This window comes from Panicum hallii, chromosome 5, assembly GCF_002211085.1.
Source record: "Panicum hallii strain FIL2 chromosome 5, PHallii_v3.1, whole genome shotgun sequence".
Taxonomy (NCBI): domain Eukaryota; kingdom Viridiplantae; phylum Streptophyta; class Magnoliopsida; order Poales; family Poaceae; genus Panicum; species Panicum hallii.
The window spans coordinates 4,653,714-4,707,927 of record NC_038046.1 but is presented as its reverse complement, the minus strand read 5'-3'; the positions used below and the strand labels follow the sequence as shown (position 1 = coordinate 4,707,927).

The window sequence follows — 54,214 nt, the reverse complement described above, 5'->3', positions numbered from 1 at the left end:
ATACATCTCATAGATGCATGTTGTACATGCGTGTATGCTTTTGTTATGCGTTTTGTATAAAGAAAAACTTCTTCAAAAATCAAATTTGTCATCTCTTCGTGAACAATATGTCTGCTAAACCCGTTACGAGTTCACAATTGACAATACCAAGTCCGAATATATTATGAACAATTGTAATACATGCAATGATGCAAGCAATATGTGTATTGATCTAGGGTATTGTACGTTGATGTTTTAATAAACACACAAGGGCCACGCAATTACTTTCGTTTAATACTTTCATTTGAGCAGTCTCACCATTGCGGTCATTTAGATTAATTCTATGTTTAATTTGGGTCATAATGGTTTCTTCCATTATTGTGTATTCGAGTAGCAATTCAACATAAATCCTTAAGATCACATTCTCATGTATTATAACACCGAAAATGTTTAAGGCAAACAATGTAGTCACCACTCGAAGAAATTGATAAAGACGACTACTATGAAGCAACACGGAAAGGTTAGAACATGCTTGATGCTGGCCTTATTGCTATTCCCTAGAGACTGGAGTTTTTCTTAAGTAGAGACTAGTTCTCGCTACTACTTATCCGCGCCGCGGGTGCTGTCTTGATCAGTTGGCAGCATCCACAAAGGATTGCGCAGAAGCTCCGCCATCTCTGGACACGACCGCAGAGTCTTCAAGCTCTGTTCGTCTAAGTCGAAGATGCATAGCAGCCCACCGTCCATGTCACCCATTACATTGTGGTTGAAGTAGACGCGGTTCCCCTTGACCCCATACTTGCTCGCCGAGCACAGTAGCTGCACGTTGGTGTAACTCAATAGGAGCACCCTATCGCCCAAGTCGTCCACCTTGGAAAGAGTTGGCCGGCCTGATAGATAGATCCTGTAGACGCGCACCGTCAAGATCTCGGGTGTGAATCCCTTGAGACAGATGTAGACGCTGAACAATTCTCCGCGTGACTCCACCAGTAGCTCGCTGAGGCAGTTGGATCCATCCGGGAACTCGGGGCACGGGCGGTCGGCGTAGCTGAACTCCGGCGTTGCCGGCGAGAAATCGATGACCCCCAGCTTTTCCGGTCTCTCCGAAATAGAACTTTCCGTCCACCGCCGCCGTCTGCTGGATGACGAGCTTTCTTGGCGGCGCATACTCGGGTGGCAGCTTCACGTTGCCGATGTCGTACTCATGCACAGACCAGAGGCTGTCACCGACGCGGCAGTACAGGAACTTGGGCTTCTTTGTGTCCAACACGAGCATGACGCACGATGGCGCGGTGGGCGCGTCGGAGAGACAGCACTCCCAGTCCTCCAGCAGCTCGCGCTCCATGGCCGGCAGGATCTCGCTCTCGCCGGAGCGGGGGTCCCAAAGGCGGGTGCGCGGCGACGGCCCGGGCGCCACGAGGAGGACCCAGCCGTGCGAGTCGCGTGGTAGTAGTTGTCCGCCAGCTCCGGCACGACGCTCGTGTGGAGGCTCTGGTCGCCGATGGCGAACGCCGTCTGCCGGTTGTTGGGGCCCAGCCCGTGGTCGTACACAAGCACCGGTAGGGTGCCGAGCGGCGGGCAGCTTCCGGCGCCGGCGGGCGCGTTGGTGCTCTCCTCCATGGTTGATCTCCCCGCCGCCTCTTTCTTCTTCTCTTCAAAGTAAAAGGGGATCGGGACCGAGCCGGTAATAGCCAATAGGTGGATCACGCGGATTTTGCACGGCCGCCAGCGGATATTTATGGATGCCTAGCCTGAAGTGCGACGGAGAAGTGCACGGGCCCGGGCCGCACGGCGCGGCTCGTTTCCCGATCGGGACTCGAGTCCGCGAGGTAAAGAACTCGGGAGACCTGCAGTGCAAGCCGTAAAGAACTTGGTAGGCGTGAGATGTAACGCCGTATTGTATTTGCGGAGCCTGTGAGCCATACAGTTATATTTGAACAACTGCTACATTGTGTTTCTGAATGTTCCGAAACAAAGTGATTTTCACTAGAAATATAATATCTGAAGGAGTTATCTTAAAATCCAGAAGATATGATCAATAAGAGACAACTTCTCAAGAATAAAAGGGCATACATATACAAGTTCAGTTAAACCTCCAAAAGAACTCTAGATATGATGTTTAGTAAGTTATTTCAATCTCTTGAGTTACAAACTACAGCCACACAGGAGCACACCAACAAATGGCACAAAATCTTTACTACATGCCTCACCTGAAACTAAAAACAACTGAATCAGTGTATCCTGATATACAGGTGCTGTAAAATCATAGTGTTTCCCCTTGCTCCCGTGCCAGGGAAGTTGAAAGGATGGAAAGGCTGTGATTCAAGAATGTCAGTGCAGATTCACAGTCTGAAATAATTTTGGCGACTGATGAAGGCTCATTAGACGCTGACAGTGACCCAGCAGCCATTGCAGTATATGAATCTCGCAGACTCCTCAAATTTCCTAGGAACTGAAAAATCACAAATAAGCACAGGTCATGCTTTGTAAGTTGCAACAAGTAGCCAAAAAGATGTTATAAAAAAAGTAGCCAAAAAGAAGAACAGAGTGTCCTGTCTACTTATCTAGTTGGAAAGTGCATAAAATGAAATGGTCTGAGAAGATTCCTACTAACAGTAGAAGCACGGTATTCTCAAGGTAGAGCATGGATTACACATAAGGCCATACAATCATATTTCAAGACATTTCAGAGAGAAGAATATGGAGTAAGAAGAGTGCTCAATGTTCAGTGACTGCACACAAGCAGTAGTTTATGTTAGTTCTTATTTTCCAGCAGAAATGCACTCTCTTTTATTTCTGTTGTTCCACAGTTTTTTATCCCTTCGATTAACAATACCACAGCGTGTAGATCACTAGGTCAGCGCTAGTAAAAAAGAAGAAGAAGAAGAAATGAGCAACGAAATGGCCACGAAAAAGAACCAATGCTTCCAAAATTACCTTTAAAAGGGTGTTATATGCCTCCAACAGGCGATTAGCGGCAGGGCCAAAGCCATGCAGTTGTGGCACCTCCATCATGTGGGTCCAAGGATGAATTTCCTACAAAGATAATTCACCTTTATCAACTAATGATACGTAACTTAAAAAATAATAATAGCTAAAAGAAAAAGATATTTTAAGGATATATAACTGGTATACATATAGAAGATACAGGGAAAGTAGGACTTGCTGCATAAGATATTCACCTTAGTATATATCGTATTGAAGGATTTAACCGTTTCCAAAAATGATTGCAAATGTTCCCTCAACTTCAACTCTGTCTCGGCATAGTCTTCATTTGGGTTGTAATCATACTAATCACAAGCAACTACGCTGTTAGCATGAAATAGCAAGCTACATAATACTAAGATAAATATATGGCATTGGAGTACATATACAACAGATAAAACCAGCAGCAACAACAACAAAAAAAATCCTTTTAGTCCCATGGAAGTTTTGGTAGGCTTAGAACAAGTAAAATCAAGCACACAGTTGCCTTTCAGATTACAGTGTATCCCAAAGTTTTTTTGTTAACAAAATTAAGCTAAATGGTTGTATGCTTTGCTACATAAAACGTGGAATTATCCGAAAAATCTGTAATATGCAGGATGGAATGTAAGTAACATGAACAAGACAAGAACACAAGACACTGTCTGCCATTCTGCCATCCTAGACACATCATAGTATGTCAAGGTTGACGGGCTCTGCCTGTGATAACTAACAAACAATCTCTGTTAGATTTAAAGCTTCAGAAGTACTTAGAAAACTGTGCAACTAGTGCAGATGAATTTATCCCAGATTCTGCTCAGCAGAAATCAACATTCGTGGGGCAAATGGTGCTGAACTGAAAACTTTTGTACCATTGCATATCTTATTGTACCTTTGAAGCCAATTCCTGAACCATCTGCTGCAAATTGGACATCTTTTTTGTATACTCAGAGAGCTTCAACTCTAGTTCTGCAATATCAGGCCTACAAAACAAGAATTCAACTAAGATATAGAATACATGAGGTGATTTTAAGATCTTTGTTATGTGGAAACCACAGGGTAGCAAGAAAGATCCAGACCAGGGGAGCAATTCTGAATACGCCTGGAATCTAAAGCACCTAAACAATACATTTGGCAAGAACATAGATTGGAAACACTTACAAAGGGTAAATTGATTGTATTTGAACATCTGCAGGGAAAAGCTTGCACTCCTCCGAAAAAATTTGGGCTTGTTTCTCAGCAATTGAATCTACGAGTTGCACATCCTTTGCCAATTGCTCATCAACACTACAACAGTGAATTTTGTTATGTACTTCATGTTAAATGCCCGCACATGCAAATTAACACAATGCTTTCTGTAACAGATTTCATTTGGCATCAGATTTACGATGTAGAAAAAAAATACAAGCTGCCCAAGGTTTATGTATAGTATTCTCCTTTATAATCAATAATCATCATAGTAGGTACATTTCATTTTGGATACAAATAGTTGTGTGTAAACCCAACCTCCATTCTGGATTGTCGGCATAGCAACTAGCTTCCACTAGATCGACAATGAGACGGAGCAGTTCCACCCGCTCCTCATAGCTGCCTCTACCCTGCAATAACAACCAGTTATGAACCCCCGAAACATGGCACACCATGCATCTCAGTTTGCAATTGTGCGGTTCTAGACATCATGCATGATAATAGCAGCATCAATCCAGCAAATGTAATACATAACACTAATAGGGTTAGTCATTTCTCACCTGAATCGCTTCGGTGTCCACTGAAGGCGTGATGCCCAGGAAGTTAGCTATCTCCGCCAGGTCTGCAGAACCCCAAAGCCACCGTTAGTTAGCACCACGCGCGATCCCAGGAATGGAAAATATCTACCCTATGGAACCAAAACATTACGTTGGATTCTGTTGTTCTCCTCGTCGCGGTCCAGGCTATCCCCCTGCCAGTTCTGCTGCGTGAACGGCGATCTGTCGCCTAGGAGCCTCCGGAACACACATCAAACAGGCAAACCCTCAGTTTCGAACCAGAATTCCAAAATCGAAGACCAAATCTAGCAGAGAGATTACAACTCCCGAACAGCAGGAGGAGCGGAGAGGAAATGCGGCGCAGGAGAGTGGGCGCGTACCGGAAGAACAGCCACTCGAGGAGGCGGTAGCGCTCGACCCCGGCGAAGAGGAGGGACTGCGCGGGGGTGTTGGCCCGCGGGTAGGCAAGAAGGGACAGCTTCCGTTGGATCTCCTCCATCTGCTTGGAGGCCATGGCTGCTTCTCTCCGTTCACCGCGGCGGCCGGCCGGTGCTGCTGGTGGGGATGGTAGGGATCGAGCAGACGGCGACTGACCAACGAGCGAGATGGTACCGAGATTTTAATTCCCCAATTATTTTCCTCTCAATCCCTTTCAAAATTCGAAGGCTTCTCGTAATTGTTTAGCAGGGCTGCAGGAGGGTCCCTCAGAATTAAATTAATCAAGGCACTCGCTAATTGGGCCGAGATTACAGTGTCCTTTCTAGTTTCTACGGCCCAATGGCTTGATAGCGTGCGGGCCCAGTGGGACTGGTCGGGGCAGAGCCGAGCGAGCGGTGCGGACGTGCGGCTCCTCCTTCGCCACGACGAGTCGACGACGAACCCGATGCCGCCCCAGCGCGCCGGAGGGGCCGCGGCCGGCGGCGACACGAGCGCGTTCTTCGCGGCAACGCTAGTGCTGTGGGCGGTGTCTGTGGGGTTTGAGATCGGCGTGCGGGGGCGTCGTGAGCTGGCGCCCGTGGCCGCCGGCTTCGCCTTCTTTCAGGCTGCCAACGCCGCGGTCCGAGCCGCGGTCTCCCGCGACCCGCTCTTCGTCAACACCGCCGTTTCCCTCCTCCACTCCTCCCTCACCTTCGCCTCCGGTAAGATTCTCTCCCTAGCCTCCCCTTATCCCGACCCTCCGTTCCCTACCTTTTGCTACTCGGGTATGCGTCGACTGCAAGAAACCATAGGATTAATTCGGTTCCAGCATTAGATGAGTTGAGGAAAGAGGAGCGCAGTGGATTAACACTATACAATCTAGGTGATGCTTAATGCCTTGGTTTCTTGTTGGGGAACCGGGAGCAGCGTGGATTTGAGTACTGTTAGTTTTGTGAGTTATTGCTTCCATGGCGGTGAGGTCATTTGTCTTGGTGTGAGTTTTGCTTGGTTGGAATTATGCGTGATTGCTCAGATGCCCTATTCACGCGGGATTCAACAATAGTGGCCTCTGGTACTAACTTTGCAGGCAAATGCTGCCAAGTTTGTTCAAAAGTATCTTTAGTTTAACTGTTTAAGTGACATAAAACTTCTCGTTCCCTTTAGTACTGATTGAATGTATGCTTCTCTAAGCTCTATAGCATTCTCTTTCATCTACAGTAGTACAGTACTCTTCAATCCAGGGCTAAGCAATGAACTAATGTGCAAAGCCACCAATAACAATGTTATGGGGGATTCTTGCGACAATGAATCTGTATCAGACAGACACTTACTAGTAAAATTTATTCTCACATGATTATGGCCTGTAACCTGTAAAGATGTTATGCAAAAATTGGAAGAGCCATCAATTACATCATGTCATTAAATCTTAGGCTTGTTTTGACTTGATGCCATTGCACTTGCAGTTATCTTTGTTCTTGTCAATCAATGGCGTAATAAGGGCCTCGAGAACATGTTTGAGCATCATGAACTATTTGGTGGCAGTTGGGTTGGAGCATATTCTGCCCTCTGCTTTTCTTGTGGCTACTTTGCATATGACCAATTGGACATGCTCCGTTACCGGCTATACAGTGGATGGATTCCTGGAATTCTCATGCATCACCTGATCCTGCTCATTTGCTTCACACTAGCTCTCTATAGGAATGTCACGATCAACTACCTAATTCTCACTCTTGTGTGTGAGGTACATCTACTCTTCTCATTCTTGGGAGGCATTTAAATTTTGTTGAAATTTTTGTGTTACTTTTCATGCTTGAAATAAATTTATTCTTTCTTGTCCCACCTTTTTGCAAGCATTGTCTTTTTTACTCACTTGTCATTGAAGAAATAAATGCATAGAGCTTTAGCAAACGGGAATGCTTGCCATAGATTTTATGAGCCATTGGCTCTAAGCTGGTTTGGAGTCTCCAGATTGAGTTGCTTCAAGGAAAAAAAAGGTCTCCAGATTGACAGCTATTGTCTCAAGTATATGCTTTGTCAGTAGATAGTCATATGCATAGCCCCAATTTTTTTGCAATGAAGTTAAAAATACGAGTAATATGGATTCTTCCCATATATGATTTCCAGAATGATGATATGACTAGAGGATATTTCACTTTGCCCTGCAATGTAAATAAGGCGGTTGGTCCATTCAGTATGAGCGTATGACCTTGAAAGCTAATTGTTTTCCCTGCCCAGTTGGGCTTTCAACCATTGGTGTTTGCACTTGCATCCTCATTTTAACTAGAGCATGGTTTACTGTGATGGACTTGATGCATGTATGGTTCCCCATGATCTTAGAGCTTTTTCCCATTTTTGCAATGGATATTTTGTTACTTCAATTATCATACAAGCTTATTCTTGATCTTGCTAGAAAAGGATATTAATGTGTTCATTCATGTCTATAAAAGATCTCAAAAAAAAAATCTCAGTCTCCACTGTGAGAATTGTTGATGCCTTTGGTTGATAATTTTCTGTTCGGAGGTTTCCTTTAGCTGCAGTCACTTTTCTGAAGTTATATTCACAGAGCAGACCAACTGACAAAGTTTATGATTGCAGCTGCACTCCATATTTTTGCACATAAGGAAAGTGAGGCGAATGGCTGGATTTCGTGATTTCAACCGAAAAGTGGTGAAGCTGGAATGGGCACTCAACTGGAGTACCTTTGTGACAGCAAGGGTGGTGTGCCATATCTTGATCACTTACAAACTCATCGCTGATGCCCACAAGTTTGATAAGGGCATTGAGCTTCCACTAGCTCTTCTCGGTATGGCAGGAATGAATCTTCTCAACATATTTTTAGGCCTCGATCTATTTAAAGCGTATGGACGAGAAAGAAATCAGCAGAGACATCAAGATTGAACGCACCTTCCCTGACATCCCAAAGCCTCATCTAAGGTACTAGTGTGCCTTTGGCAACTTGTAAAATGGCGCCATAAGGCTACAACACTCTGTCTTCAAAATATTATCATTTCTCACAGTGGAGTAAATCTTGTACTCCTGTCATTGATGCAGTGGCTCTGTTCTACTACGGCGTAGTAGCTTTTTATTAGCTCATTTAGCTGTACGGATTTCAGTATTATGAGCTGGTTCCTCTTCTTTACTTGTGTTAGTACGATCTCGCTAATCCTGAGCAAAAACAAAACTAAAATCTAGGTCCCACCGGGATTCGAACCCAGGTCGCCAGATTCAAAGTCTGGAGTGCTAACCACTACACTATGGAACCACTTGGTGTTTGTGGTCCCCTGATGGAACTTTTTATCTGTGGACAAACAGTATACCGTGGTCTGAAACTCCGAATCCATTTGCGCTCGCCAGAGAATAGAACGCAGACGCGGGGATATCCGACGGATCCCTTGAAATATTTTGCTGCCCCAAAGTGGCCTGATGTATTGCGAGATTATTTCAACTTTGGGAGTTGGGACAACGACGCAGAGTTGGGACAACTGGGCAGGGAAATTGGGAGTTGGGACAATTTCTTCGTGCAATTCTTCCATAAACAACATGGATCGATGGTTCAAGAACGAAATTGGGAGCTGATGTATCAGGTCGGCTCTGGGGTGAACTTGCTGCGACTATGCGATGTATCAGGTCGGCTCTGGGGTGAACTTGCTGCGACTATGCTATTTCCTCATCGAGGATCTGTCGTGGCCGCCTTTACGTCTTGTCTGTGTTTTCTCAGTCTGTTAGGCTGAAACTCTTCTATGCCTCAGTTTCTTCATTAGAAGCCGTTAGTTAGGTATTCCGGTGGTGGAACGTGCATTTCTGTCACACGTTTCGTTAATATTCACATAAAGATTTGGAGCTGTGCACCCACGACTCCAACGCCACACAATGTGCTTCCGCAGTTGAAGCTAAATTACAATAGCAAATTTTTTTTAAGAACACTGAAGGAGCGCTGCCAAATCATATAAGAAAGAGACAATAGCAAAAATATCAGATTCTTCGACTTGCCGCAAACGATAGGCTAGGATGCTAGCTGCTCCATACACGAGTACACAGACCATAGCTCTCAGTCACGCTACGAGCCAGTACAGTGTAGAATGTACTCTTCGCAGCTCAGCGCATGCCTCACGACCGGAGAGACAGAGAGCACTTTTTACGTGACGCGTGTATCCTACCAACCGGTGCCATCAGTTTGTTCCATGCCCCCGTGCCTCCCCAGCCGGACGTGCGGCCGGAGGTCGCATGAGCCTTGAGCCGCACCGGCTCCTGGCCCTCGGAGGGCGCCGCAGCCATAGATTGGATTCGCGGAAAGCCGGAAACGTGGCCGCCTGGCAGCCCACCCCGCAGCCCGCACCCTATCCTCCGCCTCGCCGCTCGCCAATCGCCTCCTCCAGTTCGCGCTACGCCAGCCTCGCGCTCCCCGCGCATGTGACCCCGTTCATAAAGAACTGGCCACGCAGCCGCGGAGCCAGTCAGCCAGTACTCCAGTAGCCACGACCAAGCAGCAGCAGCGCAGCACCTGCGAGCACACAGCTTCGGCCCCTTCTCAGCGCGCGAGCGTTGCCTCTGTGTGTTCGTGAGCAGGCGCGGCGGCACGGATGGCGCGGTCCATGCTCATGTCGACCAGCGTCAGCGGCGGCCGCGCGCTGCCGTCGCTGCAGGCCGGCCGGCCGGCGCCGTACCTGCGGCTCGCGCTGCCGTCAGCGTACAGGCACTCCAGGTCCGTCTCCGTGAAGACCCTGGCCCTCTTCGGCAAGTCCAAGGCCGCAAAGGCCCCGGCGAAGAAGGTCCGTGCCACGCACGCATGCATGCTCCTAGTGTTTGTTCCTCGATCACTTCCGCTGTTATTTCTGCATGCATGGTGGTGATTGCCATGTGTATGATGGTGTCGATCGATGTCGTGAAGGCTCCTGCGCCCAAGCCGAAGGTTGAGGACGGTATCTTCGGCACGTCCGGCGGGATCGGTTTCACCAAGGAGAACGAGCTGTTCGTCGGCCGTGTCGCCATGCTTGGCTTTGCCGTGAGTACTCAACAGACGCCACGCTCACGTTCTAGTTCTACAGCTGCATGGCTTAGGAAGTAAAGAAAAACTTTTTTATGTATCTTCATACTGGTCAACCAGTACCACCATCTCAGATATCATCAGCAAAAAAAAAACAACTTCGTCCTTTAGCAGAAAAAGCGCAGCCATACATTTCGCACTGCTGTAGCCTGTAGGATATCACCACATTGCTGAGCTTCCTATGATGGTTTCAGCTCCAGACGAAATTCCAGTCGTCAACAAGAGGTGGAAAGGAAAATAATTTCTGACGGTCAAAAAAATAAAAATCACAGTAGTTAATTAGCTTGAACCTGAAATAGTACTCGAGTTACTAGTCAGAAATTCACAAATTAAACTAAATATTTGTCAAATTCATGTGTTAATATTTTGTTATGTTACGTTCTCAGTATAACGATGATTTTATTTACACTGGTCGTGAACATGCCAGGCGTCCCTACTCGGAGAGGCCATCACCGGGAAGGGCATCCTTGCCCAGCTGAACCTGGAGACGGGCATCCCCATCTACGAGGCGGAGCCCCTCCTCCTCTTCTTCATCCTCTTCACCCTCCTCGGCGCCATCGGCGCTCTCGGAGACCGCGGCACCTTCGTCGACGACGTCACCGGCCTCGACAAGGCCGTCATCCCGCCCGGCAAGGGCTTCCGTGGCGCCCTCGGCCTCAGCGAGGGAGGTAAAACAATCAATCGCGATACTAGATCATCTGATCCTTGCGCTGGCTGTTTGATCTGAATTCTGAAGATCCTGTGTGGTCGTGGCGCGCAATGCAGGGCCGCTGTTCGGGTTCACCAAGTCGAACGAGCTGTTCGTGGGGCGGCTGGCGCAGCTGGGCGTGGCCTTCTCCATCATCGGCGAGATCATCACGGGGAAGGGCGCGCTGGCGCAGCTCAACATCGAGACGGGCGTGCCCATCAACGAGATCGAGCCGCTCGTGCTCTTCAACGTCCTCTTCTTCTTCATCGCCGCCATCAACCCCGGCACCGGCAAGTTCATCATCGGCGAGGACGAGGAGTAGAGAGACCGAGGGAAATGATGCGCTTGGTTATTCGTGGTTGATCGATCAGCGCGTCTCTGTGCGTGTGCGTGCTTTGCTGTGTATTGCGCGTGAGGTCTTGGAGGTTAGGGTGTTGCGTTGGGTTGTCTTGTAAAAACAAGAGCTTAGCATCCAACGGTTATCTTAGAGTAAGATCTTGTTTAGTTCCGTTTCAGAAAGATTGAAGACGAAGAGACCTGTACAAGCTCCGGTCCAACGTGAACGAATTGAACATAATAATAGCATCGGTACAAATCAGATTGACGTTCGGTAGTGAGCTGCATTTCTCTGCTCTGTTTGCCATGCATGGCCGGCCAGGCCGCGATGATAACTTTCACAATCGAACAACCAAGTTTGGGCGATGTAAATGGGCCTATCTACCCCGCTTTAGGCCGGGAATATCTAAGCCCAATCAATGAGGTCCCATTTTTTTTTCTTTTTGAGAACGGGATCACACGGGCCTTGGGCCTGATGTCTAATTGCCTCATCTTGAAGCCCAAGGAACAATACAGTGGCCCTACGCTGATGCTTCTGCTAAACCACCATGATGGATCACAGCTCTAATTCCCTGTACCCGCCATCGGCACGACCCATGCCATTACCAGTCTGTCACGGCACGTACGCGTGCGCGCTAAGCTCATCGCCAAGACCACGCACCTACGGAACGCACAATGAGCACGAACAGTCTCCTTCACGGCCCCACTCGTCAGTGACATCTCGCAGCTTAGTGCTGCAAATCATGTACCCCTACGAGAAGCACTCTTCAGAACCCAGCTACAGCTCAAAGTGGGTTCCATGAATGGAGCCTACACCAGCTTGTCAAACCAAAAGGAGGTCCCCCTGCTGAATCATGCCATGCATGGGCTGATCTCAAAAGATGCCCGCACTTGCATGCTATCCTGCTCTTGTTTATTGATTCAACCAAAGACGGTGCAGAAAGACTGAAAGACCTTGCCGCAGACCCGCAGTCTCGGTCTCTCAGATGGAGAAACAAATCCTGACGAATGATGATTGATGACGAACCTTTTTAAGCCCAGATTATCAATAACCCCAGGCGGGATTTGGAAAGCTACGCGTATAATAGTACCAACGAGAGTGTTGTTCGATTGCTTCGCTGTTGGTTCGCTTCGCTAGCTACCTGGCTTTCGACGGGCCACCGATCGAATTCAGAAAGAGGTTTTCTTTGCGGAGATCAGTTGGATGCAGGTAGAGGGTTGCATGGATCCCACGCCACACGCCGGGATGAGCTATCAGGGTGCCTACCTTTTCCGTCACCTTGGTTAAGGGAATGCCTGCTCTAATTAGCTAGCCGCGAGATTATGGGAGGAGAATATGCCTAACCTAACCTACGTGCGTATGGCATTGGTTCTTTCCCTTTTCTTTTCTTTTTTTTTCCTTTTCAAGGGGGGTTATATATGAATTCTTTGATGTGAAAATTTTGGCACACGTTACCATCCAGCATGCACCTTGACAACAGGGTTGCACGGACGGTGCGAAAAGGCAGTCCAGAGGAAGCTAATAGTGCTCTTGAGTTAGGTTTCTCTTATATAAAAAATAATATTAGCCGAAAACACGAATATCCGTAGTGAATTAGAGACTCTAACCTAAATGTACAAAAGTAGATGTTTCATCACTTAAGGAAATCTCAGTTACACAATCCCGAGGGGCCAACAAAACCGCAGCGAATTGAAACCTCCGGCACTGCTTGGCGAGACCAGACGAAGAGGAGGGCCGGGGAGAGACCGTTGCCCCATCGTAATCGCGCTGTGGATACGTGAGTTGTTCGAAGCCGCGCGCGCGGGGCCCGGCACATCACATGGCCGCAGCGATGGTGCGCATGCGCGCCGAACACAACCAGGCCGGCCCTCCTTTGCCCTCACGACTAGTTAAGGTAAGAGCAGTAGTACCGATCAGCCCGTGATCCGACAGGAGAGCAGCGCAAAGGTGCTGGCCATTCGGATCGCGAACGATGAATCTGGCAGCCCGCTTTTGGGCCGATCGACGCGTGCGTCCGTGGGCGGCCTTTCCAGGTCGGAGAGAATATACGACTGTACTACAATATGTGACGGCGTAGGTAGCCAAATTCTACTCCGGCGACCAGCTGAACTGAATAAAGTTCGATTCAATTAATTCCGACAAGTACGCAGAGGTTTCAGTCTCAGACGACTAATGACCGTCGACCGGTACGCGTCAGCACCCTGTGCATGCGTGTACCGCTGGCTAGGAGCCAACAGGTGCCAGCGCGCTGTTTCTGTGTTTCAGCACGGGGACATGATCTACTGCCGGGTTCTGCATCTTGGATTGTTCCGGTGCCTTGCACTGTCCCGTGGCCGCTCCTCCGCTACGCAGGTGACCGAGGCAGGAGGGCAACGCAGCCGCACCGGATCCGGCCATGCGTTCGTGTTCCGTCGTGGCCCGCGCCACGTCGGCAGCGGGTTGGTCGCCGGCGAGCTGCTGGCTCTTTCTCGCCTGTCGCTTGCATGGCGTCGCGCGGGGCCACATGGCGGCCTGGAGCTAGTACCTTCGGCGCTAAGAACTTTGATTAGAAAAAAAGAATTGGCAGATACTGTTTTGATTTTACTAATAACTCCCCTCCACTTGTGCCTGCATGTCTGGTGTTCCAGGATTCAACGTTCAAACCATGACTTTGGTTATTAATTAACTGCTCCATCCAGGTATCAGGTATAGTAATATTTCTTTTTAACTTTGACAAAGTTCGCTTGATATCTTGTCGTCCTATTCAGAGATGGACACCAAAACACACGGCAACATTAGCTAGTTTTCCGTTGTGTCGTGATCATAGGATGCTGCGGGCAATAAACCGCGTGGTGCGAGCGTGCGAGGCTCTGCATGACCAAACATGCCACGCTTCGGAACTCTGAAGGGCAGGTCCGTGCCCATGCTTCCGCTACCTTTGTTCAGTTTTTTCTTTTTTTCATGCCTGTGTTCCCGGCTGAAACTCTGAAGCGAAAGAAAAGCATTCATCTACCGTACTGTGTACGATGATTTCGTTGTAGCGTACCCTGCGACTGCGAGTAGTTTTCAAATTCCAGTGTTTGGTACCTGAAAGCGTTTACAAATTATACAAGTGTGGTCTAGTCGTCTAGCTATACGATCACACTGAGGTTGTAGCTTGCCAATCCACTGTTTTTCCGATGGTTTAGTATACATCTCCCCGGCCGCAATGTTACAGCCGCCTGATGCGTTGGCTGACAGCGTATCAGATAGAGACGACGACCTGGTAGCATCACCCTAATCGACGCTCGCAAAAATCTTCTCCAGTCGCTAGCCGCAAATTACACCTCGCTGCCCATACCGCCCCTCCACGCAAACAAACACAAGCCAAAGTCCACATCACACGTCCCCTGACGCATCCCGATCGATCTCTCCGAACTAAACGCGATGGGCGAGCTCGATCGAGTCGCGTTCCGGCACGCAGCCACGCAGCGGAATCGCCATACCCCCATGGCCCCATACGCACACACAGCTCAGCCGATCGATCGAGAGCAAGCGTGAGTCATGACGGCTCGATCGGCAAGTCGGCAGTGAGGAGGAGACAGATCCAGAGGCTCCAGACGGTCGCGTTCGCCCACCACCATGACGCGCAGGTCACCTGCTCGCGCGCGGCGCGGGCACACATCAACTCCCCGGGGTCGGCAGGTCACCGGCCCGCCGCGCGCGCACATCATGTCCGTCTCTCCCTCCCGGCGCGCCCTGAGGCCTGAGGCCTGAACTGCCACGCGGCCGGCCGAGGGAATTGACTGGGGGGCGAAGGATACGTGCAGTGGCGCGCGCGGCGTACGTGCCCATACGTGATTTGACACGAGCTACACGCGCTGCGCGACGCTTGGCTCGTGTGGCCTTTAGGAGCTGAGGCCACGGTTCGGCGGCGTGGTGTGGCGTCCACGGCATTTGGCGCCCGGACCGGACATGAATAGTGTCGGCCGCTGGCACGTTGTCTAGCTAGTATGCTTGATTAGCCAGGAGACAGTGCGGGGAAACAAAGCCGCCGCCTAATTACCTTTCGCTAGCGGCCGGTTGATCATGGCGGGCGTACGACACGCGCGCTCACATGGCGCCGGACGGAGGGCGCCAGCTCCATGCGTGCATGATTTGTCCGGCGCCCATGTTTTCCGGGGACGGGAACAGAAGGGAAGCAGAGAGGCTGTACCTGTACGTGGCGGCGGCAGTAATCGATCCCTTTTATTATTTCTTCCTTTTCTCGTCCTTCGAGTGCAGCTTGGGAGCAGGGATGGGGATGGCATCGTCGTCTTTCTCCAATTCGTCACCTGTAAAGCTCTCGGTCGGGTTGAGCTCAAGCTTAATTTGGTTCGTGAATCATGGCAGGATGCATCGAAATCAAAGCTATTTTGAGTATCTCTGCATGATCAAAATCACAACGCAATAATTGCGCTTAGTTTATCAGTTGACGAGATCGCTAAAGCACTCCGTGATTGGTATAATGTAGTCAAGCTTGTCCAAGTTTATGAAACCCATTTTTTATTTTAATGGAGAAAACTAAGCCAAATTCACGACCTAACGTCCTAACCAATGCGACGCTTGAATGGTTTGTCATTATAGCATATTTAATATTTTTCCATCCGAATAGCCGAAGATCTGCACCTAGTTCGAATTCCAGTGAACGTATACAACATACAAATATACAACCTTACTCCTATATATATGATCCGTGGTGGACACTTTACCTCAACTCGTGTCGGATACCAGTTGGCCCATGGGTATTGGATTAGGAATTTAATAATATATTAGAGCTTAGATATACCAAGAAAATCTTTTTATATAAATTTCAGATGGAAGAACTTGGCTAGCTCCTAAATCTGAAACAGAATAAGTAGATTTGAGAAATTGTATCTCCATTCATACAATTCAAAAAGGTTGTAAAGAGGTATTCTCCGAGGCTGAAAGGTGTTTTCCTGATCAAACAAAGAACACGACCCCCGATCCAAGCGAAACGGAATGTTACACGTCGGACCCGACGGCGAACCGAAGCCAGCCAGGCCCCGCAAGGCCCACGCGCCCGGCGCGGGACACGGACACAGACGGCGGGGCCCACCCGACATCCGCTCCTCCCCGCCCTCCTTGGCACCTTCCATTCCATTCCCTTTCCTCCCTTCCCTTACGCTCTCACGCTGGCGCGGCCTACCCGTCACGCTGCGCTCCTACCACCACCACCTCTATATAATCCCCGATCGCCTTGCGCACACGCACCGACCCGCCGGCCGACGAGGAGCAACCGCGCAACGCAACGCAAACGCACACCAGCCGCGCCGCCGCCTGAGCCGTCGTGCCGTGCCGGCCCGCTCCTTCCTCCACTCAGGTGCGATCAGGCTACGGCCGCCTTGGGCCCCCGCGGTCTGCGCCCCCGGACCGTGCTTGCTCAGGCCGAGGGGGAGACGCGGGGCACGCGACCGCGGCTAGCCCAGGCGGCGGGGTGCGGAGGCGGAGAAGGTAGGTATGGAGAAGTACGAGGCGGTGCGGGACATCGGGTCGGGGAACTTCGGGGTGGCGCGGCTGATGCGCAACCGTGAGACCCGGGAGCTCGTCGCCGTCAAGTGCATCGAGCGTGGCCACCGGGTTCGTTGGACTTTTTGTTACGGCTTGGTGGTGGATTAATTACTGGGTCTGGGTGGATTTCGATGGGGTTCTAATTTTGTTGGTTTTGGGGATCTAAATTGCGCAGATTGACGAGAATGTGTACAGGGAGATCATCAACCACCGCTCGCTGCGCCACCCCAACATCATTCGCTTCAAGGAGGTTCGTCAATGTCGACCGAAATGTTTAATTGCCCATTTGCCCTCTCGATCATTTCGCTTCGCCTTTTTTTTAATATCACAGGTTGTATGATGCCATTTTAGTGCTAGAGACAGGCTTCAAAGGGTGGCGGATCAAGGATTTTTTTGAAGATATATTTTGTAGTTAGTTCGAGACGTTGTTGATTCCTCTTAATTGCATGTAGTGGGGGAATCTTTTGATTGGGGCTGTTTAATTAGGTGCCAACTTTTGCTACTTTCCTCCGTTCTTTGTCCCTTTCCATTTAGGCTATTCCCCTTGTGTTTCTCACGAATTAGGTATGCATTTTAATGTCAGGGGTTCATGCGCTTTAGATACTAGTTAGTCCATATGTTTTCTGTGTCGATTTTTCACGCAAATCTCAAAATTTAAAAGGTGCAAAGCCTTCTGCTTAAACTGCTGTGAAGTTTTTTGACCAAAAAAAAAAACTGTTGTGAAGTTTAAATGGATGAAGAAATCAGATTGTGCCTCCACCCTGTTAGCTTCAGTAGTATATTTTCTTCCTCTTTGTCTGAATGACATTGTTTTAATTGTTTTGTGAAATTTTTTTGCAGGTGATACTTACACCCACACATCTTATGATAGTGATGGAGTTTGCAGCAGGCGGAGAGCTCTTCGATCGAATCTGTGATCGTGGGCGGTTTAGTGAGGATGAGGTCTCGCAGTTTGTTCCTGAGTTTATGTTAATCTTTTAATGAAAGAGTGATACTTAATTCTTTTCTGCTTAGTGCAGGCCCGGTATTTCTTTCAGCAGTTGATCTGTGGCGTGAGCTACTGCCATTACATGGTACAAAACATACAAACAAAAGATTTCCTCCTCATTCTTGAAACAAAATCCCATCCTACTTTCTAAGAACAAAAGTTTCGTATATTTGTGTTCTGTTTTTTAGTAGAGTCTCTGGTTTTTGTTAGTGTGAAAACTGTATTTTGATGTATGAGCTTCATATCTATTTGTTATTTCCCATGATTAATTCTGAGGGCAAAGTTTTCAAATACCAGCAAATATGCCATCGAGATTTGAAGCTGGAGAATGTTCTCTTGGATGGTAGCCCTGCTCCACGGCTTAAGATATGTGATTTTGGCTATTCCAAGGTGGTTTGCTGGATCCATGGTTAATGGCTTAATACCACAATGCTATGACATTTCTATAAATTCTTATTGATCATGTTTCTGCCATGTCTGGAACAGTCATCAGTGTTGCATTCAAGACCCAAATCTGCAGTTGGAACACCAGCATATATTGCACCTGAGGTGCTATCCCGTCGCGAGTATGATGGAAAGGTGAGCTTATCTCCCTTGTTTCTTTCATATAAACTACATGTTTTTCTTGTTCCTATTGCAGCTTTGCTAGATTTTCTGTTAGGTTACTTGCAATATTTATCTAGGCATTGTCTACTACTTTGTGCAAGTGCCCTTTTGCCTTGCTTTCTTGTTCATATATGAAATATTAAGATGCAAGTTGAACTCAAAAAATCTGTCGAAGATTTGCAGTGTTTTAGCATAACATTACTGATTCACCCAGCCTTTTTAGGTACATAAATTGAACAATAGTGATCAGACTTCCCCATCACAGCCACATAGTGGGGGTACAATTGTCTATGATTGTGATGTTACATGCTTGGCTTCTCAATGTAATGAAAAGTCAGGTTGAATGATCAATCATTCTGAAACAAAAGTTGCTCCTTCAAAAATTATGTAATTCTGCATGAGCAGGGAAGAATCTTAGGAAATATATAATCCTTAATCTTATTTGTCAAATCGTAATAAGCAGTTGTGTTCTCTGGCCGAACAAATTTGGTCATTTAATGACGATGAACTAAAAAAGTTGTAAAATTCTAGTGGACGTGCCAAACCTCTTTGTTGCTGTCTTGCTGACATGCTGTTAGTGGACAGTCTTATTTGGCTACCAGATGAACCTCGCAACAATTTGATAGTGCATTTCATTCTTAGCTGTAGTCCCAACTACTGAAAGAACAAAGGATCTGAAATTCTCTTGATAAATGCTTCTGATTTGGATGAGGAGTCATTGTCAGCATCACAGCATGAGGTGCTGGAACATCTTCTGTTTGGTTTGTTGAGGTAATATGTACCACAAGTGATGTTGACATTGGAAAAGTGGAGTGGAGCTGTTTGATGACAGATCATCCATCCACAAAAGAGGTTCTTATCCTACAGATTCTCCATGTTTCTATGAGAGGTTCTTAGCCTTTGAACTGTTGATGGAGGGATTCAGCTTCTAGTTTCTTTTGTAAAACATTGGCATGAATAGATTGGTTCTGATAGGTTCATTACAAGCCAGGTTCTAAGGAGGAATATTCTGCAGTCTTATTTTCCATCTTGCATCCTCCTTAGAGACTGCTTAACGTCTGTATCTTTTGTTGAATCTAGTTTTCAGAACATAGGACGTGCAACTAAATCAATAAAGGACAATACTATGAACATTTGCATTGCACAATCCGAATGTTACACAAGCTTTGACTTCACTTTATATTGTAGGGAATGCGCTATCATGGGTAGCATTAGGTACGGCTTGATACGAAGATTCATTATTTTGGAAATTTTGTTGCAGGGACTTTATTTTAAGAAATTTTCTTAGGGCTTCTTATAAGGACACAACTAGCTGGCTGACCATTGGGCTTCATGTGTACGCCATATTGCTAATTTGAACAAGATTGTCCACCCAATTTGCGTTTTGATGCTTCTGTGACTTCTTGAACATAATATGCTCATGGTGCCCCTATCTGTTTCGATTCTTATGACTAGTGTTTTGTGTGTGATGTGTTTAGGGTTAACGTCTTTATGGTTTATACTGTGTGATTTATCCCAACCCACATACTGGTCTATACATTTTATTTATTCCTAATGCAACAGCAGAACAGAATTCCACCAGTTGAAAGCTGCGCAATCAATAAAACACCAGTTTACTGAATTTGAAGCTTTGTCAGTTTAGCACAAAACATAGACTGCAGTAAGTCATATCAAGTGCGAGTAACAGATAATTATTTCCTTCATCTAATTCCATTCTGAAAAATCTAACTCCTGACCTTGTGATTCACTCTTAGCCTAAAATAGTTAGTTAATATTTATCTAACAGAGTATTATTCAGCTAAGCTCATTGATGACAGTGATACTTGTTTATGTAGCTTGCAGATGTCTGGTCCTGTGGGGTGACTCTTTACGTCATGCTTGTGGGAGCGTACCCATTTGAAGACCCGGATGACCCCAAGAATATACGCAAGACCATTCAGGTGACAGGCTATAGTCAATGCTATAAATAACCATCCAATGTCTGCTAGCATTTCTCTTCCTCCACATCACTTTATCCTCATTCCAGTCACTCTTCACCTGCAGCAAATAATGCAAGTACAATACAAGATACCAGATTATGTCCACATATCTACAGATTGCAAACAACTTCTTGCCCGTATCTTTGTTGCCAATCCAATTAGGGTAATGATCTCAACCTGTAAATGACAGTCATGATACATCGTACTACAAATGGCATAGTATGGACCATGGTAATCTTGTCGAGTGTTGATGCCATATTTTTTACAACTATTTCCAGAGAATCACAATGATGGAAATAAAGAGCCATCCATGGTTCCTAAAGAACCTACCACGGGAACTCACGGAGACAGCACAAGCCATGTACTACAAAAGAGATAACAGGGTACCTTCTTATTCAGACCAAACGTCAGAAGAAATCATGAAGATTGTCCAAGATGCAAGGACCATGCCAAAATCATCCAGATCAGGCTACGATTGGAGCAACGAGTGTTCGGATGAAGAAGAAGAAAAGGAAGAGGAACACAGACCAGAGGAGAACGAGGAAGAGGAAGATGAATATGATAGGAGGGTCAAGGAGGTCCATGCAAGCGGAGAACTCCGAATGGACGCTCTACACATATGAAATCTTGTGGAAGAAAGTTGCATGTAGATAACCGGGTTACTGCGAAGCTGAAGATTCAGTGGGATGTGTGGAATTTTGGCTGCAGTATTGCTTCTGTTTGGTCGTCCCCTCCTGTAACATAATTTACTTGATACACTGAGACAAACTAAAACCTTCTTATATATACTTGGAGACGACGAAACCTGTAAATATGAACCATGTGCCAGTCTGTCTGCATTGTACAGTCTGATGGGTTCCAGTGTGATAATTCTAACGGCTGTTGAAGTGGGATCAATGCTATCCACCACCAGCTGAACATCCAGCATAGATATTGGAAGGGACAGATAACTGTGATTGTCTGATTGATTGGTTTGAATCTTTATACTATGAACACATACTGTCATGCATCAGAAAATGTAAGAAGCTCTTGGTAGTATCCCCAGGGGCGCCGCAGAGGTTTCAATGCTGCAAGACTGCAACATATGCTTTAACCTATTGTAGCCAATCTAGGTGTCCGATGACAATAATCTGGCATCGTTAGTTGAAAAGCATCAGATGCATATTGGAGCTAACCCTATTTCAGAGTGATTGTGATTTAAATCTTGAGAGAAACAAACGAAGCAGGAACAAACAAATGTAGCCACAACAGGACATGCTGCATGTCCTACAACATCAATTCTGCAATGAAAAATTGATAATTAATGTGCAATTCAAAGGATTACAAGTTAGCTCTACTGAATTGGTTCACTGTACCATTTGCTACAACAAAATTCCAGGGGTGGACATGGAACTGTTTATGCGAGATTGATTGAATGCTACAAATTAACATGCACTGATGTACAGAGCTAATGGTTTGGATCAAGACTGGACTGTACTTTACATTATGTTTGCCCTGTTATCATTTCAATTAGCATGGATTAGCATTAGAATATGCACTTACACAAAAAAAGTGAGATGCTCTTGAATATTAGTCACCTTTTGAGATGACAACAAAGACATCATCTAGCGACCACTTCCTAATCTCAGCCTTATGTTCTGGGTTAATGATTGCCTGGTCAGTGTTAGCAAGGCGGTACCCTATCACAATCTCTTCTCTATCACGAGCCCTAACCATTATATCGAAGAAACTCAATTCCTCTTGCTCATACAGGTAAAATTCAGCAGATCGAATGCACATCTCATTGCCCTGTAACATGCAAAGGAAAAAAAATCAGGAGCAAGACATGGCAAGCTGGGTAGTCAACAGATAAAGGAGGATGCATATTAGAAAAGTACCTCCTCAGCAAAAAGTTCTTCAAGCACTCTGTTTATTTGCTTGTCTTCCGCTACCATTGCAAGAGCCATACTTACAAGTTCATTTGACAAAACATAATCACTAATTTTGGAGACAGATACAAGATTTCTTGTTCTAGAGTCCAGTATTTCACTGATGATTATAGATTTGTCTGATGCATGCTGCATTTCCCGAATCCAGGAGCTGTGACAGAAGCCATTGTAACGCTGAGGTGATTTTAGCTCCTTCGATGGAAGACGCTTAGACTGTAGAAGGCATACAACAATAATGCACAAGTCATTCATTTATACACTGTGTATGTTATAATACCCGGCTGCTTTATTCTCACCTGAATATCACGAATTAGAAGAAGTGTAGCCAAAGAACGTGAATCAGAATGTACAATGGAGTCCTCCACCGACTCATCTGCAAGAATTAAAATCTGTTGTTTCAAAGTTAGCACTGGAGATACTTCTGGGGAGGTAAATTAGCAATTGGAGAAATATAATCACAGCAAGAATAATGGTGCTGATGCTTTAACTCTATGTAAACAAACCAACTTGCAGGCTTCAAACTTTATCTCAGTTATGTGATGAAGATCTAAAACATAAGATAATGAAACTTAGTACATATATTAACAGACCATTTCACACAATTGCAATTTGCAAACACATGATTATATGGGCACCTGAAGCTTCAACTGGAATATGATAATAACAGATCATTCGAATATGTTATTACCTCGCTGTCGATTCATCACTTATTTCTTTTATCAAACAAAGATTTTTTCAAAATGTCTATAAAAAAGAGCAATTGTACTCACCGAGTCAAATGTCTCCAAAGGCAAGTTTTCCAAGTGCCGCCTGATGACAGCATTCCCTTCTTTATGTACAAGTTTAATGTTTGTTAACCCACATATATCCAAACCACCGTCAGTCAGTTTTATCTCCCTCTCCTTCTCCGGCACCTCATTGAACATCCATAATTCTGAACCTGGAGCAAGAAATGCTTCCAAAACCTAAATAAAAGCACTAAAGTTTGTTACCAAAAATATGATTTATCAGACATCATTCAGAGAAAATAGTTTATTAAAGTTACCATTATCATATCATGGATGTCACGGCGCCAACCACAGAACAAAATCTTCTCTGGATATTTGGGAGGGGTCGGTATGTTAGGCAGGAAACCCTTACTTACCTGAAAATAGATCGCATCTATCAGGTAAAACTCTTATTGAACCTTAGTAGAAGTGAGGAAATTCACCTCTGATAGTGGGGCAGGAGCATAGGTATCATCATCTTCTGCAATAACAAGGACCTCATCGCCTTCCCTTAAAACATATTCATCATCAGGATTCATTAAGATCTTTCCGGCTTTTGAAGCAACCTTGACTCCACAGGGTACAGCATCAGGAAATGAGATCAACACATCCCCAAACCTCATGCCATCTAATTCTGGCCATCTTTTAATATAAAACTCTGCATTTTCAAATCCCAATATATCTTCCCATATCTGCAAAAGTGGTTGAGGGGTTAATATTTTGAGTGTGGTGATCCATACCAAGGGGAAAAAATGCAGGGCCAAATAAAATTTGGTCCACCATGGAGCTTCAAATTTCAATCACATAATAAGTGAACACTGGAACAGATTTGGATTAAAAAAAAGGTCAAAGATCTAACAGCTGAATGCATCTGGGTAATGCCTTTGATATTATGAGTTTAGAACTTCCATAGATTTAAATCTGTAGCAACAACAATGTCTTTCTTATACATGTGTATTTGTGTAAAGAGAAAAGGGGTACCATACAGAAATCCTAAAATACCATGATTCAAGGAAAGTTACAGAGGTTAATATAGTTCACTATACAACCAGAATAACACTGAGATGTACCTGTGCCAGGCCAGGTTGGAGTGCACACTGTATCATCAAACGTCCAATCACATCATGAGCAACAACCGTTTCGATTAGTTCACCTCCGACCAGTTTCACTAAGGGTTCATTGTCAAGATCACTCATCTCTACAACAACATGGCCTCTTAGACCCTCCTTGACTCCGGTCAGACTCAGCACCACTCGTAAAGCTCGTGCATCGCTCTATGGGACACAAAATGTGAGCATATGGAATAATATGATAAGCTCCACAAATATTAAATGTGCGTAGAACAAAACTACTAACTTGGTCTGCATTTTCATCAGATGCTAAAACAATAATAGCACGCGCTTTAGAAACAGAAACCTGCCAAAAAAAAAGAGAGATCTGCTATTGAGATGAAATCATCAAAAGGAGTGCTGCATGGTGCATCGAGCAGGGACAACAAGATGAGAATTGTTAACCTTCTACCTTTTTCAAATCTGCAAGAATTAGAGGGCTGCCACTCCTACATATAACAGATGTTCCCATGAAGTCAAATTCTAGCTTTGCTATGTCCATCTCCATCTCTTCCTTGTCTCTTTCTGCCAGAACAACAACTACACCACCACCAATACTCTTATTTGCTATAGCTAGCTGCTTCAGAAGAGATCCCTGGTCCAGTACAGATATCATAAGCCAAATTATTCAATTTTATTAATGCTTACAAAAATAGAATTTGGTGTTTGCTGCACAACTTCTCTCATTGGTATTAGAGGATAAAGTACAAAAGAATTGCATATTTATCTGATCATATACATATTTTACATATTAAAGCAGTTTTCTATCAGAATATTACCAGCTTGTCACTCCATCCGAGGATTAGTATATGGTTGATCTCTATCACCTCACTTTTCCCCTTACGCCAAGAATCTACCTTCTCTGATATTGCATCTGACACAAGCCCAAGCATCGTGGCAAACACCAGCATGCCCCCAGAGCTAATTGACACAGACACAATCCTTGGCCCCAGGCCAACCTGATCGGCATGGTTTCCAGAATCTGCCACAAAAGTCCAAGAAAGCCAAAGAGCCTCCAGGAATCCACTGCCACTAACAACATACAGTGCAATCCCACCTGAAGCAATGAGAATTATGGTGGCTAATAGGAGGGCAAGAAGCTTTGCATATGGGTGTCCTGAGAAGAACACATCAACTTTATAGGCAATCCTCTTCTTGAGAGGCACTTCTTCCTCGCTACTTCTCGTCCTCATGGAATTTGTTTGTCTCCGTCGGAGCTGATCAATGTACTTAAACAGGAATAGCGGGACTGCAAGAGCAAAGATGGTGCTAGGTGGAGCTAAATTCCAATTCCCCGAGTTGATAAAAGCAGAGCCATGGTCCCTGTCAATCCAAGACACCTTCTCAGTATCCTTACGGTCTCCAGCATTGCCATCACTGCACGATATGATCTTTTCCTGGCAAAATATTGAAAACTTCTAAATTGTTAGCAGAATGAACTCATGCAAAACAGTTAGCGGAACAAAATTTCACAGATGACAGATCAAAGAGATAACCTGAAGTCTCATAACTTTTATCCATTGCCAAATAGCGAGGGCAGAGCTAGTGAAAGTTACGACCAGCAACTGCAATAAAGGGAAATGAGCCAAAATAGCACATGAATCGTGAAAGTTACGAGTTATGACCAGCTTTTATGGCAGAGGCATGCTACAGCTAGCTTGACTTACGAGCGGGAGATACGGAGAGAGATCAAATCGCGGAGCGCGCGGGGGTGGAAGTGGAGGCGGCAGCGGCCTCCGCTCCTCGAGCAGCGCCGGGCGCTTTACCACGGACGCTAAGCTCTTCTCCTCCTCCCTCTGCGAGACCGACACCCTCGGCGGCACGGTGGGGTTAGCGCTCCGGTGGTCAGCACTCGTCGGGGTCTGCTGCTGCTGCCGCGGCGGCCGCGGCCGCGAGGCGTGCGGCCCGAGGAACGACGGGTAGCACCAGTCGCGGTCCAGCACCCCACCGTTGGGCGCCGCGTAGGAGGGATCGTCCACGGCAACGGTGAGCCGCCGCGGCGCCGCGGACGCCGGAGGCGGAGGGAGGGGCGCCGTGGAGGAGCGGCGGACGAGGATGCTGTCTCTTACACCAACTCCTCCTCCGCCGCCGCCTCCTCCTACCCTATCAGCAGCCAATATGGAAGCCGCGGCGGAGCCGGAGATGGTGCGCGACTTGGTGAGCTGCGGCCGCGGCGGCCGCGGCTCAGGGCTGGCCCCGCCGCCGTCCCGCGGTCCAGGGCTCGGGCTCGCGGCGTCGCCCCCGTCGCTCTCCGCCATTAGCAGCGAGCTCAAGCTCCTTCCCCTCCCCTCCCTCCGGCGCCCGCCCGGTAATAATAAACCACTCCCAAATGGCCCTTTAACCATGTGATTGCTTATCCGCCCCCACTAACCCCTCTCCACCAGCACCTCTGACTCGCGGGCCACCCTCCTTCGGCCCCACCTGTCAGAAGCATCCACCGCGTGATGCGAACGGTTTGGCCCCTAGCTTATGGAGGCACGTAACTGTGTAAGTGTAACTGCTGCTACAGTGCCGACTGCCGAGAGCAAGCGGGAGGACGGAGGAGGAAGCAGACGGGCGGCACGGCAGCGGCGGCGATCGCACGGGAGTCACGTGCGGCGCGCGTGAGTGGCCGCAAAGGCAGGCGATCGCCCGTGCTGCCTGTCCCACCGAACACCCACTTGGCCGGTTGGCCCTACCGGTCTATCTCCACAGTCCCCATGGGGCCCGCAGCGCGCAGTGGGCGAGAGCGAGATCTTCGCGCCGCTGCTGTGGGGGCCGGCGGGCGACGCCGACGCGACGCGACAGAGGTGGTGGCGGGAGGCCAATGTGCGATCGGGGCCGTCGGCCGCTGCCCTCGCCGGCGAAGGAACCGGATCTGCGCCGTCCGCGGCATAGGACACTGCCACTGGCAGTGGCATTAGCCTAGTGAAATGTGCCTCGCTAAACCGCTTCAACTAGCGATAAATCTACACGTCGCGGCAGGAGGTGATGGGTGCCGGCCATGTGCTCGTGCATCGTTTGATGGTTTTTCTTTGAATTATTTGATGGTTGGTTCTGAGGGGAGATCTTTCCATGATCCTTTGTTTATTGAAAGCAACTCTTTTCCGTTGCGGCCTCGCGGGGTGACAACTGACACACGAGTGACAGACCAGTGTAGAGAATGAGAATCATGAAGTATTAGTTTATTTTTCTCATATGATGCTAGCCAGTTTCAGAACAAATCAACAGATCCAGAAACTTGGAGTTTCCCTTAAACATCAGACACCCTTTTTTTTCTCATTGTGCTCTGTAAATAAATTGTTAATCTAGACCAGTGTATTTAGCTATAGAAATCGGGTGATGGATGGTAAACGGTTCTTTTTTTTTTTGAAAAATACCAATTCCTATGATCCAGTGATCATGGTGTGAAAACAGCTTATGGGTTGCGGAGAGCTAAATTGTGAAAACTTGAACGTTTTAATAAAGCCGGTGACTGTTTTTTGCAACTTGCATGATAGCTTATGACCACTTTTCCCCTTCTCTTACTTGGCCCATGCAACACAATGAAGGAAAAGAGGTGGGGGTGAAAGAAACAAACCATTATGAGTGAATAAATATGTGTGACACAATCTGGTAGAAACTGGTGGAGAGCAAATCATTGGAATCTACTATTTGAGGCCAGAAGCTGTCAATTTGTTTACATTTCGGCTTATAAAAACTTGGATCTCGTAAAGGCGAAAGAAACAGCTCCAAGGAGTCTTAGCCTAAACATGATTTAGAAAATATCATCGCATATGAGGGCATCAATTGGGTTATGGACCTAATTGCTGTTTTCCAACTTACGCGATTTGGGAAAACTGATCGATTTTGTTCAACCTTTAATTTCTTTTGTAATGTGCCACGTTGCACTACATTGTGCATAAAAAGGGATAGCAAGTATCTGCTCTTCTTCGAGGACAGCATGCTTACATGGACATAGACGGAAAACATTGGAACGAGAAGAATAGTAAGAAAGCTGCCAAAAAGAGAGATGCGTGGGTAAAATACTGTAGCAACCAAGGTTGTGATGACAATGCTGGTAGAGACTAGACACATGGCTGATTGATCCCCTCCACAAAATCGCCAAGCAAGAAAACCAACGTGACATCGGGACTTGATCTCGAACTGCAGCGCTGCAGCCGCAGCAAGCAGTAGCGAACAAGTATCAATTTAGCAAATCCAACATACACAGCCGTCTAGTACTTGTTATCCGGTCAGCTGAACGCTTACGTGGTCCAATAGGAGGCGTCTTGCCGTGCCCAAGTCAAGTGCTGTGCTGTACCCACCGGTTGCGGACCCCACATTCGCTCGACACCATTCGCTGGCTACTCGGCCCAGCCCAACACGATCGAACGGTCGAACCCGAGAACGCGCGAGGCACAAACCTGCAGTCGCGCAAACAGAATACACAAACCTTCAGGCGCCGAAGACGATCGAACCGAGCGCCAATAAGTTTGAAAAAACTCCGGTGAAAAAGGGCGACGAGAGCTCGAGAACCCTAGCCATGGCCGGAGAGGCGGGAGGAGAACCCCGAGCGTGGCTGGCCGTCGAAGAGACGGCGGCGACCTTTATCTCCCGCTCCCTCTCCTCGCGCCCCCCAATTATCCTCCCTCCGCCGCTCCACCGCGCGCCGCTACGCCCGGGCAACGTCGTCGAGATCGCCGGCCCGTCCAACTCCGGCAAGTCCCACCTTCTCCTCATGGTAAGACAAGCCCCATTTTGGTCCAGAAAATGATGCGAATGGCGCCAACATGGTGCCAAACTTGCAATATTGTTATGAAGGGGGAACGCCTTCAGTAAATTTCCGCTAGTTTTGGTCGCAAAGAATATTTTCGTGAAATAAACGTATGAGCTGTGGCGTGTATAATTGACTGTGTAATGCAATGTATATTAGGTGCTATATTTAGCCCTGGAGATCTGTAGGACCTTCAGGAATTTGCACAACTTTGATAGGCAACAATAGTTTCCGATATTGGGGATGCTGAAGCACAGAGCTCGTTTTGAAAATAGGGAGCATAAGTGTTTGACTTCAGACTTGCAATGCTCCAAATGAGGGGCTCCTTTTTTGAGAAGACAAAATACTGGGGTGGGAGTGATTCTCAAGGGGAAAAAAACGCCATCGCTTTCTATTTTTTGTGGAAAGCTAACTTCAGTGTTTGTTTGGTATCTTAGGCTGCAGTGCAGTGCATATTACCAAAGGAATGGGAGGGCATCTACATTGGGGGCCTGGGGAAGTCAGTCATGTACTTGGACCTGGACTGCCGGTTTGATGTGCTGCGGCTGGCCCAAATTCTGAGGAAACGCATTGCAGAGGGTCAGTATGTTCCACTTCCACTTACTTAATTTTGCGTTATTGACTTAACGCCAGTGCTGCATATGCAAGAGCCTGGGTTCTATGCAAACATTTATAGGCTTTACAATTTCATCAATCTGCACTGCATACCCTTCATAGAGCCCCTTTCACATTTGATAGGTTCAGCACATCTAAGAAATGGAGACCTTGAAAAGGATGGCACCAAGGACGAATTTCAGAGTTCTTTTGAAAACGCGCTGTTCTCTGATTGCATGCAGCGTTTCTTGTATGCCCGTTGTCACAACAGTTCTGAAATTACAGCTGCTTTGAAGGCAAGTTCTCTGTGTATGGGTCCTATATCTCAGAAAATCACTACCCTGCTGGCATGCTCATATATATGTTGTTCACCGCTTCCTTGAGCTGTTGTTAATAAAACAAACAAGCAGAATCTTATAACAGCTGGTCTATCTTAAACTGCTCACTCCTGAGTCCTGGCCTATAGAACCTCTGGAAAGAACTGGCTGGGTTGTTTATGGTGCATAATTGGTGAGCATTAAAAAGGTTCCTTTCCATGTCTCCAGGACAAGAGTATATAGTTGCTCATTTCTATTGGCCACAAGTGTAATGCACTTTGAGTTTTTTTTCCTTGAAGAGACGATATTTGCTGACAGCCAAGAACGATACATCTTACACATTTAGCAGCGCTTCTGATTTTTTTGAGCTTTATTTTCTTTTGTTAATCTCAACCAACAAAATTGGATTTTACTAGGTATAAATGTGACAAGCTTCATTTAGCACTGGATTACTAAAACTGATTTTCACTCTCACCACCATATGCTCAGTCATCTTATTTTATGTGCTCCGGACTCTAAGCACAATGTTCCAGAATTAAGATAAAATTTCCCCTCTCCAGACTGAATTTCATTTTTTTAGATCCATGCACACATTACAAGAAAGGAGTACATACTAAAGTATTTGACATAGTTTGTCCCTAATTCTTTAAAACACCACTGCAGTTAAGAAATTACTAGGGACATTTGGTGGAAAATGAAACCAGGCAATCTACTTGCCGTGCTTAGATAAATCATATCTTTATCTACAAGACCCATATGTTCTTATTCCTCTGATTTCATTTACTTTACAGACTGTACAATCTCAGTCAAGGAGTGAAGTTCTTGGTCTTGGCATATATTTCGTTATGATAGACAGGTATTTCGTTACATATTTTTGTGTTAATTGTATTTTATACTAGACCCGTTGTATCTTTTGCTCTAAATGGTCCTATTATAGTTATTGGCGTATTGCTGTTGCATAGAAAATAACAAGTGATATTCATTAACCTTTCCTCCTTTTTTTTTAAAAAAAGCAGATAACTTGCTTCTCTGCTTCTGTATTTTCATTGCTGCAGTGATGGTTAACCTTCTAGTACCCTTTTTTACAGCATTGGTGCTTTCTATTGGATAGATCGTGCTTCTCAACCTGCCGGAGAGAATAAAGGGTGATTTGAAAACTATATACCTACACAGCAACCATCAATTTGTCATTACATTGTTGGTTGTCATTTCATCTATTATGTTAAGTCATTCTATTTTTGTCGACATGTGACTAACCAAAAGAGCGTCCTATACTTCTATAGTTCTATGTCTTTGTTCTAAGAACTTGCATATATTTGGATATAGAAAAAGAGCGAGTAGTTTGGCTAGGAAATTTAGCCACTACAATACTGTCTGCATATTAGAGTAATGTGACAGGCTGACAGTTATACCATGTTATAAAAATGCTTAACAGGCAGCAATGACACCAAATTATATTTTGAACTGATTCAGTTCATCATCAGTTCCTTTTTAGCTAAAAGGCTTATGTCACAATTTTATCTCTCTGCTTTTGGGCCAACTACAATTATTGATGCAGGAAATCACTGCAGAGTGTTACTGAAACTGTTATCCACGAGATACGCAAGTTTTTGCAACTTCAACCTGCATTGGTGTTGGTCACGAAGGCACCCATTTATGCGGAAGGCACTACAACAGCAAATGACTTCAATAGGTAATCAATATTCTCGCCTCACTTTTCTGTAAACAATTTTACTTTGTAAATTTGTATCTTGTGCTGCCATGTAACTGTAGGATGTTAGAACTGTATATAAGCCATAATCTTTCTAACTATCCTTTCTAGTTAGTGCAATGTTTTCAGTTCAAGCATTATATCATTTGGTGAATGTTTAATCTCTTTGAAAGCTTGAGATCATTAAACACAGAGATTATATTTTCTTATTTTAACCTAGTGTCCAGCCCTTGGGATTTAGCAAGGTGCGGTGTGGTCTACTTTACATGCATATGACGGTTATTGAACCATATTGCAAAATTTTCAAATCTAATATCCAATTTAATTTGGTTGCAAAATTGTAGTATAAAATGATCCGTCAGATACTTAGATCGTTATCACTCTTGAACATTTCGATAAATTATTTGTCTCCAAAATATATAATTTGGGCACCTCACCTGAAAGTGCTAGGTGCTTTTTTGTGGTATTTAGGGGTTCTTCGAAATACATGATGGAGGATTCAACCGTTTTGAAATATTCAAGACTGGATGAAGAAAGAACTCTCTCTTGTCGGGAATATATGCCATCAATATGGCAGGTCTGTGATAAATTGATGCTTAGCTTCAATTTTTGTTGATGTGTACTCATCTATAACAGGCTAAAGTTTCTCTGAAATTGTGTTCTTGCAGTCCTTTGTTACACACAGGATAAACCTGCAAGGTATAGGTTGTTAAGTCTATGATATATGATTTAAAATTTACTCTCTTGGTCACTATAATCCTATTAGTTTTATTGTACAGTAGAAGAAGCAGTTGTTCCCTCTGTGCATGAAAATGAGGTGCTTTCTACATATACTTCTGAGTGGATGCAACCTTCCCTTAAAACAAAGGAGAAGTTTTCTATTGTGGGTGTAAGATCTTGCATCTCATATTCCTTTTGCTTACTGGTAACATAACAATTTCCCTATTGGTACCATATTTCTTTTAACTTAGATGATTCCTTTTCAATTTTAGGATGGTGTTATCCTTGTACAGTGAATTTACCAGTCTCTGGCTTTGTGCTGATGAATGTGACCTACCTCATGAAATCTTTGAAAAGAAGTACGCATGCCCACAGGATATGCTGTGTTAGTATCTCTATCTTCGTTGTCTGCTATTGTATCACACACACATACACGCACAGAAGTACTTTTCATCAGCATGTTTGCTTCCATTTGTTAATACATAGATATAGTCATATGGAACTATTTTGAACTTTTCTTGTTTCCTCACACCAAATGTACAATTGCCGTGGCTTGACTTTAATCTTGCTGTAATAGCTAAATATGACCCGAAAGGCCAAAAATAAACTCACATAACATCATTATTGCAAATTTTCTCAACATAAACTTAACAGTTAAGTAAAATGATCGGGCAACCTTTTATTTTTTTGCTGTGGTGTTTGGCATTACATAATGAGACCTGGCATTATAATCTATAACATTCCTGGGGAAAGCAACCCATTTTCTTTATACAAACATTTGTCTGGACCATTGACTGTTTGGTACCAATGTCATGCGAATTTTAACTTATGCGTTTGTTTATTCCAAGTGCATGAGGTTTCTGTTTCTGTAATCATAGGAAGTACACAAGATACATTACCAGTCATGAGGAGGAGGAAAAAAGGCATAGGATGCAGAGACACTAAAGCTTCAGCTACTCAGGTATGATCTTGATCTGAAAGAGAAGTCCCAAAATACCATCCAGTAGGTCCTGTTGTAACCCATGCCATAGCAATCTGTGATACACCTGTGTTGGTTGCCTCAGTTCAGAGTGATTTTAAGGGTTGATGAATGTTGGAACTTGGAACTCATCCTGAGGCCAGCAATGAGAAGGCCTTTCATTTGGGGCCTGAGAAGTTGGGAAACTCATTTTTACATAGCATAAGTAATTCAATTTGACATGCTGATTTATTCAAGGCCAGCTGATTGGTTGTTTGCTGTGGAAACATTCACTATGATTGTCTACTGTATTTTGTCCTATTCTGTGTCATCATGTACTATGCAACAACTTTGTTGAAACATCTGATTTTATGCTGTGAATCTTTGCTTGTTTCCTAAATAGAAGTTTGTTTTCATTTCGTGATTTCCTATTCAAGATTTAATAGTTATATGGTTGTACTTTATCCCTTTTGGCAATGTCCTTGCATGCTCTTAAGTTCCAGCTGTGTTTCCCTCTCCTTTTCTAGGAAAAGATGTACCCTTTTTGGTGATCACAAAGTCATTGTACCCATCATTGTTGGTATGGTCATTTTCTCTGCCACTCGAGCACTGTGTTTCTCCCCATCTTTTATTGATTGTCGTTTGTCAATCAGCATGTCAGCCGATGTCTTAGTTATTTCAAATTATAATATCAACGATGAAGGTGAGACCGAAGCCGGCGGCGATCCTTTTCTGCCGGCCTTCCCATTGACGAGTGGGGACTCCTGTACTGATGATGAGAGCATGTCATTTTCTGTTTTCGGCATATGTGCACAAGTGGCCTACTTAAGAATTATGATGGTGTCATCGATGTATTTTAATCATGGTTATGGTCACCTCATGGATCATAATTTGTGTAAAGAAGAGTAGGCTGTCTATGAGCTGATGCTTCCGTTAAGCTTGTGATCCAACGTGTGAACTGAACTTTTAAGCATTATGGTGGAGAAAATATTTACTGGACCTTTTTTGATCTGTCTGAATCTAAAAGTAGACGATGGATTTCAAGGGTGCTGTAAGCGTGTAACTTTCGTAGTGACTGTAGCTCACACAATCCTCGTGCGGGGCTACATCCAAAAGAGCCCTATCCCGTGCGAGACTTGAGTGTGGTTAGTTTGCCGCCATAAAAATTGTGCCATTGTAAATACCAAGTAGTGGCAGACTGGTTTATTTCGTTTCAGACCGCGAGAGACAATTCAGTTCCCAAAATAATTAGGTAAAATTTCGCATGCTTCAGATGAGATCCGAACCTTGTTTCTGATTACCATGACTGACGTCATCCAAGCAGCAGCTGAAAGCGACCGTGTGCCTCATCAAATTGGGGAAGCCATCAAGCTGCCCGTACTCGCAATATGGAAGCAGGAGAATCAGAGATGCGTCTCTGCGTTGCGGCATGGATTCAGAATTCAGACCGCTCGAGCGGCAGCCTCATGCCATATGTTGATGCAGTACTCGTGGGCCGTATGCAGACAACTCAACCGAACCGAGGACACCTGACATCATAACACTGCAAGAGTATTCCGAATTGTATTTTGCTTGGCCGGATCTAGTTAGCCGTCAGCAAGTTAGCACAAATGCATGACGCTCCAAGAGGCCCGGAGTCTCCTTTCATTCAACCATCGGCTGCTGTAAATATGTACCTGATGTAATGATGATAATAGCGAAAGAACAGTATTGCGGTTACTATGACACCTTGTAACTTTCTGCCAGACGCACAAGTTACTGGTCGACCCGTCTCAGTCACGCGTCTCTTATTCAGATGATTGGATCAAAGGAACCTTTTATTTCCCAGACAAAATAGCAGTTCCGCGCGCGGCTTCGTTTTCGCACCATTGACCTCAAAGTCAAGGTTTTCACTTGTTCGAAGGAATCCTGCAGATTCAATGGTCTTCTTCAGCCGTCAATTTGGGCCAGATTCCTTTTTATGGGTTGCATGTACGTAAGGCGACTGAACTGGGGTCATGCTTAACCAGTCACGGTTCAGTACTCTGACTACTTCAGACGCATGTACTTGTGCAGCAGCTCCCCAGCTCTAAACGATCCTGTATCTGCATACGAGATCGTGTGTCGCCATGAGGCCCATGACGCAGATGTTTACAAGCACTTGCTGAATAGTCTATGCTCTCCAGCCAGCTACAGAGGCCCTGCAACAGGGCTGAGCCTGAACCTGATCTGCTCATCACGGATTCTGCATTCATTTCTGCTAAGTTTCTAGTCTGAGCTTGGTGCACGATGGATAGGCCCGAGCGAGCACCGGACAAGAACGTCCAGCCAGGCCGAGGCGATCCTCAACCAGCCAAGCAGAACTCGCAATTCCTTCACCACTTAAACTAGTTCAGAAGGGAGCAAGCGCAAGAGCACAAAATCGACGAAGAGGTCCGGGTCACTTGGCGCCAGAATCTTACATGATTGGGGTCCTTCAAAACCGATGCCCCGCGCTTGGATTCTTCCCTTGCCTCCCCATCCCCACTGGCCCGCCCAACTCATCTCTGCAGCCTAGGATCTAGCTCCGCTCCTTGATCCACTCACCGGCGCTCTCGCTGCGCTCGCCCAACACTGAACACCAACCACCCTTGCCCCACGCGTCAGCCGGATAGCCGGTCCCTATATATAACGGCGGGAGCCTCGCCTGGAAGCCTCATCGATCGATCGCCATTCAATTCACCAGTGCCGGTGCCGCCACGATCTCCGGCGACCACGCCACCGCGTCGTAGCTGGTAGCTGATCGATCGATCGGTCGTCGTCGTCGCTCGCGACCGAAGATGTCGGACGATCCCACGGCGTACAACATGTCGGCGGCCTACTCGCCGGGCGCCGGCGTACCGCACTGGCTCAACAAGGGCGACAATGCGTGGCAGATGGTGGCGGCCACGCTGGTGGGCATGCAGAGCGTGCCGGGGCTGGTCATCCTCTACGGCAGCATCGTCAAGAAGAAGTGGGCCGTCAACTCGGCGTTCATGGCGCTCTACGCCTTCGCCGCCGTCTGGCTGTGCTGGGTCACCTGGGGCTACCAGATGTCCTTCGGCGAGAAGCTGCTCCCATTCTGGGGCAAGGCCGGCCACGCATTCGGCCAGGGCGTCCTCCTCGGCCAGGCCGCCCTCCCGGCGACCGAGCACCACTACCACCACGGCCCCATCGAGACCTTCGGGATCGCGCCCTTCTACCCCATGGCGTCCATGGTCTACTTCCAGTGCGTCTTCGCCGCCATCACGCTCATCCTGCTCGCCGGCTCCCTGCTCGGGCGCATGAACTTCAAGGCGTGGATGCTCTTCGTCCCGCTCTGGCTCACCTTCTCCTACACCATCGGCGCCTTCTCCATCTGGGGCGGCGGCTTCCTCTTCCACTGGGGCGTCATGGACTACTCCGGCGGCTACGTCATCCACCTTTCCTCGGGCGTCGCGGGGTTCACCGCCGCCTACTGGGTCGGGCCCAGGTCCACCAAGGACAGGGAGAGGTTCCCTCCCAACAACGTCCTGCTCATGCTCACCGGCGCCGGCATCCTGTGGATGGGCTGGGCCGGGTTCAACGGCGGCGACCCCTACTCCGCGAACGTCGACTCCTCCCTCGCCGTGCTCAACACCAACATCTGCGCCGCCACCAGCCTCCTCGTCTGGACCTGCCTCGATGTCATCTTCTTCAAGAAGCCCTCCGTCATCGGCGCCGTCCAGGGCATGATCACCGGCCTCGTCTGCATCACTCCCGGCGCAGGTACACGCGACGACTCAATCCGATCCGATGTGCTATCACTACTAGTACGCAACATTTGTCATTACCTGTGGTAGTGTGGTTCGTTAGCAATAGCTGTAGTATTATTAACCAGCAGATACGTTAATTACAACGCGCCAGCGGGCATATAGGGCTGTACGATGGCATCACTTTGTTACCAACGAAATTAGCTAGTTAAAATGTCCTCCGAAGACACGGACCGCCATTTTTTTTCTAGCTTGTGATTCTTCACGGCTGCACAGCACTGAATCTACCCTCTTTTGACCCGTCAGTAAAGCGTGTACCACTGAATCCAGGATTCGACATCACGAGTCTATTCACTTCGGATAGTGCTGTAGTTTATCTAGAAGACTAGAAGAAAATCCAACACTTTATGTAATAGCCAACTGCTAAGCGACACACATATGGCACCCGAGTTACTTTGGCTCGAGTGCTCTGTAGCGTTTCCTTCAACTGAGGAAGTTTGGGAAAGCATGCTGATAAGGCAGCTTAGATTCCATGAACGAGGTAGGACTGAACTGAGGTCTGAACAAAGGTTACCTCTGCACGTGTGGAAGATTCATATCAACTAGCAGGAAAGAACATAATTTTTAATTTCTCAAAGATTTTCGCACTAGATAGCGTCCGTGTGTGCGGATACCATGCTTTTAAGGCTGAATAATATCTCTACTACGAATCTAGAAGGAAAGAAAGCAGCAAAAGCAGTTTCCTTTTTTCCCCCCAAAGCTATGAAGACTTCCCTCTACTCAGACTGGAGTATTGCACTGAGACATCAGATCACCAAGGCACCAATAATCTTGGAGGATCATCATCTTGTCATCCTATGTAGTCATGCACGCTTCCACTACCTCTCTGACATTTTGACACCCAACCTCTAGGATTTTCTATATTTACCTGCAGCTTTCAGTTCCAGAAGAACAAAATGGGCATAACTTTCTTGCTTTTTTAGAAAATGGAGGCATCCCTCCAGCTCCAGCCTCTGCAAAATAATGGACGAATTTCTTGTTAGTAACTGACTCATTTATTATGTCATCGCGCATCGTCAACCTCTGCAGGTCTTGTCCAGGGTTGGGCGGCGATCGTGATGGGTATGCTCTCTGGCAGCATCCCGTGGTTCACGATGATGGTGGTGCACAAGCGCTCCCGGCTGCTCCAGCAGGTGGACGACACCCTGAGCGTGTTCCACACCCACGCCGTGGCCGGGGTCCTGGGCGGCGTCACCACGGGGCTCTTCGCGCACCCGTCGCTGTGCCCCTTGTTCCTGCCCGTCACCAACTCCAAGGGCGCCTTCTACGGCAGCGGCATCCAGCTCGGGAAGCAGCTGGGCGGCGCGCTCTTCATCATCTCCTGGAACGTGGTGGTGACCAGCCTGGTGTGCCTGGTGGTGCGCCTCGTGGTGCCGCTGCGCATGCCCGACGACGAGCTGGCCATCGGCGACGACGCCGTGCACGGCGAGGAGGCCTACGCGCTCTGGGGCGACGGCGAGAAGTTCGACTCCACCAAGCACGGCTGGTACTCGGAAAACGACACGCAGCACAACAAGGCGCCCAGCGGCGTCACGCAGGACGTCTGATCATAGGGGATCGACGGCGGCGATGGATTGGAGGGAGATTTGAATAAGTGATGATCAGGGGTTTCATTTGGTTCCAAATGCTTGGTCGTGTGTTGGGGTTCGAAAAATTTGTTGATTCGACTGCATGCTACGGACAGGGATGCGCGCAGTTTTTTAGGGTGATTGCGTCGTGTGGGTGGATTTGGTCGGTCTTTGTTGCAGTTTGTTAATTTGTCGCCGCACACGCGCGTGCACGCGCTGTGGAATAACGTGTGGTACTGTGATGAACTGATGAAAAAGAAATTTCCATGCTACTCCATTGTTCTTGATTATGGGCCACTTTAGCTGTAATGTCCTAAATTATGCATCAGTGGGAGGAGATTGTTCAGCTTGCCTCAACCCTCACCTTGACCAATGATAGTGATGAGCTAATTTGGACCTTTAACAGAAATGGGGTGTACTCCTCACAATCCCTATACAAGATAATCAACTTCAGAGGCATCCAATCTATATACCTCCCAGCCATCTGGGACATGAAAATCCCTCCCAGAATGCATTTTTTCCTGTGGCTTCTCTCACAAAACAAAATTATGACCAGAGACAATGTGGCCAAGAGGAAAAAAGTAGAGGATAAGAGATGTCTTTTTTGTACTAAGGAGGAAACTCCACACCACCTGTTTTTCGGCTGTGTGGTAGCTTCTCAAATTTGGTGTAATGTCCTGAAGTGTTAGGCTTTGCTTGTGGTGATGATTTTGTCTCTGTTGGTAAAGTGTGGCTTAGTAACAAGAAATTTGCTGCAGTTAACATTTTAACTTCGGCTGCCCTGTGGGGGCTGTGGAAGCTAAAAAATTTCCTCTGTTTTCAGAATGGAAGTTAGCGAGATGTGCAGAGTGTGCTGCACCAGATCTCAAGTCTGGCAAGCAGCTGGAAGCTGCTTTGCCCAACAGAGAAGCTGCCAGAGCTGGAGCTCTTCCTAGGAAATCTGAAGCGCTTGGCAAAACGTTCTGGACGTTTAGCGATGTAGCTGCCAAGCTACAGCAGGAGCTGCTGGCCTTCCTGGTGGCCTCCAACGGCGACTGGAAGCAGGCGCCCGCACACCTCACACCTCTCCTGGAGAAGATCGGCAACGGAATGCAACTGAACGCTGCCCTCTGATCGTTGCCGGACCATGTCGTTCTGGAGTTGCCGTTAAAGGGGGATGCCCCTGGCTTTTGTAATCTGGCTTCGTCTTAGCCCTGTGCGGCGCTTTGCTCTTCTAGTTGTGTCGGTGAACTTGTGCCTTAAACCGCTGGTACGGTCCTGCTTTTAAGTATGGCTGGGGTGTGCTCGTCCTATAACTCTAAAAAAAATGTCCTAACTTAAACCGGGATAACACATTGAACTCTGGGCTGTTGACTGTTGTTGTTGTTGAGGATAAATCATCAACGCATCTTGTAAATATTTATTTTTCTAATAAGGATAACTATAGCTGTATAGCGTACATTACACTTTTATATTAGCGAGCGTGACTCCTAATACCATATGCATCCTCGAAATAGCTTGCATATAGTGATTCTATCCGTCAACCGTCATAAAGAATTACTAGCAATATGCATGCAGCTCGCTAGGCCATTATTTGAATGGGCCGAACTTTGGCCCAATGAATGTTAGTGGGTTGGACCCCCATCCAAACACGGCCGAAAACGTTTTGTTTAGATAAGCATGTTTGATGGCATGATATTTTTTTTTTCTTTTGCCAAGAGGTTAAAAATCCTGATATAGATTAATAAGGTAACCGAGCATTACATCAGCTGATTTTACGAAAAATCTTATGAAACTATAAAGTTACAAAAACAGTACAACACGTGTATAAATTTTCTTCATCACCAACGTCCGAGTTCCTCTCATCACAAGACCACTATAGTGGAGCTTGGTGCATCACATCACCTTACAAACTCACGAGCAGTAGAGATCCTAACTTTGGTTTTGACACAAGGGATAGCGTCCCCAAGTCTGCTGGATGCCTGAAGTCCATTGAAAGCATTGCTCGTCACCATTGACAAACTTGTCTGATAATGCGACTCCCCTTTTCAGTTTAATCGCAGATCACATGATAATCTGATTAATACGAGGTACATGTTCCTCTCATCCAAGTTTTTTTTACGAGGTACATGTTTTGACCTCACCAAGTTTTGAATTTACCACTCGAGTCCCTTGTAGGTGTTCCTGGAGATAGGAATTGCATGTACGCATTTATGAAGGTAAGCTTGTTCATGTCAGAGTTTGCATTTGTATTGTGTTGTGTTGATAAAAAGCTAAATTAGTAACCAATTTATTCGTTAATAAGATTACTGGTTGCCATCTTTCTCACGCTTCTAGAAAACATTTATGGGCATGTTTGAATATTTTCATATGTCATTTTTGTCAACATAATGATAAGATGTTTGGTTGAAGAAACACGTGGTGCGGATCCACAATTCTCAAGTTTGGTGTTCTACTGGGGAGCATCTGTGTCAAGTTTTGGATGTAGTACGAGACCTGGCGCCATAATCCATATAGGCATCCTTGACTTTGGAATTTAGGCTTGGCGTAATGGAGTCCTCTCGGAAAACGACATTACGATTTGGACGCTCACGTGGATGGTTGCTCAACCGCTCTTCTTGGCCGCACCAACAGATGGGAACGCCGACCCTCTGCAAAGTGGGCCCACACATCGGATCTCCACGCAGCTCACGAGTCGCTCCGCTTGGCGTGAAGCCCGAGTGCCCGACGCGGGTACGCGAGGCGACGTCTCCCACCAGATCCACGTGTGTCCCCGACGTCCATGCCCCACCGCGTCACTTACGCGAAGGTCACTTCAAACGACAAGGGACCCGGGCGCTCATTGCCTCTCCGTCGGGTCCATCCACATCCACCGTGTGAATCGCGTGCTCCGCCGGACCTCGGCATAGCCGCTCGGTCCGCTTCATAGCCGCGAGGAGGGCTCCACGACGGAGACCAGTGCGGGCGGGTGGGCGGTCCTGCCCCCGCACTGAGCGGATCGCTGCTCCCAAATCGCAGACCTCAGGGCGGGCGTTGCTTCCCCGCCTCCCCGGCGCAGCGCAGGATGTTGGACTCGCAGGCCGTCGCCGGGGGCGAGTCGCCCGCCGAGCTGCTGTTCCGCGCGGCGGCGATGGTGCCCGCGGAGCGCTACGCGCTCGCCGCCATCGCCGTCGTGTCGGTCTTCCTGTACCGCTTCCTCGAGCTCCACGTCGTCGGCGACGTCCTCCGCGGCTTTCGGGGCGGCCGCGTCGAGCTCACTTTCCACCCGGCCTCGGAGATCTACCACCGCGTCGCGTCCAAGTGCCGCTCCCTCCACGGCAGGTATGGCAGTGGGCTCTCTCGGCCCGGTCCCGCAATATAGCGGCAGTACTAGCGTAGGGCGTGTTTGGTCAATTGTGATGAAATTTGCGAGCTGGGGTTCTGAATCACGCGACGCGTTATTTGCATTATATGATGTCAGTTTAAGTTGGGAATCGTGATGGATTTGCGGTATAATTATTAACTTATTAATCATCAAGGTACCTGGCGACACCATGGCTGGCAAGCCCGCATCTGCAGACATTGTTCCTTGGCATCTCTGGGAGGCCTCCGTCATTCACGTATAAGAGGTTAGATTCAGTGCAAGAGAGTTAACATTACCGCAGTCTTTTAGATTTCCATATTCAGTCTAGCCATTTAGACGCCCTTTGTAAAATTGAGTAGTGGACAGTTGGACCCTGTCAAGAGTTTATTCTGCTCTGTTATACATCACCATGATTTTTCAAATATTCTTAACATTCAATGACCTCATCACAATATAATTATACTCCATCAGTTGTAAATGCGATGTTTAGGATATTAATATAGTCTTCGGTACGACACTTTTCCCAGCAAGTTTTTGAAAAAACGGATTATATGGTATGAAAGTATTTTTCACTAGTAACATCAATCATGTGTCGTCAATCTATGTAGCTTCTTATATGTTGATGACCAAAGCTTAACATTTTGACAATCAGGAATGATAAAACGACTTATATTTGCAATTGGAGGGAATAATATCTAATTTTGCAATAAATTCTGCTGCTCCTATTTCACTATAAAGTGGGCTATATATATGCAAATCTCAATCAGCTTGTATGAGCGCTGCAAGAATATTTGGGCATTGTTTCTAGCCTTTTTACAGTTCCGTGGATGAATTCCTCGACATGTCAAGATTGTTTTGGCGACTCTGTTGGTTATCAGGGAAACTTATGGTTTGATAATCAACATGAATTTTGCAGAAAGGGAAAGAAAAAGAAAGTAAGAAAGCTGATTAGCAAGAGGTTGCATTTATTTTATTGAAAGTACTTCTTTGCTTTCTGACAAGGAACACAATACAATTCCCACTAATTCTTTGGCTTGTGCCCTTTTTGTGTTTCTTATTCTTGTTTTCTGTGGGTTTCATCTCTAGCCTACCCCAACTTGCTTGGGACAAAGGCTAAGTTGTTGTTGTTGTTGTTGTTGTTGTTGTTAAGCCCTTAACTAATTGCTTCAGGATATGTGCTTATTTTTTTAGTGGAGTGAGCCAAAACACTATTTTTGCTTTCTTAGTTGGCAGTTCACTTATTACAATCTCTGCACTGCAGACAGTTGTACACAGTCCGTGATGGTGGAACCATTGCTCTGGATTGGCTTCTGGCCTCTGACCTGGAAGGTAGAGGATCACAGATTGTGTGTAATGTATATGTCGTACATGGTGTTATCTGACCTTTTTGGTTATGTTGCAGATGCAGACGGTTTCATTTCTAAAGATGATTCAACACCCCTTGTAGTTGTGGTTCCTGGATTAACTAGTGATTCTGCTGCTGCTGTAAGTTGCTAACTAATTTTTAATGTTGACATATTTCTGCAATGTATATTTGAAGAGCTCTTGATTTTTTCTGTTGTATAACGTATTACTATCTTTGCTAGTCATTCTAAAGATGTAATGACTTGTTGCAGTATGTAAAACACTTGGTTTATTCTATAGCAAGCAAAGGATGGAATGTTGTCGTAAGCAACCACAGAGGTCTTGGTGGTGTGTCCATTACTGTAAGTTATCTAATTGAATCACCAAGTATTTGAATTTGATTTAAACTTTGTTAAACATTCCTGGTCATTGTTTGGGTCCATCTTGTACGCAATGTTTTCCCAAGATTTGCGGCTCTTATGTTAACCATATATATGATGCTACAAATGGTGGCGCAAAATGATGAAGTTCATGTTGTCTGTTTACGCTGCAACATGTTTTAGAGGCACCAACTGATTTGTTTAGTAACCATCACCACTGAAATTGTAATATTTATTTCCTATGGTAGTCAGATTGCTTCTACAATGGCGGTTGGACTGAAGATGTCCGAGAGGTCATTAAATACCTCCATCACAGATACCCAAAGACCCCACTGTTCTGCATTGGTACAAGCATAGGTGCCAATATTGTGGTATGCAACTTTAACCTTGGTTTAACCTTAATTTTTGCAATTCTGCATGTTGAATTGTTTCATATTATGATGTCCACTGTTTCCTGCTACCGACTACTGAAAAGTGCTAGTTGCAGTTTTACCTCTATAGGTAGCTAACAATGCACAAGTGTTGCCTGATTTACGGATGGTAGCTTCTCTCTCAAAAGAGTCATACACATGTACAAACTTAATGTTTAAGTTTGTCTTAGATTTTCAATTGTGACTTGTTTTGTAACTAGGCCAAGAATCAGCATGATCTATTTTTACAAGAAACTGGTTGACACAGTCCATTCTTCATGATCTTTCTTCACATATACAACAACAACAACAACAACTTAGCCTTTTATCCCAAGCAAGTTGGGGTAGGCTAGAGATGAAACCCACATAAAACAAGAATAAGAAACACAAAAAACACAAAAAGGGCACAAGCCAAAGGAAGAGTTAGGGGTTAAACAAAAAGTAACAAAGGTCACGGTTCAGATACGTTAATTGCTAATCTCCAAGCGCTCCTATCCATAGCTAATTCCTTAGCGATATCCCACTCCTTAAGGTCTCTCTTAACCGTCTCGTCCCAAGTTAGCCTAGGTCTACCTCTACCTCTCTTTACATTATCACCCCGCTTTAAAACTCCACTACGCACCGGCACCTCGGGAGGCCTCCGTTGTACATGTCCAAACCATCTCAACCGATGTTGAATCAACTTCTCCTCGTTAGGTGCCACCCCGACCCTATCTCGAATCTCTTCATTCCGGACTCTATCCCTTCTTGTATGCCTGCAGAACCAACGCAGCATACGCATCTCTGCTACACTCAGTTGCTGGACATGTCGCCTTTTTGTAGGCCAACATTCAGCACCGTATAGCATCGCCGGGCGAATCGCCGTCCTATAGAACTTACCTTTTAGCCTCTGTGGCACCTTCTTATCACAGAGGATGCCCGAAGCCTGCCGCCACTTCAACCAACCGGCTGAAATTCTATGTCTAACATCTTCATCAATGTCTCCATTTTTCTGAAGCATTGATCCTAGATACCGGAAAGTATCCTTCTTGGCCACCACTTGACCTTCGAGGCTAACGTCCCCATCCTCATGCCTAGTCGGGCTAAAGTCGCACATCATATACTCGGTCTTGGTCCTACTCAGTCTGAACCCCCTCGACTCTAACGTGTGTCTCCACAGCTCTAACTTCATATTAACCCCTGCCCTACTCTCGTCAACTAGCACCACATCATCAGCAAAGAGCATACACCAAGGGATATCACCCTGTATGTCCCTTGTGACCTCATCCATCACCAAAGCAAATAGATAAGGGCTCACTGCTGAATCCCATGATGCCCGTGATCATTATTTTCCAAGAGAAGTACCTCATTCAGTCATCTGGCAATCATGGTCAGATTTTTCATTAATGTTGTACTTTCTAATTTTTGTATCTCCTGAATCCCATGATGCCCGTGATCATTATTCCAATCCCTCCTCTATCAATGGCAGTTAATCCTAAAATGAAGAATTGCGAAAGTGCATCACTTGGTTTCAGAACATAATATAGACAGTGCATATTTATTCCACATCTTTGTACAGGTCAAATATCTTGGAGAAGAAGGCGAAAATACTCCCGTGGCTGGAGCAGCGTCTATTTGTTCTCCATGGGATCTGTTGGTTAGTTGCTGGATCTGATTCACTAGGAAGACTTGAATGCTTAGTATGTAGAAATTTTTATTAAGTTGTGCCTCAATAATTCCAGTCACTTTTGCACCTCTCCAAATGCGGAAATGCCTAGGTGACTTAAGTCCTGTTCCTTTTCCTTTTCCAATCTTTCCTAGCCTTGCTATTCCCTCCGTTCCAAATTACTTGTCACTTTAGCTTTGTCCTAAGTCAAATTTGTCTAAGTTTGACCAAGTTTATAGATAAAAGTACAAACATCTACACCGTCAAATTTAGTTTCATTAAATCAACCTTGAAATATGTACTGATAGTGTATTTATTTGGTATTGTGTAAATTAACATATTTTTCTATAAACTTGGTCAAAGTTAGAGAGGTTTAACTTAGGACAAATCTAAAGTGACACGTAATTTGGAAAGGAGGGAGTAGTAGTTAATGTTTGCTTTACTAGTGAAGAAGGGTAGGCACATTTGGCTCTGCCTGAAAAGCAAGGAAATTCTTCCTTGCAGTGCTCAAGAAAGCTAGACAAGGGAACCAAACATACATCCCAACTGCTAACCTTGCTGGGCATGTTAGACAAGGGAATGTGTCTTGCATCGGGAAACATATTTCTGCTATACTAGTTCTGGATATATTTTCCTAAAAAAATAAGTTTCTCCATAGACTGTCAGCTTCGTCTTTATTACTGGCTAGGATCCTCTGTAACAAAGTTCATTAGTTGTTTCTACAGCGCAGTGCCAAAACAACAAACTGGCCCTTAACCTCACTGTGTTTTGTCGTTTCACTTCATTTTTGTAGATAGGTGACAGATTTATTTCCCGCAAGCTTGTGCAACGTATTTATGACAAAGCACTTGCAATTGGTCTGAAGGGCTATGCAAAGCTGTAAGCTTCTATTTCTCACTAAGCTATATACACTCTACATATTATATGAGACTATTTACTTCTACAGAATCTCCACATCTTAAAAAGGTACACTAGCGTTACTCAGGAAATTTATGGTCAATTGTGATTCTACAACTTTCCCCCTTAGACATGTGTTGCTTCTCTTAAATCTAAGTTGTTCTTTTAAATAATTTAAGTTCTCTCCTGAGAACAGGAATAGCAGATACAAATGTTTGAAAAGCTTGTATTGTAGTGGTTGCTAACGATGTACAAGTGACTGAACCATTGTTTTCTAGAGCGATTTACAAGTGAACACGATAATATTTCCATAATCATTCAATGTAGTTATTCTAATACCTGTCTGGAGCTTGAAGTTGGACGTACCAGTGTTCTATGCTTTCTGCTTGTTTGTTGCATGAACTAGTTGTGTCCATCCTTCAGTCCTTTCACTAGCTGATCTGCTGGAACATAGCAGTCCAGAGGTATCATGACGATGTAACTGAGTTCTGTCTTGAGGAACTGAAATTCCAATTAAATGCACAAAATTTTGGTTGGATGCCATCGTTCCCATGGGCACACATAGTAAGAACATGATCACTATTCACTGTTGAGAAAGCTTACCTTTGCCTTTTGCAGACATCAACCTGTCTTGGCCCGACTTGCAAACTGGGAAGGTATTAAAAAGGTTCGACTTCCTCTGCTGCAATCTTGATTCGTACTGAAATAAACATGTTTATATAGTATTTGTGTTATTAAAAAGGATAATCTACGAGCTGCCAACTGTTTGACTAGTTATATTACTTTTGAATCTCTAGGTTTTTATGTGTCTTGATGGGCTCTTCGTGACTTGATACTCCACTGCTTATTTTTCTTTTGTTGCTAATTTGGCAGTCACGATCTATCCGGGAATTCGACCACCATGCTACCTGCGTTGTTGCAAGCTATGAGGTACCTTACATGGCAGCAAGCCTTTGCTGATTCTATCCTCATTCATATTATAATTCATGTTTCACTTTTTCCGTGGCTTTTATGGCATTCATTTATATCTATTATAAATTGATAATATTCCAGGTCTCGCTGTAACAGCTAATTCTGTCGAATAATACGAATGTCTGATCATTTGTAATGATCATTTTTTTTACAGACGGTGGATACCTACTACCGCCGGTGCAGCAGTGCTAGTTTCGTTGGAAATGTGTCAGTTCCCTTGCTTTGTATCAACGCTTTGGATGATCCCCTTTGCACAAGGGAGGCTATCCCTTGGGATGAATGCAGGTGAATTTTTCTTTTGAAACTCATGCTCCTGATTCCTGAACAATTCTGTGTATGTATCACAAGGATCTTTATTTGATTTACCACCACTAAGAATGCATTAATCAGAAGCATCTTGATTTGATTTAGGGCCAATAAGAACATTGTTTTGGCAACTACTCCAAATGGTGGCCATCTTGCATTCTTTCAAGGACTAACTGCTGGAAGATTATGGTAAGATGTCTGTACAAATCTGACATTTGTGTTGTATCTGCATTGAGGATTATATTGTTTTGTACTATAGCATATACTATTGCTTGATATTCTGAGTTTGGTGACATCTAATTATTCTGTAGGTGGGTTGGAGCTGCTTCTGAGTTCCTTTTTGCTCTTCATGAAAGCTCCTACATGCATTGGCAGAAGGTTTTGGGCACTGAACTAACTCATCAATGAAATCTGCCACCTTAAATGCTCAACTTTTTTGCATGTTGATATTTCTTCTCATAATTAAATGCAGGCAAATGATCATGTTTTGCACTCTTCTTTGGAATCATCTATTGATAAGAGCCCATATGTTAATATCATGGAAGATGGAATGGTAGCTCCAGTAACAAAAGACGGCCCTAGCAATAATGATGGCTCACCTTCCGACCATGAGGTTGATGGAGTACAGTTAAGTAACGGGGCGGGTGATAGACAACAGTTAGAAGTATCTGGCGACAAACACAATGAACACGTCAGTGAAGCAGGGAACGAAAGCCCTGCTGGTTCTGCAAATCGACAAGGAGATGACATCTACAGTAATAAGCTTCATGAGATAATTGCTCCCGTCAAGAGATCCATAAACCAACTGACACGGCACCAAGGGAGGTCAATCTGGTTGCTTGCCTACATTGCTTTTGTAACATCATGGCCGCTCCTCGGCTCCCTAGCATTTATCACCTTTCGGAAAAAGTTCAGAAATCCGTTGCGAGCTAAATGACTAACAGGATAAATAAACCCTACTTGTATTTATTTCGACATCATGCAAAACATTAGAAACCTGAAGGCCTGTACATCCATTTGATTTCTTCAGTTACACCTATATGCCCAGGATATAAGCTGTCCTGCTCATGGTACATGTACACATCCAAATAATTCAAAGAAAAGCTTGTATTCATATGCTCATTGGAATCTGGTGTAAGAAACATGTAGATGGGGAGCATATTTTTTTCCAAATTTAAATGACTCTGTCCAAGTTTAGGATTAGAAAATTGTGATCCGTACGTAGATGGAAAAATTGTCGACCATAAACGAAAAGATGCTGGGACATGTTTGATGTGGTTGTTAGAAATCAGAAGATTAGAGATAATCTCATCCATAGGTTAGGGCTAATTCTAGCTATTAGATTAGACCAATAACTGATTAGCAGTTAATCTTGTAAACCCAACGGGTGTGTCCGTTGGTATACGGATGCGTCCCTCCGCGTAAGGACGTAACTTTCCAGTGTACGGTCGCGTCCTTTGGTGAAGGGACGCGTCCTCCCGGTTCTCCCTGTACATATATATATACAACAATAACTTAGCCTTTTGTCCCAAACAAGTTGGGGTAGGCTAGAGATGAAACCCCACAGAAAACAAGAATAAAAAACATAAAAAGGGCACAAGCCAAAGGAAGAGTTAGGGGTTAAACAAAAAGTAACAAAGGTCACGGTTCAGGTACGTTAATTGCTAATCTCCAAGCGCTCCTATCCGTAGCTAATTCCTTAGCGATATTCCACTCCTTAAGGTCTCTCTTAACCGTCTCGTCCCAAGTTAGTCTAGGTCTACCTCTACCTCTCTTTACATTATCGCCCCGCTTTAAAACTCCACTACGCACCGGCGTCTCAGGAGGCCTCCGTTGTACATGTCCAAACCATCTCAACCGATGTTGAATCACCTTCTCCTCGATAGGTGCCACCCCTACCCTATCTCGAATCTCTTCGTTCCGGACTCTATCCCTTCTTGTATGCCCGCAGAACCAACGCAGCATACGCATCTCTGCTACACTCAGTTGCTGGACATGTCGTCTTTTTGTAGGCCAACATTCAGCACCGTATAGCATCGCCGGGCGAATCACCGTCCTATAGAACTGACCTTTTAGCCTCTATGGCACCTTCTTGTCACAGAGGATGCCCGAAGCCTGCCGCCACTTCAACCAACCGGCTGAAATCCTCGATATATATATATATTCAAAGATCAATAAAATCATTCAACAGTTGTTCCGAAATCTCTGTTCATTTACATTCACTTTTAACACGTTATCAGCACTTTGCTCGTCTGAACAAGAGGCAAGAACAACGCATTTACATTCACTTTTAACATGTTATCAGCACTTTGCTCTTCTGAACAAGAGGCAAGAACAACGCAGAGGCACATGCCTCTGAACCCCACGATTTTCTACGGGAGTTAATCCAATGGACGAGGAATTATGCCTTGTGGATAGTGGAACCACAAATTCTATACTTAGGGAAACAAAATATTTCCAAACTCTTACAAAGAAATAGGAAAACATTTTGACAATCGCTGGACGTGATGCAACGATAGTTGGCACTGGTCGTGCCACTATCGTACTCCTGGGTACCCATATTACAATTGAGGATGCACTTTTGTATCCCGATTCAAAGCGTACACTACTAAGTTATAGAGATATCCGTCAAAATGGTTTTCATATTGAAACCGGTGATGACAATAATGAGGAATTCCTCCTTGTTACTAAAGATAACGGATATGGCAAACAAATTGTTGAACAAATTCCTTCTTTTCCGTCCGGATTGTACTACACATACATTAAACCCGTACCACATGTTGCATACAGGGTAATTTTTAGAATGTTGACACATTCAAAACTTGGCATGACCGCCTTGGTCATCCCGGTGTAGGGATGATGAGAAAAATTATCAGCAATTCAAATGGTCATGAGTTAAATACTGCTAAATTTCCCAAATCATCAGATTTTATGTGCACTTCATGTGCTACAGGGAAATTAATTTTACGTCCTTCATACGTTAAAATTCAAAATGAGCCACTCAAATTCCTTCAACGTATTCAAGGCGACATATGTGGCCCCATACAACCTACTTCTGAACCTTTCAGGTACTTCATGGTTCTAATAGATGCATCTACTAGATGATCTCATGTGTGTTTTTTATCCACACGTAACCATGCTTTTGCAAAGATCATTACTCAAGTCATTAGACTTAGAGCACAAAATCCTGAACATCAAATTCAATCAATTCGAATGGACAATGCCGCTGAATTTTCCTCAAAGGCTTTCAACGATTATTGTATGGCTTTAGGAATTCAAGTTCAGCACTCTATCCCATATGTCCATACATAAAATGGTTTAGCAGAATCTCTTATTAAGAGAATTAAACTCATTGCAAGACCCTTATTACAAAATTGCAACCTTCCAACTTCATGTTGGGGTCATGCAGTCTTACACGCTGCAGACTTAATTCAATTGCGACCAACTGCATATCACGTTGTCTCTCCTATGCAATTAGTACGTGGAAATATACTAAATATTTCCCATCTGCGAAAATTCGGTTGTACAGTGTATGTACCGATCTCACTACCTAAGCGTACCGCTATGGGCCCACACAGGAAATTGGAAATCTATGTGGGGCATCAATCACTCGATTATTAAATACCTTGAGCCCCTCACAGGGGACCTATTCACGGCCCGGTATGCTGATTGCATATTCAATGAGGACCATTTCTCGGCATTAGGAGGAGATTATAAGTACCAAAATGAATGCCAGGAAATCAATTGGGATGCCCAAGGCATTTCCTCCTCAGATCCACGTACTTAAGAAACTGAACAATAAGTTCAAAAAATCATAAATTTGCAACATATTGCAAATAACTTGCCAGAAGCATTTACTGATTATAAGGGTGTCACAAAGTCCTCTTATCCTGCACGGAATGCACCCGAAAGAGTAGAGGTACCAAACAAAAATATTCAACTCTTCCCGCTTCCAAAGAAGAAGGGGAGAAGTATGGCTGCTCCCAAGGATGATGCTCAAACGAAGCGTCAGAGGATTCCGCGGACTAAATCTACAAAATCAGTAAATCCAAACCAACCTAAAGTTGGTAGACGCCCAAAAGTGGATACAAATCCCATACCAGGACCAAATCCACAACCCGGATCAATGGTGCACCCAAATACTGATCCTGGGACATCGGAACATCCTGACTCCACAGTCTTAGGAAATGAAGAGTCAGACCAAGGGGTGAAAGAAATTTCCGTCAATTATATTGATTCTGGAGAAACATACGATCGTAAGACTATTGTTGTCAACATATACTTTTCCGCAGCAATTGCAGAAATCTTCCTAAATGATCCAGATCCCAAGACCATGGCAGAGTGCAAAAAGCACTCGGACTGGACTCAATGGAAAGAAGCAATCCAAGCTGAAATAGCCTCGCTCACTAAAAGAGAGGTATTCACATCTGCAATACCTACACCTCCCAAAGTCTTCCCTGTGGGATTCAAATGGGTTTTTGTCCGAAAACGGAATGAAAACAATGAGGTAGTGAGATATAAAGCGAGACTAGTAGCACAAGGGTTCACGCAGAGATCCGGCATTGATTACAATGAAACCTATTCTCCAGTAATGAGTGGAATTACTTTCCGATACTTGATATCATTGGCAGTTTAAAATCATCCATCTATGCAGTTGATGGATGTAGTGACAGCATATCTTTATGGGTCACTTGATTCGGACATATACATGAAGGTTCCTGATGGAATCCAAATTCCGAATCCAAACGCAAATCGCGACATGTATTGTGTAAAGCTTAAAAAGTCACTATATGGCTTAAAGCAGTCGGGACGAATGTGGTACAACTTACTAAGTGAGTTTCTTCTTAAGAAGGGATACACAAATAATGATGATTGCCCGTGTGTTTTCACTAAGAAATCTCCAACGTGATTCTGCATTGTATCCGTATATGTTGATGATTTGAATATCATCGGCAATCCAAAGGATATAGAAGAAGCACGCAATCACCTCACGACGGAATTTGAGATGAAGGATTTGGGTAAGACCAAATATTGCTTAGGTTTACAACTCGAGCACCTTCCCTCAGGAATACTAGTGCATCAATCAGCCTATATCCAGAAAATATTAGAGAAATTCAATATGGATAAATCGTATCCATCTAAAACCCCGATGGGTGTTCGTTCTCTAGAAATGGAGAAAGACCAATTTAGACCACAAGAAGAGGGTGAAGAGATACTGGGACCCGAGGTTCCATATCTCAGCGCCATTGGAGCACTTATGTATCTTGCAAATAGCACCAGGCCTGATATTGCATTTGCAGTGAATTTACTAGCTAGACATAGTGCTAAACCTACTCAACGTCATTGGACGGGAGTAAAGAATATCTTCAGATATCTTAATGGCACAAAGGATCTAGGCTTATTCTTTAAGAAAAATCTTGATCCCAGTATGATTGGATATATAGATGCTGGTTATCTATCTGATCCCCATAATGGTAAATCCCAAACAGGATTTGTATTCCTACATGGAGGTACTGCTATTTCATGGAAGTCTTCTAAACAAACTCTAACGGCAACCTCTACTAACCACTCTGAAATCATTGCACTATATGAGGCATCACGTGAATGTGTATGGCTTCGCAGAGTGATTAACCACATACAACAGTCATGTGGTATTGGTTCAATCGAATCACCCACAATTATCTATGAAGATAATTCTGCTTGTATTACACAGATGCAAACAGGTTACATAAAGAGCAATATAACCAAGCACATTGCTCCTAAGCTGTTTTATCCCCATGAATTGCAAGAAAGCGGGGAAATAAACATTTTGCAAATTAAGTCATGTGATAATCTCGCTGACCTCTTTACTAAGTCCTTACCAACCTCTATGTTTCAAAAATTTGTGCATGATATTGGTATGCGACGACTTTGAGATTTGCAAGGATCAGGGGGAGACATATCCTAGATGCTAACATATACCTGCATTATATTATACTCTTTTCTTTAACAAGTTTTACTTATAAGGTTTCTTGTTGAAGTTTTTAACGAGGTAATATTAATATAAGCATGTGTCATATTTTCTATTTTCCCCACCGGGGTTTTTGTAGGAAATATCAAAGACACATATTGCCCTCACAACTTATCCATGGTTTTCCCTGAAAAGGTTTTTCATGTGAAGTTATTCAAGAGGCAATACCAATAATATGTCGTCATATTTTCTTCTAGTTTTCCCACTGGGTTTTTAAAGGAGTTTTAGCGACGTATCATTACATAATACTCTTCATATTTTTCCTGAAAAGGTTTTTTTTGGGGGAGTTATCTATATGTCGTATTTCCGATACTTTTCCCCACAGGGGTTTTTAAATGGGATACCAAAGACATAGTGATTTGTTTAAATCACACAAATATACATATTCCTTATATTTTTCCCACAGGATTTTTAGAGGAATCCAAGCTTACAACTACATTGATCTCAAGAAGATTCG

General features: G+C 45.2%; 9 protein-coding genes and 1 non-coding gene across 21 annotated transcripts; 6 read left to right on the top strand and 4 right to left on the bottom strand.

The window, feature by feature from the left end:
* Positions 1–409: 409 nt before the first annotated feature.
* LOC112894322 (probable F-box protein At1g44080) lies at positions 410–1,296 on the bottom strand. The gene has a single exon (XM_025961988.1). The coding sequence runs from the start codon at positions 1,144–1,146 to the stop codon at positions 580–582; it is 567 nt and encodes a 188-aa protein (XP_025817773.1). The 5' UTR covers positions 1,147–1,296; the 3' UTR covers positions 410–579.
* A 739-nt stretch (positions 1,297–2,035) lies between these two features.
* Positions 2,036–5,359, bottom strand: LOC112894952 (AUGMIN subunit 7). Its single transcript, XM_025962804.1, has 9 exons — positions 5,069–5,359; positions 4,840–4,925; positions 4,692–4,753; positions 4,450–4,541; positions 4,105–4,230; positions 3,836–3,926; positions 3,162–3,269; positions 2,917–3,015; positions 2,036–2,431 (listed from the first exon to the last, which is right to left on the bottom strand). The coding sequence occupies exons 1-9, from the start codon at positions 5,200–5,202 to the stop codon at positions 2,243–2,245; spliced, it is 987 nt and encodes a 328-aa protein (XP_025818589.1). The 5' UTR covers positions 5,203–5,359; the 3' UTR covers positions 2,036–2,242.
* A 126-nt stretch (positions 5,360–5,485) lies between these two features.
* Positions 5,486–8,151, top strand: LOC112894953 (TLC domain-containing protein 2). The gene is made up of 3 exons (XM_025962805.1): positions 5,486–5,827; positions 6,569–6,846; positions 7,701–8,151. The coding sequence occupies exons 1-3, from the start codon at positions 5,572–5,574 to the stop codon at positions 8,001–8,003; spliced, it is 837 nt and encodes a 278-aa protein (XP_025818590.1). The 5' UTR covers positions 5,486–5,571; the 3' UTR covers positions 8,004–8,151.
* A 144-nt stretch (positions 8,152–8,295) lies between these two features.
* On the bottom strand, positions 8,296–8,367 carry TRNAQ-UUG. The gene has a single exon. It is a non-coding gene; the product is annotated as a tRNA-Gln (tRNA).
* A 1,176-nt stretch (positions 8,368–9,543) lies between these two features.
* Positions 9,544–11,435, top strand: LOC112894863 (photosystem II 22 kDa protein, chloroplastic). The gene is made up of 4 exons (XM_025962691.1): positions 9,544–9,874; positions 9,994–10,107; positions 10,577–10,817; positions 10,915–11,435. The coding sequence occupies exons 1-4, from the start codon at positions 9,686–9,688 to the stop codon at positions 11,157–11,159; spliced, it is 789 nt and encodes a 262-aa protein (XP_025818476.1). The 5' UTR covers positions 9,544–9,685; the 3' UTR covers positions 11,160–11,435.
* A 4,884-nt stretch (positions 11,436–16,319) lies between these two features.
* LOC112895524 (serine/threonine-protein kinase SAPK4) lies at positions 16,320–21,141 on the top strand. Its single transcript, XM_025963479.1, has 9 exons — positions 16,320–16,772; positions 16,879–16,953; positions 17,544–17,645; positions 17,723–17,776; positions 17,989–18,081; positions 18,178–18,270; positions 20,133–20,237; positions 20,341–20,439; positions 20,555–21,141. The coding sequence occupies exons 1-9, from the start codon at positions 16,653–16,655 to the stop codon at positions 20,897–20,899; spliced, it is 1,086 nt and encodes a 361-aa protein (XP_025819264.1). The 5' UTR covers positions 16,320–16,652; the 3' UTR covers positions 20,900–21,141.
* An 82-nt stretch (positions 21,142–21,223) lies between these two features.
* On the bottom strand, positions 21,224–26,576 carry LOC112895523 (probable ion channel POLLUX). Of its 3 annotated transcripts, none has more exons than XM_025963475.1 (13): positions 25,748–26,550; positions 25,577–25,645; positions 24,860–25,477; positions 24,493–24,675; positions 24,328–24,387; positions 24,042–24,245; positions 23,415–23,663; positions 23,250–23,348; positions 22,975–23,169; positions 22,501–22,593; positions 22,154–22,417; positions 21,854–22,064; positions 21,224–21,556 (listed from the first exon to the last, which is right to left on the bottom strand). In XM_025963475.1, the coding sequence occupies exons 1-13, from the start codon at positions 26,423–26,425 to the stop codon at positions 21,543–21,545; spliced, it is 2,937 nt and encodes a 978-aa protein (XP_025819260.1). In that variant the 5' UTR covers positions 26,426–26,550; the 3' UTR covers positions 21,224–21,542. The 3 variants fall into 3 exon arrangements, with proteins under 3 accessions (XP_025819260.1, XP_025819261.1, XP_025819263.1); XM_025963476.1 differs by lacking the exon at positions 21,224–21,556 and adding an exon at positions 21,583–21,770; XM_025963478.1 differs by lacking the exons at positions 21,224–21,556; positions 21,854–22,064 and having other exon boundaries at positions 22,501–22,577; positions 25,748–26,576.
* A 1,838-nt stretch (positions 26,577–28,414) lies between these two features.
* On the top strand, positions 28,415–34,126 carry LOC112895707 (DNA repair protein XRCC2 homolog). 9 transcript variants are annotated; one of them, XM_025963695.1, is made up of 12 exons: positions 28,417–28,782; positions 29,253–29,394; positions 29,554–29,705; positions 30,518–30,582; positions 30,815–30,871; positions 31,285–31,419; positions 31,909–32,014; positions 32,106–32,136; positions 32,217–32,326; positions 33,036–33,118; positions 33,643–33,695; positions 33,819–34,126. In XM_025963695.1, the coding sequence occupies exons 1-10, from the start codon at positions 28,585–28,587 to the stop codon at positions 33,063–33,065; spliced, it is 1,026 nt and encodes a 341-aa protein (XP_025819480.1). In that variant the 5' UTR covers positions 28,417–28,584; the 3' UTR covers positions 33,066–33,118; positions 33,643–33,695; positions 33,819–34,126. The 9 variants fall into 9 exon arrangements, with proteins under 9 accessions (XP_025819482.1, XP_025819481.1, XP_025819480.1 ...); XM_025963694.1 differs by having other exon boundaries at positions 33,769–34,126; XM_025963702.1 differs by adding an exon at positions 32,430–32,542 and having other exon boundaries at positions 28,424–28,782; positions 32,220–32,326; positions 33,643–34,126.
* A 1,683-nt stretch (positions 34,127–35,809) lies between these two features.
* On the top strand, positions 35,810–38,739 carry LOC112894609 (ammonium transporter 3 member 1-like). Its single transcript, XM_025962373.1, has 2 exons — positions 35,810–36,859; positions 37,933–38,739. Exons 1-2 carry the CDS (start codon positions 35,914–35,916, stop codon positions 38,448–38,450), a joined length of 1,464 nt encoding a protein of 487 aa, XP_025818158.1. The 5' UTR covers positions 35,810–35,913; the 3' UTR covers positions 38,451–38,739.
* Positions 38,740–41,325: 2,586 nt separating this feature from the next.
* Positions 41,326–48,876, top strand: LOC112893680 (embryogenesis-associated protein EMB8-like). 2 transcript variants are annotated; one of them, XM_025961136.1, is made up of 14 exons: positions 41,328–41,771; positions 41,969–42,058; positions 43,055–43,122; positions 43,196–43,278; positions 43,410–43,499; positions 43,766–43,888; positions 45,486–45,563; positions 46,366–46,451; positions 47,088–47,136; positions 47,343–47,399; positions 47,596–47,726; positions 47,853–47,936; positions 48,059–48,125; positions 48,220–48,876. In XM_025961136.1, the coding sequence occupies exons 1-14, from the start codon at positions 41,515–41,517 to the stop codon at positions 48,682–48,684; spliced, it is 1,728 nt and encodes a 575-aa protein (XP_025816921.1). In that variant the 5' UTR covers positions 41,328–41,514; the 3' UTR covers positions 48,685–48,876. The 2 variants fall into 2 exon arrangements, with proteins under 2 accessions (XP_025816922.1, XP_025816921.1); XM_025961137.1 differs by lacking the exon at positions 45,486–45,563 and having other exon boundaries at positions 41,326–41,771.
* The last annotated feature ends 5,338 nt before the right edge of the window (positions 48,877–54,214 follow it).

Excerpts from the sequence above, each read along its gene's own strand:
- LOC112895707 (XM_025963695.1), top strand. The coding sequence starts at position 28,585 with ATGGCCGGAGAGGCGGGAGGAGAACCCCGAGCGTGGCTGGCCGTCGAA. Across the intron at positions 30,583-30,814 it reads TATTTCGTTATGATAGACAG|CATTGGTGCTTTCTATTGGA; the intron begins GTATTTCGTTAC and ends CCTTTTTTACAG. Across the intron at positions 32,327-33,035 it reads AGAAGTTTTCTATTGTGGGT|GAAGTACACAAGATACATTA; the intron begins GTAAGATCTTGC and ends CTGTAATCATAG.
- LOC112895524 (XM_025963479.1), top strand. The coding sequence starts at position 16,653 with ATGGAGAAGTACGAGGCGGTGCGGGACATCGGGTCGGGGAACTTCGGG. Across the intron at positions 18,082-18,177 it reads GTGATTTTGGCTATTCCAAG|TCATCAGTGTTGCATTCAAG; the intron begins GTGGTTTGCTGG and ends TGTCTGGAACAG. Across the intron at positions 18,271-20,132 it reads GTCGCGAGTATGATGGAAAG|CTTGCAGATGTCTGGTCCTG; the intron begins GTGAGCTTATCT and ends TTGTTTATGTAG.
- LOC112893680 (XM_025961136.1), top strand. The coding sequence starts at position 41,515 with ATGTTGGACTCGCAGGCCGTCGCCGGGGGCGAGTCGCCCGCCGAGCTG. Across the intron at positions 42,059-43,054 it reads CCGTCATTCACGTATAAGAG|ACAGTTGTACACAGTCCGTG; the intron begins GTTAGATTCAGT and ends TCTGCACTGCAG. Across the intron at positions 47,727-47,852 it reads ATCCCTTGGGATGAATGCAG|GGCCAATAAGAACATTGTTT; the intron begins GTGAATTTTTCT and ends GATTTGATTTAG.
- LOC112894609 (XM_025962373.1), top strand. The coding sequence starts at position 35,914 with ATGTCGGACGATCCCACGGCGTACAACATGTCGGCGGCCTACTCGCCG. Across the intron at positions 36,860-37,932 it reads CTGCATCACTCCCGGCGCAG|GTCTTGTCCAGGGTTGGGCG; the intron begins GTACACGCGACG and ends CAACCTCTGCAG.
- LOC112894953 (XM_025962805.1), top strand. The coding sequence starts at position 5,572 with ATGCCGCCCCAGCGCGCCGGAGGGGCCGCGGCCGGCGGCGACACGAGC. Across the intron at positions 5,828-6,568 it reads CTCCCTCACCTTCGCCTCCG|TTATCTTTGTTCTTGTCAAT; the intron begins GTAAGATTCTCT and ends TTGCACTTGCAG. Across the intron at positions 6,847-7,700 it reads TTCTCACTCTTGTGTGTGAG|CTGCACTCCATATTTTTGCA; the intron begins GTACATCTACTC and ends TTATGATTGCAG.
- LOC112894322 (XM_025961988.1), bottom strand. The coding sequence starts at position 1,146 with ATGCGCCGCCAAGAAAGCTCGTCATCCAGCAGACGGCGGCGGTGGACG.
- LOC112894863 (XM_025962691.1), top strand. The coding sequence starts at position 9,686 with ATGGCGCGGTCCATGCTCATGTCGACCAGCGTCAGCGGCGGCCGCGCG. Across the intron at positions 10,108-10,576 it reads TCGCCATGCTTGGCTTTGCC|GCGTCCCTACTCGGAGAGGC; the intron begins GTGAGTACTCAA and ends TGAACATGCCAG. Across the intron at positions 10,818-10,914 it reads CCTCGGCCTCAGCGAGGGAG|GGCCGCTGTTCGGGTTCACC; the intron begins GTAAAACAATCA and ends CGCGCAATGCAG.
- LOC112894952 (XM_025962804.1), bottom strand. The coding sequence starts at position 5,202 with ATGGCCTCCAAGCAGATGGAGGAGATCCAACGGAAGCTGTCCCTTCTT. Across the intron at positions 4,926-5,068 it reads CTCGAGTGGCTGTTCTTCCG|GCTCCTAGGCGACAGATCGC; the intron begins GTACGCGCCCAC and ends TGTGTTCCGGAG. Across the intron at positions 3,016-3,161 it reads TCAATACGATATATACTAAG|GAAATTCATCCTTGGACCCA; the intron begins GTGAATATCTTA and ends TTATCTTTGTAG.
- LOC112895523 (XM_025963475.1), bottom strand. The coding sequence starts at position 26,425 with ATGGTTAAAGGGCCATTTGGGAGTGGTTTATTATTACCGGGCGGGCGC. Across the intron at positions 24,388-24,492 it reads TTCTTGCAGATTTGAAAAAG|GTTTCTGTTTCTAAAGCGCG; the intron begins GTAGAAGGTTAA and ends TTTTTTTGGCAG. Across the intron at positions 24,246-24,327 it reads CTGATGAAAATGCAGACCAA|AGCGATGCACGAGCTTTACG; the intron begins GTTAGTAGTTTT and ends TGTGTCCCATAG.